This window comes from Juglans microcarpa x Juglans regia, chromosome 6D (assembly GCF_004785595.1).
Source record: "Juglans microcarpa x Juglans regia isolate MS1-56 chromosome 6D, Jm3101_v1.0, whole genome shotgun sequence".
Taxonomy (NCBI): domain Eukaryota; kingdom Viridiplantae; phylum Streptophyta; class Magnoliopsida; order Fagales; family Juglandaceae; genus Juglans; species Juglans microcarpa x Juglans regia.
Window position 1 is genome coordinate 32,564,560 of NC_054604.1, and position 71,806 is coordinate 32,636,365.

Genomic DNA, 71,806 nt, shown 5'->3' on the forward strand with positions numbered 1-71,806 from the left:
TCTTCTGCAAACGTAATTTATTTATTTATTTATTTTTGCATGCACCATTCATAATTTTCGATGAGAGAAGAGGCATTTATATATATATATATATATATATATCTCCACTATGTTTTAAATAACCATTCCTTATTTTATTTTATTTTTTTCTGCAGAAGATAAGAAGGGTGAGAATGGGGTTAGCAGCAGGTATTGAAAAGCTCCAGCATGTGCAGCAACCACTAACATCCAGTGGCCATCTAACACACATGACATATATATTCTAAAGCTCCCCTTTGGCTCTCATAAAAGAGTGAAAAACATACTCAGACAGTCAGATTCATTGAATTATTTAATAGGATTTATTTAATTTTGAGAAACAGAGGAAAGTTAAGATGCATATGTAATTTCTTACAAAGTTCAGAACTTTGTGATAAGAGTAATTAATAAAGCATATTCTTCTCATCAGTCATTATTCATTATTCCACACCTCACACTCTATGAAAAATACCTTATAAAAAATATTTTTACATCCTATAAAAAAATTATAAATGTAAAGTGTGAAAATAAATAATTACTTATGTATAACTATCTCGTAATTAATAAGGCATATTATCAAAATATTGTTTTAGGTGGGTGCCATGCTCACAGGCTATATATACTTGGGAGCAGAACTATCGATGTAGATAATTGTGTATGAGGATTGTTACTTATTTTTCTGGTCGTTTGCTTGTGAAAAGTGGTTTACCAAGTCAAGATTTGGGCACTAAGGCCTCGTTTGTTTTTAGAAAATATCTTATCTCATCTAATTATTATAATTTTTTTAATTTTTAATACAAAATAAAATAAACAATTCAACTTTTTCAAATTTTAAAATAAAAATAATATTAAAATATATATATTTTAATAATATTTTATTTAATTTTTTAACTTTAACTTCAATTCATCTCATCTCATCTTTCGAAAAAAACGAGCCCTAAATATTTACACAAGATAATAAATACGTTATGGTTAAGCAAAGGAATGAAACACTGCTGTTATTTTGTTTGTTTCTGTTTTTGTTTTACTTTATTTATTTATTTATTTTTATTTTTGGTTCCCCCTTCACTTCTCTCAGGAAACGGAAATATATCCATTATTTTTATAAATAAAATAAAATAAAATAGAATAGAAGAATATACTGTTTAAAGGTGAAAAAAGCAAGAGTGTTGAATAAAAATAAGATTATGCTTTTCAAAATTTATGATTTTTGCTTATGCTTTTATCACTCTTTGCTTGCACAAAGGTAATGCTTATGTCACCCAGAAAAAAGGTATGCTTGGCTTGGACAACCCCTCTCTCTCGTTTCCTTATCTAAACAATTTCTTCAATTCTTGGCAACCAAATTTTACTTTCCATTCACCTAGAAGATATATATATATATATATATATATATATATATATATATATATATAATATTGCTTAGAAAATAAAAGATATGATATGTTACAGTACAAAAAGACATATGATATAATAAAAAAATTAATATGATAATGTTGATAATAATTACTTATTATTTCGGTTTGTCCACTTTTACAAAAGCAGAGAATAATAGAAAAAGGAAAAAAATAATACTCCCCTACCCACTTTCAAATTTATTTTATATTTTATCTTCAACAGATTCCAACCAAAACTCAAAAATCAATGTTTTTTATCATAAAATATTAAATCATCACAGCAATATTCATTACTGTCCATTATTCTATATTTTCTTTTCCCACTTATTTTTTTTTAATCTCAATTCGGACAGTCTTTGGAAAGTTAGGCACCAATTAGCTAAAACAACAAAAACAAGGTTTCTTATTATCTCTGCATTTTTCATTCAAATCACAAAATCAAAAATCAGTCTTTTTTTCCTCTCAATCTCACCCAATTTCCTAAAAATAAAAATAATTTTTACAGCAAAAAAAAAAAAAAAAAATTCATCACTCTCCGAGCTCTGTTTCAGCTTAGCTTTGCAACAGTAGTTTTGCAGAAGAAATCTTACTGTTAGTTTTGCAATAATATTTTCTTCAAGCTCTTCTGCTAGTTTAACACTCCAAAGAAGCTTTATAAGCTCTAAAATTTGAAGCTTTTTTTTTTCTTTATTTTTTATTTCTGGGTTTGGGTTCAAAGTTTAGTTATTTCTTATTTTGGATTTTCATATCTTTCAAAATCTCGTAGATTTTTTTTTCTTTCTGGCGATTTAGATTAAGAGAAAAATGGGGCTTTGAATAGAAGTTTTAGAAAAATCTGTGGTGTTTAACTATGGAGGCAAGTAGTGGGGTTACAGTGGTGGGATCAGATGCTCCGTCGGACTACCATGTAGCTCCAAGGACGGAAAATCCGGCTCAGACTGCTGGATCAGCTCCGCCGCCGAGTACGGCGGCGAAAGTGAGTGCGCCGCCTTCAACGGTTGTGACTGTGGTGGCTCCAGCTATGCCGGCAAAAAAGAAGAGAGGTCGGCCTAGGAAGTACGGGCTTGACGGTAGCGTCACGATGGCACTGTCTCCGAAGCCGATATCGTCCTCCGCGCCGCCACCGGTGATCGACTTCTCGGCCGAGAAGCGTGGAAAAGTGAAGCCAGCCAGCTCGGTGAGCAAGACCAAGTTTGAGGTGGAGAATATAGGTATGGGGAAAATGTGCATCGCTATACATACGCTTGAAATCTGCTCTGCTGTGTTTGTTTTATGGTTAAGATAGGATTGCTGGTTGTTTTTGCTTGTAGTTTGTGTTATCTTGATGCAGTCCGGGCCCCGGGGTGGTTTTGGTTTGGTTTAGCGGGGAAGTGATCCTATAGGGATTGAGTTTAAGATGGTTGGTTTGGGTTTAGGGGATGCTTGGGGGGTAGGTGTGGGACCTCTGATTGGATGCCCTCAGTGAGATCTCGAGACTTGATGTTTCTGGTAGTTCTGAAAAGATGGCGAGTTTTTTGCGTTTAGTGTGAGAATGATGGAATCTTCTTAATATGGCTTTCATTTGGTACTTTCACCTTTTTAGGAACAAAATTGTGCAAGGTGCCAATTTCGGGTACCTGCTAAAGGTTTGCAAGTGATGTGAACATACGTTCGACTCGAGACTTAAATTCAACGGCCGTCACTGCGAAGGGGGAAGAGAGAAGCTGTTTCCACGTTCTCTAGATATTTAGTTCTGAGTTGGTGTTTTGTTGTTGGTTTCTTCGGATATGGTTAGAAGTAAGGGTCTTTCAATATTCTGACCTCTTACTATATATTTTGATTCGGTCTACCAAGTCAGTTGGAAATCTGAATATGCATCAGGACCTTTTGTTTTGACTTCTCTCATCCTCTTTATTTATGTGGTCTAGAGTGCCTGACTGCCTGCACTCCTTCAAGATATCTTCTACCATATGTATGTGAGAATATCTTCCTGGACAGACATCATTGCTTCTAAAGCTGTTGTAAGCTACTTACTTATTCCGATATTCTAATGCTGCTGACTTCTGCGTGCTGCATGGAAATTTAGGTTTCAAGCCATCCATCACTAAAAGAAAATGTAGCACTCTGGATTTTAATTACTCTTTCGCCACATTAGTAATCAGTTGTAGGAAAGTTGTATACTACAGTTTCTGCAACATCAGCCAGTATTAAGTTGTTATGCATGGTTGTAATGTGAACTTGGGAATGAAAACATAGCATCTACATTTACAGATTGGCACTGCATTGGTACTTATATTGTTAGGTATTTAATATTATGCTGATAAAAAAAAAAAGGATTACAATTTAGTCTTCCCTTCTCAGAGTCAGATTTTTTTTTTTTAATAATTTTCTTCCCATTGCAGAAATCAGAAAAAAATTTATCTAGTTTTGTGTGTGTTTATTGAGCTTTCTTCACTTCAGTGCCATGCGCTTTGCTTTGGTTTATAGAAGAGAGAGACCGTTGTCTTGAGAGTGAAAAGCAAGCACAAGCAATAGGACTATCTGGTGTTTGGAAGTGAATAGGACAATGAAGAGGGAATGGAAGTATGGTGTGTTAAAATTACATTAATGGGGAAAAACTTGACTGACTCAATAATGTCCTATTCATTCATAAGTTTATCTGGAATATGTGAATTCCTGGTATTCAACTCTCTGACATAAGTACTGTGGAATTGGATTGAGCCTTGGTGTGGAAACCTATTATGTGATAACTTTTAAATTCTGAGAAACCCTATTATGTAAAATGGGCATGTTGCCAGTACCAATATAAGATCTTCCATATTCACAAATAATGGCTATTTTGTGGTTTTAATTTCTTTTATTGTGGTGCGTATGTCATGAGTACTCATTGAGAAAGCCAATTTATTCATTTTTATACGATCGGTGATGAATTCATTTATTTTAAAGAATGATAGAGCCCTTAGTTGAACAAAGTCTCAGTATGTTTCAATAGATATGATACCTATGAGATTTCTCTTCTGCTTTAAAGAAAACAAATTACGAGGCAATTTACATTGTTTATTCGGTGGTAAACATGCTATATATTGGTATGGCTAGTGAATTTTTCAAATTTACTGCAGAGAGGAGGTTCCTTATTGTGTTTACTGATATATTAAGAATCTTCTGTAGGTGAATGGGTTGCATGCTCTGTTGGTGCCAATTTTACACCCCATATCATCACTGTTAATACCGGCGAGGTAATTGTTGAAAATAAAGGTGTCTTTTGAATGTATTGAAAGAGATTCTGCTGTGTTATGGTTGGCCTATATGAAGATAATATCTGGACTTCATGGTCAGAGAAGAATGACAATCTTTGAATACTAGAAATTTGGCCCTTTAACTGATTTCCCATAGATTTACTTGGTAAATGATCAGAGTACTTTAGCCTATGGATGAAGGAAAGAACTAGACTAAAACCATTGCTTTAGTGATCCATTTTTCTGCATTGCATTGAGGTATCCTTTTTTCCCTAGGATAGTTGAATGTCTTACAAAAAGTGAACTACTAATGTAAATTGGTTTCAGTTTATTTTAATAGCGTATCTGTGGTTTCTTCTTCTGAGCAGATTGGAGGTTTTATATAGGAAATCTAACTAGTTATAATGACAGCATTAATTTATTTGTACCGCCAGTAGGGCTGTAAGTCGGTCGGTCTGGATTGGAGAAACCGACCGGTTCGGTCCGGATTGGACCGGCCCGAAGTTGGGACCGGTCGGTCTCGATCTAAAAAATTCTATTTTTTCGGTTTTCGGTCCGGTCCTAGGGTGGGGTTTCCCGGACCGGACCGACCGAATAGGAAAATATATTTTTAATTTTTAAATATATTTTTTATATATTATTTTATATAATAATTGTATAATTAATTATGTAATTTTCATCTAATCTATCACCATTAACAATATAAAATTTTAAATATGTAATTACAAATTAATATTCTATTAATTAACTGATGTATATTATCAATTAACATATCACCAATTTACCTTTAACTAATTATTAACATCTACATCTATGATCTAATTAAAGTTATTAGATAAATTTTTTGTAAAATAACTAAGTTGTAAGTAAATATAAAGCAATTACAAATATTATTGTAAATTGTAATTTACTAATGTATGATATCAAATAACTAACCTATCACCAATTCACCATTAACTAATTACTAACATCTACATCTATGATCTAATTAAAGTTATTAGATAAATTTTTTGTAAAATACCTAAGTTACAAGTAAATATAAAGCATGTATGGACAGGGACCTATGGATAATTCAATTGTTTATGCTTCATATACAAAATGTAAAAAGTTTAATATAGCTCATTATGCATTAACTATCATAATACATTGACATACTCTAAGTTAGTAACAAATTAGCAATTAACATCATCAATATAATTATAATTAATTATTTTTTAATGAGTCAGTTACATAATCCACATTAATAATTTACTTAATTTTAATTTAGCAATTTAAATAATTTTTATTAATTTATTTGAAATAAAAAGAAAAAAAAATAAAAAGAATTGGGCTGGACCAAATAGACCAGACCGGACCAATAGCTACCGGTCCGGTCCGGGGAAAATGATGGACCGAAAATCTCGGTCCATCACCCCCCCGGACCAGACCGGACTAACCGATTTACACCCCTAATCGCCAGTTCACATACCCATTGCATGTCTTGGCTATAAACATTACCTACTACATAATTGATTGCAATGGCAAGAGTGGATGTTAGTACACTGCAACCTCTTTGTTCTTCTCTATCATACAAGTTTACAGTACATTGACCTGTAATTGATTGAATAAGGACATCATCCCATGCAAATTCTTTTAAATTCTCACGTCAACAAATCAAAACCAAAAGCACATAAAAACAAGGTTTTTGTAATTGGGAAACTTCCTAATTCTGAAGGGTAAAAACCTATTTGCTTTCCTAATTTGGGCCTAATGTGGATACTGATTACTTGTGCCTATATATATATATATATATATATATATATATGTTGCTAACTTCTGAAACTCTAAAAATCAATGAGAATTAGATGGTCAATGTTGCATCAATGTTGATTTTTTTATTTGACTGCAATTTTTTTTGTATTGCCCCCGGGGCGGGGGAATGGTCACCAAACTTTGTAGTTATGCTTTAGACTCTGCACCCCTTGGGGTTGTAGGGGTAATGTCTCAAGGACATTCCGAGCTGATTTGGTAGTACTTCCTATCTGTATGCTTTTAATGTCTAATTCAAAGAATTAAATTGAATTTTATCATAAAGGTGATGTTCCTCTTGATTGTTGCAGGATGTTACAATGAAGGTCATATCATTTTCTCAGCAAGGGCCTCGAGCTATATGCATTCTCTCTGCAAATGGCGTGATATCAAGTGTTACACTTCGCCAGCCTGATTCTTCTGGGGGTACATTGACATATGAGGTGATGCAATTTATCCCCCTTTAAAAAGCTGGTGGACCTTTATATTGGAGGATCAAATTCAATAAATGAGTTTCATTCTAAGTTAGTAATTCCTGCCATGTTGGCCTTGCTGGAATCTGCATTGAGAAAGGTGATAGCTTTCTAGTTATAGTAATTGATTTATGTTCGGTCATGTGGACCGCCATCTAGTCTGTTCATCCGTATTCATCATTGGGTCAGCTGGTCCTGTCTGGTAGCCAGTGCCATTGGTCCCAAACTTGGGAGTACAAGTTTTTGTATGTATTTATTTTGTCATTATTGTTTATAAAAGTGATTGACTGCTACTATTAGTTTGACAATCACAATTCCGATCCAATATCTGCCACTGTTCCTTCCGACCAAACCGTTGGCCATTTTCTCATCATGTCACCTTCTATTATATGTATGATTTTCTGATCCTATCAATTCTATCAAATCTTTAAATTATCTGCTGCTAAAAAGCTAGCATATACCCAATATCTTTATGCTGTTGTTCTCACAGGGTCGTTTTGAGATATTGTCGTTATCTGGATCATTCATGCCAAATGAAAGTGGAGGAACGAGGAGCAGATCTGGTGGGATGAGTGTTTCATTGGCAAGTCCAGATGGGCGTGTGGTAGGTGGCGGTGTTGCTGGTCTATTAGTAGCTGCAAGTCCCGTGCAGGCATGGCTCTTACTTTTACAAATTGGTGCAGAAGAGAAACGAGAAACTAGTCTCCAATCCAAATATTTTTTCCTCACCTTCTTAGAAATGATGATCTGTATAGACAGTTCCATAGCATGAGGGTCAAATTCTGATATTACCTTCTTGTTGGTATGTTACAGGTCGTAGTTGGGAGTTTTCTGACAGGGAATCAGCATGAACAAAAGCCCAAAAAACTGAAACACGAGTACGTATCAATTGCCACGCCGACTGCAGCTGTTCCTATATCGAGTGCAGATCCTTGGCCTTCGCTGCCACCAGATTCCAGGAATAAGCCTACTGACATTAACGTATCTCTGCCTGGAGGGTAATATAAAGGGCCTCACATTGTTGTGCAGTACGGGATTTGTTACTGACCACATTGGCAATGGAACTCGATTAGTTGAAGCTCACTCTCGCTGCGTTTGTTTGGTCTGTTGTTGTAGTGCAGGGGTTTCCCCTTCCCTTCATAGGTAGAATTTTATCTTAGTTTAGCTGAGTGTAGACCACCTATGTTGCCGCTGTTGTCGAGTAGAATAGTTTGATGTAACATCATCTACACTTGAACCTTCCTTCTTGAATTGATGTGATTGTGATTTGAAAGTTGTTTTGGACATTCTGAATTGAACTCACAGTCTCCAGTGGCTTCTTTATGTTAAGTTATTCCGCAATGGTTATCCAAAAAATGGAGGAATCTGCAGCGTATATACAACAGTTTTCTGTTATCCATAATTCAAGGGGACCAAATCCTAGCACAAGGGCCAATAGCCCATAAGTCATTTCTCTGCTGCCTGCAGTAATTTTCTTCGTCGAGTGATCTAATTATGAATATTGCCTAACACTGTCAAAGGAAATCGATCAGAAGGAAAAAACAAAAAAAAAGCAATCTTGTTTCTCCGAATCCCTCCCTCTCCGATGCTTCAATGCTCTCTTTATCTTTTATTTTGACTAGGCTTGTGTTTTCTACCTGGGTATTTTTCTCACTTTCTCCTTCATCGATACACATTCGGTTCATGATTAATCCACCTCTTTTGGGAGTTCCGCGGTGAGGGAGTAGCCCTCCATCTCCCCTACCAAGGCCCCTTTCCTCATTGCCATCCCTCTCGGCTCTTTTCCTCCATTTCTCCTTCTCTTTTCTTCTTGGTTTTTCTTATTGCTTTTACAAATTAGGACTTTCTCACTTACCAACACCAACCACGCATTCTAGATACATCTTGTCCATGGCCTGCTCATCCTCAAGTAATGCTAAATACAATTATGAGTTGTGCAAATGCTATGCACTTATTTTAAAAAATGATAGGGTCTATTATTAAAAAATTAATTTTTTTCATGTGAATTTTTTATTTACTCATTTTTTTCAAAAAGAGTGCACGACGTTTGTGTAATCAATGATTGCAAATATCATTTCTACTCTATGATTTATTATCACTTTGTCCAATTTTTGTCTAGAATATATCGTCAATATGAATTGATGCTTAAGAATCACTCTGTTTGTCCCTTAATCTACATATCGCCTCTTATACACATCATTCTTATTTATATATGAGAATCATTTGCATTGAGCATTTGGCTCATTTTGGATCATCCTAGATTATGACAATTTGCTGCATTGTTTGTATCTAACATTCACTCTCACCTCTTTTAACTAATTTGGTTACAGCCGGATATCTGGGATTACAGATACTCAAACACTAAAAAAAAAAAAAAAAAAAACCCAACCACAATACAAAATGTCAATAATGTTCAAAGAAAATTACAAGACCAAAACTTCTAAGGGACAATAGATGAGAGAAGACAAAAAATAATCCGTAACTGAGAAGAGTTACTAGCACGACGGAACTAGAAATTAATTTATTCTTACCACGTTTGGAAAACACCCATATGGCACCTGGCACAACAATTGCATTTAGAAATCATATGGATGCCTATTTTCTTGATCTTATCATCAACATTCAAACAATTATGAGAAACCTTCCACATCATGATAGAAATTTTCTTAGGAAGATTGGTATGTCAAATCCAATGGGTCCAAGGTAAAGAAGACGCTCTAACATGGATACAATCCCAAGCACTATTTGTAGTAAATTTTTCATTATTATCCTTCATCCAAATAAGAACATCGTGCCCATCCTTCCTCCTAGCTAAAAACTGATACAACTCGAAAGCTTTTTGTTGACTCACAAGCCTTTCCAAGAGAGGGATATCCCACTCATTTTCAAGCCGACACTTTTTGATTTTAACTAATTCTCTTGTAATGATATAATGTTTAGGGGTGGCAATTTGTTTTCGTATCGTATGAAGTTATAGATATTCGATTGTATGGGTCAACTCGAACATGACCGTTAAACTAAACTGGTCAAGACATTCAAATTCTAATACGACCCATTTAAATAACGGGTAACATAACACGACCTGTTTAATAATTAATTAGAAATTGATCAATTTCAACCCGTTTAAATTTGTTTTATGTAAATGAGTTGAATTGACTTGCATAACCCCTTTGACCTGATTAACTTAATCTCACATAAAAAATAAAACATATATTTATTAATAGCCACAATATTTAAAAAAAAAAAAACAATAAGATTATCTACTAATAAAAAATATCAATATTTTTCGGATTTTAACATATAATAAAACAAATATTACAAATCCAATAATAACAAATGTAAGCAAATGTCCAAAATTAATATCCCACCAATAAAAACATAAACATATTGAGAAATATCAATATTAAAATTCAACAATAATAAAATTGTAATTTTGAAGTAAAATTTAAATATATTGATTCCAGGTTAAACATGTTGACTTATTATTGACCCATTTATTAATTAATCGTGTCTAAAGATCAATTTGTTTTGACCCGAACCTATTTATAAAAAATTAAAACTTGCTATTTTAGTATCATGTTCGTGTTGAATTCACAAATTGTATCACGTATTATCGCCCTTAATAATATTAGCATTGAGGGAAAAAAATGTTGGTGAAAGAGAAAATGTTCCGAGTGCCTTCAATAGTTATGATTATATTTCTTGAACTTTTCGTTTTATGGATCTACAAGTTAAGCCACTCAAAGTTCTTGCCATCACCACGAGAATGATTAAAAAGAAGCAACTTTGTGATAGACTTGTTTCATCAATAAAACAAACAATAATAATAATAATAATAATAATAAAGTAGCATGTTTTCAGGATGAAGGGGAACGGAACGTCGTAGTCCAGATGTTGAGAACACGGACTACAATATATACGGCCAGGTCAACAACACATACGCGTCATTTTGACAGTTTGCTAATCTATCAACTTCAATCATCCACAAGTGACGGGTGTTATGTCATCAACAATATTTTTGGTACGAAAAGTTCTTGATGCGGAAAAGTAAACTAAGCTGGAAGGTCTGAAGCTCGACGTTTTGAAGAAGCTGCCACTCCACTTCCACGTTTTGCATTGAATTCTAAACTTAAAACTATCATTAAGTCCACAATTTGTACCGTCAAATGTTTCGCATTCAAACCTTTCCCAATTAATGAAAGGGCTTTAATTTATGCCATAGAATATTAAATATTCCGTCAGAAAGATCCCACGTACAGATTCTAATTAAATGATAATTTATGCACCAAATGGAGTGCGTGAGGAAATTTCCCAGGAAAAAAAATGGAACTCAGCCCCTAAGGTGTAATGAAAAAAGTCATACCCTTTATGGCAAATTAGATGCATATATGCTACAAGTCTCGAGAGGAAAATGTTAGATATTTTACCTTCATGATCCAAGGTAAAAATATCTAAGGATCATGTCACTTAATTATATTTTAAGGATAATATGGTACAAACCATTGATTATTGAATTTTTCATTTTAAGAAAATAATAATTTATTAAACGGTTGATATGTATGCAGATATCATCTTGCGATTCTTTCGGATAAATCTTAAAAAAAAAAAAAAACATGCTTGGAATTCAAGAATTGAAATTTGTGTTGGCCATTGCCGACATATGGATACTTCCCACGAATCCACGATTAAAATAATTAAGACAGTATATAGGAAGTTTCAGGGTTTATATCATTCATGCTTAATTAGAAGTTCTTATATATTCCTTGACGAGGTCATGTACTTCCTGAATTTCCACGTAAAATACTAATGGTATACTACTCCCACAATCTATCTCTCTTTCCGAGAAAACCACTTTTGAGTGCTCAGCCATATAAATTCTCTCTTCGACGTCAGTACGATAGCACATTTTTTTCACAAGCAAGCTCGTACTTACGTACAACGTACAACACCTATTACCCATTTTTTTATATTGGTTGGGGGTATCATGAGATTTGTCGAGATAATGACACCTCTAGTACTTGATCTGTGTTTGGCTGCCATTCTATTCCTGAACTTGTGGCCATCAAACCGTCAAGAAGATAAGCTTCACGGATTCTCATCTAGCCCGCTTCTCCAGTTTTCAGTTTTTAACATGATAATCATAGCCATCCTTGTTGGAAACTACAGACCTTCACAAGAAGTTGATGGGGCTTGGCCTCCCTTCCTACCTTTGAACGAAGGCCTAGGGGAGGAAGATATGAAATACAAGACTGGGGATTGCATTGAGGAGGACGACGACAACGACGAAGAATGTTTTGGTGGTTCGGATGGTTATGTTGAAGATGATGACGATGATGATACTAGTGATGACGATATATTTTGGCAAGATGAAGAAGAAGAAGATGACGATTGTTTGAATAGAAGAATCGAAAGCTTTATTGCCAAGGTCAATGAAGAATGGAGGAAAGAGAGATTAAGGGACTTATGTACGTATTAACCAGCTCGATCGATCTGATTTACCTAAACGGTTATGAAGTATAAATATAATACATCAAGTCATTGTATGTAAATGTGTTCCAACGACATAACATATTTTTATTTCTAGATTCCCCCAGCTTCTTATTGTCGGGGATATTATTCCTTAGTTTGTTTATTTTTCTCATTTCTAGATGCATCCACTTTTAGGGACAAAAACAATGCATTATAAATTCTAGCAATAGATATGATATAACTTTCTTTATTAGTTATAATTTGTTGAGTATATATTATTATCTCAGCAAAGTTTGTTCAAAAATAAATCATTTTGGACTGAACCAGAATAGTACCCAGGTTGAACTTCAACATGGTTCTCAACCCAGGCGGTACTTGTAACTAGGCATGCAACCCAACCTGAGGCAACCGGGTTTGTGTCTGACCAGACCTGATTGTCCTCATCCAATGGCCAAACCAACCCGACTCGACCCGAACAAACACAGAACGAGTCGAATCCGTATGACCCGACATTCACCACAGAGAGCAAAAAAATAAAAATAAAAATAAAAATCTGCGTTCTTCACTTCTACATCTATTTACATAATATTTCCATCATCTGTATGATATGATCACAATATCAAATTATCAATCTCAAATCAACAACCCAAGAAACAAAAAATGAAAAGTGTAGTTTGCAGCATTTCAGCATCTTCTTCTTACTTTACCGACAGGAGAAAAATAAAAGAGAAACCGAAAGTAAATTTCTTGGGAAACAAACACAGAGAGGAAAAACCATTTCAGCGCTTTCTGTAAACAAGAAATATTTTGTAAAGAGATCAGACAAAGGTCAATCATGAATTCCATAATCTTCACTTCCTTCGACGCCGTGTGTGCGGAGTTGTTGGGCCAAAAGGTAGGGCTTCCTTCCTTTCCATCGCCAAGGGCCGTAGCGATACCACCGTAGCCAACATCGACGTGAACAAGAAGCAACAGGGAGACTCACAGTCATAGCCACCACTGGCGACGTATGTTAAGAAGGAGAAGCAGCCACAGCAGCGGAGATCATCGCGGTTCGCACAGGACTTGGATGGACTGAACTGCTTCAAGACTCTCATATCTTATTAGGCTAACTGCAGTTCGCAAGAAAGCCTTTCGAAGAGAGAGGGGTTTCATCCGTAGCGTCTTTATGCTGGAGAGAGAGAGAGAGAGAGAGAGAGAGAGAGAGAGAGAGAGAGAGCGAGGCTAGGGTTTGTGCTGGATAGAAAGAAGAGAGGGGGGTTGTAGTTTGATCAGTTTCGTCCACTTAAAAGCGGGTTGGACATCATCCAAACCGCATCTAATTTTAATCCGATTTTATACGGGCTGATAGGATCGGTTTTGTCGGGTGGGTTGAGCTTATTGTGTTTTTGCATAGGCCTACTTGTAACACCTGATCTATGTATATGAAGGACAATGATGTTAATGACAAAAATTGTACAATAGACCGGAAATGAAGAAAGAGTCATCCCAACCCATGTTGGTGATTCAGGTTTCGATACGATACTCTTCGCGTTCATCTATGAAATAAATAATAAATAAGCAAATAAAAGTAAATAAAGGGAGACACAAGAATTTACGTGGATCGGCATAAAGGCTTACATCTACAGGTTGTTGGAGGCAAAATCCACTATATCAGGTGATGATTTTACAATATCTTGTAGCCTCGCATATCACTCAATACAATGAGAGAATTTAGTCTCAGGAAAATCCCTCTAAAGAATTGGTGGAGAGTGCATGGAGTGGCCTGTCAGATTTTGTGGGAGAGCTGCTCCTTATATAGACATTATTTCCTTGGAGTGATAGAGTCCAACTTGACTTGTGATACCTTTTCCTTTTAGGAGTCTGAGCCAACTTCTTTACTTTATCTCTTTCATGCCTTATCTCTTGGCTTAGTGATGGATTTCCAAAGGGTTTGACCCAATCAATTTAGTCCCTAACAGATGCCATGGCTTCTCTCCCCTCAATACATTTAGCTTATTTGGACACTTCAAATATTTCAGAATATCTGTAATTACTAATGTTTGAGCGTAATGGGAGAGAAGCTCGACCATATAGCCTTGGCAAATAGGTGTAGCAGGAGATGCCCTCGACCGCGTAACCTTACCGATTGGAGAAAGGCGAGAGAGAAGCTCGACCGCTTAATTTTTGGCGAGAAGGTGTGGCGGGAGTAATGCTCGACCGCGTAACCTTACCGATTGGAGAAAGGTGGGAGAGAAGTTGGACTGCTCACTTTTTGGCGAGAAGCTGTGGTAGGAGTGATACTCGACCGCGTAACCTTACTGATTGGAGAAAGGCAAGAGAGATGCTCGACTGCTCAATTCTTGGCGATGGACGTAATGAGAGAAATGCTCGACCGTGTATCCTTGGCAAATAGGTGTAGCAAGAGATGCCCTCGACCTCATAAACTTGGAGAGTGGAATGTAGCGGGAGATGCCCTCGACCACGTAACTCTAGGCAATGGGCGTAATGGGAGAGATGCTCGATCGTGTAACCTCGGCGAATAGGTGTAGCGGGATAATGACTCTACCGCATTGATGTTCAAGTTGAGCTCAACTGCTTCATTGTAGTAGGAGACAAAATGCGACCGCACTCTATGGCTGGAGCTAGAGCTCTCCTTGTATGAAAATAAAAACCAAATAGGTTAGATTAAATAATCCAACTCACAAGTTTGAGTTTTGCAAATCATTTGATGACGATCTCTAGAGAGGGCCGTGTGGTCTTCTGACCTCCACGATGACGATCTCTAGAGAGGGTTGTGTGGTCTTATGACATCCACACTCGTTCTTTTGCACTGCGAGTGTGTAACTCAACTTTTGGTTGCACCATGTCCTAAGAAGTTCTCACAAAAAACAAAAAACAAATTAGATAAATGTAACACAAATTACAAGTTTGAAATTTGTGAACTTGAGCCACCCAGCTAAAGTGTGGTGATATATGGGTGATGCCCGCAGGTAGCCATGCCTTGGCACGGGCAATGACAGAACCACATATGTTTTCCACAGAAACCTTGGTCTGGTTGCTTGGTGGAGATGCCGGTTTTGTTGCTTGCCGAGAGGCATTGGTCTTGTTGCTCGCCGATAGGTGTTGGTCTTGTTGCCCGCCAAGTGGCCCAGGTCTTGTTGCGCGCCGAAAGGCGCGGGTCTTCTTTTGGTTGCTGAGTGGGTCGTGGGGTTTTTTCACCTCCACGTCCTTCTTGATTACTAAGTGGGTCATTGGGTTTTTTGACCTCCACGCCCTTCTTAATTGCTGAGTGGTTCATGGGGTTCTTTGACCTCCACACCCTTCTTTAATTGCTGAGTGGGTTGTGGGCTCTTTGACCTCCACACCCTTCTTAATTGCTGAGTGGATCATGGGGTTCTTTGACCTCCATGCCCTTCTTTAATTGTTGAGTGGGTCATGGGGCTCTTTGACCTCCACGCCCTTCTTAACTGCACCACGTCCTGAGGAATTTTCACTAACACAAAATAGGTAAGTGTTATACAATTTACAAGTTAGAGATTTGCAAACCTTGGTTATCTTCGCTTGAGTGTGGAGAAGGCTAGTGACACACGGCGATGCTCGCGGGTAGCCATGCTTTGGCATTAATGAAGGCCTGGGATGCCCGCGATACCAGCAAAAAGGCATGAGATGCCCGCGATACAGAATGACCTATTTTGTTGAAAAGAAATTGAGATGCACAAGTGGAGCCCGAGATCCGCTTCATTGTTGGTGCTTCACGCCATGCGATTCATTTCCAGTGAAGTATGTTCCCACGACATGTAGCAGCCAAGTTTCTCGTGGAACCTTGAAGAGTTTCGTGGGAAAAGTCTTTCAAAAAATCAACTTCGTTAGTAAAAATAAAATAACAATTTTGAAGGAGCTAAACTAGAGTAATTTGTTCTGATTGAGATCATTCACTACCGAATGATTTTTGCATGAGGAAATTGTTCATCCTTGAGCGTTTTTGTAGCAATGAAAATTTTTTGTCTTTAGCGAGTTCATTAGCTCCTTTTTGTTTTTTGCTCGGACTATCGCTAAGTAAAATTCATGCGAATGGCATGAAAAATAATGTGTATCACGAGGGGCCCTCTGCGTGGTGTGTAACTGGCGAGGAATACCTCATGTGGTGGGCAATTGGCAAGCAGAACTTTGTGGGCAAGTAATTGGCGAGTATCACCATGTGGGAGAGCAACTGGCGAGGAACACTCTGTGTGTTGCATAACTGGCGAGGAGTATCTCGTGGTAAAGCAATTGGCGAGCTGCACCTCTCGGCGAGCAATCCATGCACAGACAATTGAAGTTCATGTGGCGAAAAAACCCATTATGGCAAGGAAACACGTAAGTGGCCGCAACTCGTAGTGGCAAGGACCGTTGGCGAAGAGCTTCGATGGCGAGTTAGATGGCGATTGGACCTTCGCGGCAAGCTACGGTCTAGCAAGCTACCTCATATGGTGAGCAATTAGCAAGTAGAACTTTGTGGGTGAGCAATTGGCAAGCAACACCGTGTGAGAGAGCAACTAGCGAGGAACACTTTGTGCATTGAACAATTGGCGAGCAACACTTCATGTGGTCAGCAATTGGCGATTGGCGAGCGGTACTTCGTGGGGCAGCAACTGGCAACTAGCGAGCAGCACCCTTGTGGCGAGGAAACAAGTAACGAGTAGCAACTCGTAGTGGCAAGAATAGCTGGCAAGAGCTAGAGTGAAATTATGGTGACAAGTACTATTCGGAAGGAAACTCACTGTGGCGAGGGAACATATGACTGGCAGCAACTTCATGGCGAGCAAACGTTCATAGCGATAGAAGACCACGGCGAGTTAAATGACAACTCACGTTGACCTCTTATGCTTGATTTTTCTTTTTCTTTTTTTTTTTTTGGATAGGATCTCACGAACTAAGGAATCTGAACTTTTGCAGATGATCCCGTGAGTCGGAGAATATCCTTCTCCCAATTATGGTATAGAGAAAAATTCGATCCCACAGACGGCGCTAACTGCTAATGCCAAAAATTGCACAACAAACAGGAAAAGAATAAAGAGTCATCCCTGACCCACGTTGGTGATTTGGATTTCGATACGGTACTCTTCACATTCATCCATGAGATAAATAATAAATAAGCAAATAAAAGTAAATAAATGGAGACACATGAATTTACGTGGTTCGGCATAAAAGCCTACATCCACGAGTTGTTGGGGGCAAAATCCACTATATCAAGTGATATTTTACAATGTCTCGTAGCCTCAAATATCGCTAAATAAAATGAGAGAATTTAGTCTCAGGTGAGTCCCTCTAGAGAATTGGTGGAGAGTGCATGGAGTAAGCTTGTCAGATTTTGTGGGGGAGCTGCTCCTTATATAAAAGTTATTTTCTTAGAGTGATAGAATCCAACTTAACTTGTGATACATTTTTCCTTTTAGGAGTCTGAGCCAACTTCTTTGCATTATCTCTTTCTTGCCTTATCTCTTGACTTAGTAATAGATATCAGAGGGTTTGACTCAGTCAATTTAGTCCCTAACAAATGCCATGGCTTCTCTCCCATCAATACATTTAGCTTGTTTGGATACTTCAAATATTTCAGCATATCTATAATTAATAATGATTAAGTGAAAAAGTTAAAGATTTAAAATTAAAAAATATTTTATGTTTGATTAATATTTAGGAAGGAAATATATGAGAATACCTTGTTAAAGAAAGAAATCTTCTTGATTGATATTACACACACAGTAAGGTCCTGTTTGGATTTAGAAAGTGTTTAATCTTATCTTATCTCATTATTACAATTTTCTCAAATTTTTACACAAAATATAATAAACAATTCAAGTTTTTCAAATTTTAAAATAATAATAATATTAAAAAATATATTCTAACAATATTTTTTTTAACTTTCATCTAAAATCATCTCATCTCTGAATCCAAAACAACCAGTTATTTCTTGTTCAATAGTATAGAGCGTTTTGCTAATTATCTTCTCGAGCAACTATCATTTTAGATCAACATCGTAATGTAAGCTGTTTATTCGAGATATAACAAAGATATAACATCGTAATGTAAGCAATTAAAAAAAAAAAGATATAACAAGTACTTTATGTCCAAGTTGCGTGCGACATATGATATAATATTGAAGGACGATGCTAACAAGAAATGTTGCAAAGAAGGAAGATCAAGACAAAATATTGCTTTATAAAATTAGCGCTCATTGAGGCGCCATCAAACTCAAAATAATCACAAGAATACGCGCGCGCATATATATATATATATATATATATATATATATATATATATATAATATATAAAGATGATATGTAGAGTCACTTTTACATACTTCTTGCACATTCTGGTGATGTGATTGACTATTATTTTTAAAAAAATTGAAAAAGTGTTTTAAAAAATAAAATAAAATAAAAATAAACGTGGTGTGTGAGAATTGATGAATAGCAAAAGTCATTTTCAAATGGCACTCGAACTATCAATTTCTTTTTTGGTCCAAATTGCACCCCTTGTCGATCATGAACTTAAATTTATAGCCTAACTAATTGTCTAAAAATACTATAATTAACTAAATATCCTTGTTTTAGAATAAAATAAAATAAAAAAGTCACTATTCAAGGGTGGCCGCAACCAGTCACCCCGAGGTGGCTTATATTACCCAATTGTCGAGGTTCAAATCAGCCAGATGTTCCTGCCTCTCAGAAATTTTAGCATCTCTTCAAGGTTCTCGACAATGAAGATAACAAATTTTAGCATCTCTTTAGGCCCAAGCTGCCCCCAGACCACAACATACGATTTTTTGTGCTTTCCTCCCCTCGGGCATTTAAAGAGCTTGGGCAGTACACCTGATCTTGCCAAGCCGAAACCCAACAAGATATCATGCTCTGGTCATAAAATGGCTATGGGACTTGGAAAAGAGTAGAGTTTTCCCCATCTTTTTCTTCTAGCTTTACTGCTAGTTCAAGAACTCTGCCAAAACATGGTTGAACTACAAATGAACTCCACCAAGTGGAATCCAACCAGAAGTTTGGGGCTAGCATTATTAAGCAAAATGTAAATAGAAATTCATTATCATCTACCATAAGGTAACAGAGATGAAGGAAGCAGTAACTCGTGTAATTCATACAAAACAGATAAAATTACGAAATGACTAGTACTTAAAAAAATTGCATTTTTAATTGCAAAATGACAAGTGAGACATTAGTTATATGAACATCATTTAGGAATGGATTTGAATCACGTAGGCTTCTCATAGGAATTCTGATCCCTAAAATCTGCCATGGCGCTTCGTATCATTTCAGCCACATGGGTTTGCACAAAAAGATGAGTGTTATCCAAGACATATATAATGAACTTCTGTGATGCAGGCAACGAGGCATTCAAATTGATAATGAATTGTGCCATAGGAATGTCACTGCAAGAGAGAAACTCGATGAGTCTTTCAGCAACAATGAAACTTTGCACGAGGGAAGAACAACATGAAGCAAAACACTTGAAGGGCTTGAAAACTCTGTCCTCTCTGGTCACCAATTAGATTAATGGATTAAGAAGAAAAGGATCTCTTCAGACGATCACCAAAATGATGATCAGAACCCAATGCATAGATTAACAGAGATGATTGGATAGCTTAACAGTGATAAAATAAAAATACATTGCACAAAACTCAAAATTGAAAACATGTTTTGAGCAACATGACCAGTCACACACCTGATGTTTTACATTTCGGTCAAGGGTTTTTATGCCTACCTAACTTCCCAACAAAAGAAGACTTGATATTTAAAAAAAGGACACACAGACAAGTGCACACGCCCTCCACATAATTGGAAAGCTTCAGGCCAAAGAAAAGTATCTCACCAGGAAATGAACAGTCCTTTAGTTGCATTAACCATTATGTATCAGCACCCTTGGGCCTTTTAACTGCTACAGAACAAATACCAAGAAATGAGAGCAGCAAAATCATGATTGCAACAGCATAATATTCAAAAGAAAATCTTGAAGCAATGAAAAAGGTTCCATTGAACGCCCAGGAGCAGTCTACTTAGAATGAAATGAATTATAAACAAAGCATTGCTAGCTTTCAAAAGGATTTCAAGCATATGGAGCCTCATCATATAAGTAAAATTTTCCAAGATAGTATTTCTAAGTGGATAAATATACGATATGTAATTACATGCATATATGTATGGATATAACATGCACGCACATATATACAGGTCCAAGGTAGAACCAGTCTAATTATAACAAAAATTTCACCACTTATAACAAAAGAATTTCTCAACCATCACATCCTCCAAGTCAAGACGCAAGTAGGCAATGTGGGTTACTAGTTAGCACAACTAGGAAAATCGAAAGCAAAATGAGCTTGATAAAAGCTTGAGTTTCAAATATAGGGTTTCTGGAGAGTTTCGGAATCCAGAGATTGAGAAGACACTCTAGTCCCAAAAAAATAAAAGAACAAGCAGCAGAAGAACTTTTGGGGATTTGAAATCAAATCACTGGGCGATGGAAATGAATCAAATTTTCACTGATAAAAAAGAAAAAAATGAACCAAGGGTTGTCAGGAGGATTCAAAAGAACTTGATCCAAAAACACGTACAGAAAGAGAGGAAGTGGGAAACACATAGGAAATAGGGTTTAAGGGGTCACCAAAGAGAACGAAATCTTCCTCAGTGTGCGAGAGACAGATATTAGGCGATTCGCACGAGGGGACTGGTTTCTGCTTGTGTTTTCTTACTTCCAAGTAACCCAGTGGTTGAATAGGTCATGAAAACCACATACGCAAAAACAGCAAAGCAGCCCATGACGAGAGTGGATGGAAGATAAAGTCATGGCGTCATAAAAATCAACATGATATTCTCCCAGTTCGTAGAATTTAATCTGGAACAACTAGTATAAAAATCAACTCTCATACTCTAACTGCAACAATTACTACACGCATACAATCGAGAAAGAGAAGGCGATGGTGATGATAAAATGAAATCGAAAGGAATAAGCATGTTACTTACCTACTTATAAAAAAAAATAAGCATATTACTTACCTGAGGAGAGGTGTTTCGAATGGGTAAAGAATGGAGAGATGAGTTTGCTTCTGGAATTCAAAACAGGGGATGATGCGAGTTCTGCGAATCTGATCAGTAATATATTACCCAAATCAAATTAAGACCTTCGTCGTCCTCCCCTCCCCCTCCCCCTTGTGCTGGCTTTAGAGCATTGGCAATGTCCAAATTTTGACTAGAATTTCAAGTTTTGACTATAGCCAAGACCTTTGGATGGGACTAGCCATCTTAAAATCAAAATAATAATATAATATTATATGTTTTAATAATATTTTATAATTTTTTTTTTAATATTTTGCAAATACACTTCATATATTAATTAATAATATCAATTTTTTTTCAGTTTTATTCTATAGGAAACATTGAAGTTCATGGATAAATAATTTAAGAATATACGATAGCAAATCTGAGACAAGCCTAATGTCGAAACCTAAACCCTCAATTTATCGAAATCCCACACTCCAAATAAACAGCCAGAATTTTCCCAACCACCGATTACAACAGCCCACACAAATCAACAATTTCAACCCAAAGTTCATATATTCCCAAAATCAAGACAAACATAACTATCTAGAACACGTGAGTTTGTTTTCTAAAAAAAAACACATGAATTTGTAGAAAACCAAGTGCCAGTTATACCTTTGTGGTGGTTTTGACTAACGAGAGCAACCGCCAGTTGCGATGGGAAGCGGCTGAGTTGCGATGAGACAGGGGATGTTGTAATGTGACAGTGGCCAGCAGCGGGCTGGGTCGTCTGTGAGTGGTGGTGTACTGGCGCTTGGGAGCCAAAGGCGACGAGTTGGGCTATGGCAAATAACGCAGGAGAGAGAGGGAGAGAGAGAGAGAGAGAGAGAGAGGGAAACGGAAGGAATCGCGAAACGGAAGGAAGAGGAAAGAGAAATGCGAGGGAAAGAGAGAGCGGCGGTTGCACGGAAACAATAAAATAAACATTTGGTCCTTCTACAGTACCTCTCCAAACATCGCTAGGACCCTAAATCACTGTAATGGGGCTTCGGGGATGCAGAGTTTACCTTCCGTCGGCTTTGAAGACGAGTGCAGGTAGGGCTTCGGTCAGCGTCGCGTCGAGTGGGCTTCCGTCGGGGAGAGGAAGGGAGAGGGAGAGAACGGAAGCGAGAGAGGTAGAGAAAGGAAATAGTCTAATAGATGAGAGGGGGATCGGGTGTTGCCGGATCAAGTTTTTTTTGCGTACGTGTCGCGCTTTTATTGGTTAGTACGAAAATGGGTTTTACAATAATTCTAGATACAACCGGATAGAGCACCCGCTGTGGAACCGACTGCCACGTCATTGTGTAATATTAATAATAAAAAATAAAATAAAAACGCAAAAGAAAGGAGAGAAGACCAAAAAGCAGAAAGCATAGAGAGAGATCAACGAAAAACGAAAGCTGCTGTTAGTTGGAAACCAGAGAGGGAGAAACTGAAAGAGGTTCTGCCGTGCTTTGGGTCATTGTGCGTTGGAGGGAAATCGAATCCAAAAAGCTGCTTTGGGTTGGATGCTGTAGATCGAAGCCAGAGAGAGAAACCAAAGAGCGAAACCAGAGAGGTCGCCGTCGTGCGTTGGATCCATCTTCGTCATTGGGGAAACTACTGATGTGGTATTATGCACGTCAGCCGATATATTATTGATTAAAAAAACCGATGAAAAATAAGAAACGAAGAAAGGAGAAAAAGTGTCTGAGAGAGAAAATGCAGTCGCGCGTTGTGGGTAGGAGAACCAGATCTGTCGTCGTCGTCGTCATTGTCTAGTAGGACCGAATCTGTCGTGGTTGTCGTCATGGGTAGCCGAGTCTGCATCTATCTTCATCGTCGTTGGTAGTACCGAATCTGCATCTTTGTTTGTCGTCGTGGGTTGAAGCCAAGTTCACCTGAGATTTTCTGCTCTTACGGGTTAGTAGCTTTTTTCCCAGATAGAAGCATTGATTCTAAAACCAAATAAGAGCTTGAGGAAAAACAAAAACAGAGTTGTAGAATATATAACAGAGCTCGAGTTTTTTTTTTTTGGTATTTGGAAGATTAATTGGTTGGATCTATTGTTTATAATCTCTTTTGAGATTCTTATGCATCTTTGCATCAATGTTAGGTGAGTCCAGTGCCTCTTTCTATCGTATTTTGCAGTTCTAGTTTATATATATATATATATATATATATATATATATATATATATATATATATATATATATATATATAATGGGGTTTCTTCATTTCTTGGTTCTTAATCTTGATCCAAGGTCATTGGTGTTTTTTTCTGGTGAACTCGTAAATATTTATTTGGATCTGACCTGGAATAATTTATTTCCCGAGCATCAAATATAGTTTATTTTTTATCTTGCTCTGTGTTTCGGTGCTTCTAGTTTTCAGTTTGAGTTATATTTGCTGTTTTTTTCAAAGGCAAGTTTCTGTTCAAAGTTCCCATTTTTGGCTTAGATCCATATGTGTTTTTTTAAGTTTTCAGTTGCGTTCTTGCACATGATTATGGTTGTACATCTCTCATTTCCTATCTAATTCAAAGCATTCTCAATTTGGCTCTATATTTATGTGACTTTACACGTGACAGGTCTACTTTATCCATAACACCTCACAAAGCATCACCAGCAACTCCAAGAGTTAGTAGACCAAGCATGGGAGTAGCTATATCAGAATTTGGTTCAGCCTCTCTCCTTTGCAGAATCATGCCCCTAAACTCCTTACTAATGGTAATTATTTCTTGTGATTACTAACTGTTTCTTGGTACAAAAGAATGAATGTTTAGATCACTGTGTTGAACATCATTTTAGAAGAATTCTTTGTCCCCATATGTTCAGCTAAATTTAGCTACAGATGTATCAAAGAAACTGGTTCCCTAGTTGTATTGGTTATTGGAGTCCTTTACATATATACATACACACAAAAATTTTGTTCTTTCAATTATCAGTGGTGGGATTGACACATCCTTGATTGTCACCAACAAGTTTTGCTGAATTCGTATATACCTGGGTGGGGTGGGGTTTGTGTAGGTTTAGGTTTTATAAGTCTTCTTGATGAGATTAGTATTTTCTATCCTCGTATTATATCAAAAAGTGAAGGGAAATTTTCTTATCAAATTAAAGTTTCTTTGTGACATCTCTGCTGCTATACTTCATTTAAGCAAACTGAATAGCAGTGACATAATGGTGTTTCAATGATTAATCTCTATTATTTTCTTTTTATGCCATTTTTAGTAGGGTCACAACAACAGCACTGAACCAATACCAAACAAACAACTCAGTAGCAGCCGCTCCCTCCAAGCCAATCGAAAGCAAGTCATGTGGAAATTTTGATGATGAATTATAGTTGTAATTATATTTTGATGTGAGCACCTTTGTAACTGATAAATTTTGAATGAGTGAAGCTTTACATTTTAACTGAGTTATTGGATATCCATGTTTGATGCATAGGGAAATTTTTGTTGCGACATATTGTTGTGTATGAAGCATGGGGTCTTTTTGGTTTTCAGAACTATCTCACATAGAAAATTGTACTCTCTCAAAAGTTTGAATCCACTAAATGGAAAAGATATACCGAATCAACGTCCAGGAGATGAAGAATATGCAATCAAAATGACCATCTCATTCCAGGTTCATATCATTCCAAACCGACATCTACTAACTCGATAATAGTTCACGATTAAAAGCTGTCAAATACAAAAGCACATCCACATCTGTCAACCTAATACTAATATAAAATCAAACCCATATCTATTAAAATAAACCCATAAATATTTTTTACAGCCCGTGAAGGATTTTTATAAAAACTAATAGTTCTATATCCCTGAATGCTTTGCTCGGCTCTTGGTTGTCGTACTTGTAATTTCACCAACGCTTGTACCTTAATCTGCAGGGTTAAGATATTGTAATTAGCAAAAATGGATGACTAAATAAATCAACTTCTAACTTAAATGAACATATACATTTTAAGTACATTTTTAAGGATACATATCAACGATAACAAAAATCAACATCTCATCTAATCATTACAATTTTTTTAAATTTTCACATAAAATATAATAAATAATTCAACTTTTTCAGCATTGATACAAAAGTATTACTTCTTTCGAATATTGAGTTTTAAAAAAAGAAAATGAAACAAAGCCATTCAGCATCGATTGAGATCCTTTGTATTACAAGGATAATGAACTCTCTGAAATCATTTTACAAGGATATGAACTTTCAAGCAGTTGATGGTTCATAGAATTCTTAGGCTGCATTTGGATATTAAACTGAGTTGAGTTGAAATGATAAAATATTGTTAAAATATTATTTTTTAATTTTATTATTATTTTGAGATTTGAAAAAGTTGAATTGTTTATTATATTTTGTGTTGGAATTTGAAAAAATTATAATGATGAGTTGAGATGGATTGATGATCCAAACGTTAATAATCTCAAGAGCAATACTACATACTATACTTTTATCACACTACATAAATGTGACACTTTTCTCACCCTCAGATCCTCCATCTCATCATGGCTAAATGAAAGTCGAATGAAAATATGAGATGTAATACTTTCGTTCTATTATAAGATATCATGTCATTAAAAGATATTATTTAGAGTTGTGTTACACCCACTGAGGGTGTAACACAAGAATGGCTCTTGACAAGACCAATTAGTCTTTTTTATTTATTTTTTATTTTTTTATTCATTTTTTTCATATCTTTAAACATTTTTGTAAAAAAATACATCATCATTAAAAAATATTTTTTTAATCACTATACAAAAAAAATTATCAGATCCATCCTCAGTATGATCCTCAATAGGAGTAGCTTTTCTCTATTATTTATACAAATTTTCATAACACAAAATTCTATAATAAAATAAGAATACTATTTTATCCGTTCTGTAAGAGTACCTAGGCCATAGGCCTATAGGAATGAATGCCAAAGAGATATTAAACTCGGGCCACCACGTCTTCCTTTGCACCTTGAACCAAGTTTATGGAAAAGCCTCCAAGATGAATATATTTTACGAATTTACGAAGTAATGCTATACAAAGTAATACCCCCGCCCCGTTGCCTTGCCCCCCGTCCTCCCCACCCCTGTGTGGCAGAGCGGATCCTCCCGTCTGCAAGATGCAAGGGGTGGTGACCCCGCCCGCATCTAGCACCCACAACGGGGGCGGGATGGAGTTCACCCCCGCCTCGCCTTGCCCTTTGTAATATATATAAATATATATATGTATTATATATATATATAAAAACAAAAAAACCCCTCAAGCATGAAACGATGTCGACGGATGGAGATTCACCCCCGCACCCCCTACAACGGACGGGATACCCGCCCCCGCATGGACAGGGGCAGAGTGCGGAGAAAAAATCCTCACCCTCGCACATGCTAGGGCGGGGGTAGATAATACCCCTAATACACCACACTTCCATCTCAATTTTATCTTATTATATAAGATGTGATACATCACTATTAGATAATAAAGAATCATCTAATAAAAATATCCAATAATAATAAATGTGTCACATCTTATATAATAAAATAGTAGCATGGTGTATAAAATTTTTCTATTTTACAAACCCCCATACCAAACAAAATGGACAAGGCTAGAAGAATTCACATAATCAAAATGGAGAGTTCAGTTGCTTCTAGCTCTCTAGAGTCCAAGTAATGCTAGCAGTTACGAATTGTGCAAATGTAGCGCACTTTTTTGAAAAAGAATGAATTTCATTACTAAAAATTAATTTTTTTATATATATCTCATATTTATCTATATTTTTTCAAAAAAAGTCGGCGACGCTTGGGCATTCTATGACCCGAAACATCATTTCTTAATGGCTTGAAGTGATCATTGCCAATATCCCGATGGCACCACCTTTTAGCAGATTGGCAGAAGTACGTGGAAAGAGAGAGATGCGTGAACCTGTTTTCCATGACAAGTAACAACAAAGAATGCCTGAAAACTGAGCCTGAAGAGATTAACTTATATTTCAAATAAATACAAACCCTGAAATTAATACAGTTACAACATGTTTGAAATTAATCGCCCATCCAGCAGATACTTCCACAAAATAGGTTGCGGCATTGAATACCTCCAGCAGATGCTCCCTGAAATAAGCAATTAGTCACCAACTATTCGTGCTCATCCAAAGCAGTTAGAATCATCCTGCAACACAAATAGAAAGAGTCAAACAATCTCTTCAGGGAGTATCAAAATTAAAACAACTCATTTTCCGAGAAAAAGTGAGCACATTCTCTAATGAAAGTACCAGAATATGGAGAGAAAGAGTAGAAATATGAGATAGAAGAGTTTGAAAAGCCGCAGCTTCTTTTCCCAATGGAGCAAGTTAAATATCTCGGTGACATCTACCAGGTGCTGCCTTCGCAAGTACCTAATCACATGCAGGAAAGATATTTAGCAGGATCACGGGACTTGGCACATTCTAGCATCTCAGGACACCAAGAAATGACCCCCACAATAAACCAGCAACTAGGGCACGCATCATGGCAGTAGTATACATGCTATGCACGTCGTTCATACAAATATTATTGGAATATAACCAGCAACATCCTTTCATCCCATGGTATTCCAACAAACAATTGTACTGGTCAATTACACTGTCAGAAATCTAAAAGGCTTTGAAGCTGTCATCTAAAAAGTGCTACACGGATCACTAGTACTAGGAACAAACTACAGATTACACGTATTCAGTCACAGAAAAATGTCATTTTTGGTGAACGGGAGAGCAAAACAAAGAACACTTACAGTCTCACATTGTAGTATAGGTATGGGACACAAAACAGTGACATAAACCAATGCCCTGTTGCAAGATAGAACAAGCATAACACTCCTTGGGCAATGAATTCAGGCAAAATAACTCGGTTGATTCGTGATGAAGAGTCATAGGGGTTGATATAATCAAACTCAAGATCAGCCAGGCACATAAGCTGCAAGAAATGTTTGACCGTTAAGCAATGTATTTCATTTACCTTAAGTAACAATAGAGAAACAGTGAAAGAATTGCAATCCAGTGCGTATATGTCATACACAAACAACTCTTCTACGTAATTCCAACCAAGAGAGCTTCTCAAACTATATAAAGTCAATGTGATTGAAACAAGCTCAAATCCAGCTAATTGTAGCACTTCTTTCAGTGTTTTTAAAAAGCAATTGAAGAACCAAACTCTTGATATAGATGAGCATCATAATCATTCAAGAATTATGGTCTCTTGATGCTTACCAATATAACAGGCAAAGAGGCCTACAACTGTTTAGTATTTTGAAACTTGAAGAGACCTCTATTACCACTATCAGTACTATCATTACCCCCACGCTAAAATGTGGACTTCAGGATCTAAACGTATTGACAAGTTACAATAGTTTTTAACATAATGGCTCATGGAGGTCAGGGTCACCAAACAGGCCAACGAATTCTGTCCAACATAAAAAATAAAACTGATGCATATTGTGGTTTTATATGGATGCTAAAAGAGGTACAAGTTTAAAACTTTAAAACTTTCATTTCAGTTTAAGGTTGAGGTAGACTTATGAAACTAACCAATAGACTACACATCTTTTTTTTTTTATCGGTAACCAATAGACTACACAAATCACGGTGAGTTCTAAAATCATTGTTAAACCTATGAGCCATATTTCACATACCGACACTAACTAATCATAAATAAATGAAAAAAGACAGATGAATATAAAACGGAACAAGTTAAATTAAAATAAGAAATTCAACTGGCTATCAAAATTATGAGAACACCCACAAACATGGATGTTTGGCTGAGGAAAAAAAAATTCACAGAGACTGAATTCATAGCAAATGCAACATACCAGATACTTTCTGCCAAGAAGCCTTTTGGCCCCTTTAATTTGACAAAACAAGCCCCAGTTACAAACATTTAGAACTAGACCAGCTGACATTCGCAAGAGCATAATTTTAACCACTATTTCAAGCCAAATTTGAGATAAAAAATCGAAACTTCTAATATGCACTCTCAAATAAAGCATATCGAAGGGGGATGGAGAGATCGTACGATAGAAATTTAGGGTTTTGTGATTCACCTGGTAAACGACGACGACGAGTAGGGCTATGAGGAAGAAGAAGGAGATGAGCCACGAATACAGATCACCCATGCTCCTCCACCTTCACCTCTATCTATCTCTGTCCTATCCGATTTCTCTTCGAGCTCAATGCGTCAATAGCAATCCGAGAAGGTAGTGTGCAGACGATAACAGGGAGTTCCAATAGATGCGCCAGGCGCGGAGGGAGGCTAAAGGAAGAAGATCGAAGGAGGAGAGGTTGGATGGACAAGACTCAAGATTGTGGAGTCGGGGATGCTGAATAACGCGGAGCGCCGAGGGGTCCGAGTGAGAAGTGAGGACTGTGATGTGATTTTAAAATTTACGTTTTTTTTCCCTTCTTCATTTTGGTGTCATTAGACGTTAGTCAATCAGTACTCTTTACTCAGTGCAAAAGATAGATGAGTGATAGATGAGATATATATCATCCCAACTGGGATGATGGTAAGATAATTTAGAATGCTGTTAAACGTAATGATGAAAGATTATTTATTTTTAATGATATAATTGGGATGATACATCATGATAGTATTAATACTTTGATCTATACTATTTTAAAATTTTATTGAAACATCATCTAATATAACTAATTGCATTAGCGATCAGCTGAATAATCTATGATGTCATTAAATGTCAGATTATAAATTATACCAAGATGTTTTTATTTCGCGGGTAATGCTTAGGGAAGATAGCCAGGGCCTTACTGAAAATTTATTGATAATCTACCTTGTTTGTTTGCCTACAAAGTGAAAGAAGAACTTACTGATATCTCAAAATTTCTTAATTACGAAAATTACACCTATGGTGATAATTTCAGTATAATCAAGAAACTTTGTATTAGTATGTGTAATGATCAAAGAATACTTCGTAAACAGATGAGAAATAGTAAGAAAGCCAAATATGAAATGAGAACTTTTTGTGAATAATTTGACATTCCTTCTATTGCTCCATCTAAAAGAAAGCATAAGTTTTCAAAACCTCATAGTAATATAAGGAGTAAACCTTGTGATGAATTTTATAAGAAAACTTATAAAAACATTTCTCTAAACCATTTTCTAAGAAAAAGAATTACAAAGATTTTTCGCAAGGAAAATGTTTTCATTGTGGTAAACTTGGGCATTTTGCTGATAAATGTCTCAAAAAATTAAAAAAGAAGCTTAATCAGTTGAATATTGATAACAATGATAAAAAAGAATTATTTCAACTCCTAGAAATAGCATCGTCTTCATCATCTGATATCCTTGAGTTCAGCTCTAGTGATTTAGAATATCACTCAAAAACTGAATCTCCTGATTCTACTGGTGCAAAGCTTGGTTGCAACTGCAATAGTACTTGTTGACAATATATATATATATTGTATATTTTACTGATTTGATTGGTCAAGACAGATATTTTATACAAGATTATATGTGAATACAACTTTTGCTTATTATTTACGTATTCTATTAATATGATTGACTGCGTCATTTAATATAAAATAATTATTTTGACTAATCACATTAGTGAAATGCTCAATGAATATATAAAAATAATTGTATATAGTAGAACTTTATTTTATATTAAAAAAAGTGATACAATAATTATATTAATAGAATACGCAAAAAGTACATAAAAGAATTTTTATAAATAAAAACACTTCCATCTTCTAAAAGGAAAAAAAGAAAAAAAAAATTGACTTAATTTTAGGTCTTTCGACGCGTTTCAAAATTTATAAATTATAATGTTGAATATGTCAAAACATGCTTTTCTAGAGATGTCAAAGTTTGTAAATTAATAATTCACGTTTCTCGATTTATTGGAAGAGTTATACTACTCAACTGCCACTGTTCATGCAACCTCCGCACTCCATCCGACGTGGCCTTTTTTTTTTTTAACAAAACCCACGTTTTGTTTTCAATTCCCCCCCCCCTCTCAACCCCCCACCCCCCGCGCGCGCGCGCGCGTACTGCTTCACTCCTTCCCCCGCATTCTCTCATCCCCTCCACTCCCCCAGCCAGCTCGTGTCGTTTCGCCCCTCAACCTCTCCCAATCCCGTGTGGCTACATCACTCCGGAAGTTTGTGGCTCCATTACTCCGGCACCGTGTAAAAAATAGTCTCCTCACTGTTCACGCAACCTCCGTACGGCTTCACCACTTCCGCACGGCTTCAGTCCTCCGTTGGTATTGTAATATAGCTGCCGAGAGCCACCATACGTCTTACAAGGGTAAGAAATTAAATTAAAGGGTTTTTATTTTTCTCTTTTCGTTTCATCTCCTATTTCTAGCATTACTCATTTTGTCTGTTTATGCGTTTATGGATCTGTGATTTGATGTTTGTTTGATCTGTGTTTTGTGGAGGTTTTTTGGTTGTTGATGTTGTACGTATGCCACTGATTTTTTGGTTGTTGATAACATCTTAAATGAGCGAGATTTTTTGGTTGTTGATGTTCTTGCTTTTAAGGTTTGTTCCAATTTTGGAAGTGGGTGAAAATGAATGCTTGGAAGCCCAAATGGGAAGCTACTTAACAATATAAGCCATCAAATAGAGGCTTAAAATGTATTCTTGAAATATTTTTTTTCAAGGTTTTCACTAACAGTTGCTTTTATCTGGGTGTCATTGTTAAACTATGGGTCTACTACCAAATAGTTTAGAGAGTTCAGTTGATAATAACGTTATAAAAGCATTTGCAGATTTTTTGGAATGCAAGTCAGACTTTGCACCTTGTGGATGTTCAATGTGATGTTTACTTAAGTAGGGTTCAATCCTCAACTAACGTGATATTTGCCCTGACTGCATATTATAGCTCATATGCATTACCTTACTGACTTTTCCCCTATCATGACTCTTAGAAAATGTGGATAGTTGACTGAATTTAGAATATTGGACTAGAGATTTTTTTTAACTGATTAAAAAAATTTCGTTTGTCAACTTGTATTACGGTGACACTTTGGTTTGATGATACGAACCTGATAGGTATTTAATTGTATTTAGGCTACTTGTGCAGATTGTTCTCATTTGAAAAAGCATGTTATCTTATGTCATACATTTCAACCTGTAATTTTAAAGAGTGATTAGGCAAATTCCTATTAGCTAACACCTTCAAAGGCCCAGGAAAAAAGGTCCAGAAAGAAAAGATGAAGAATTGCCTAAAAGGGTGACTTTTAATACTCCATGTGGTTGTATGGTTTACAATTAGTTCAATATGTTTATCTTTATGCAGTGAAATAGCATGGACCCCCTACATGGAAAACAGTTTCTAATACATTTGAGTGGGGTGAAGGATGGCTTCCCATGTTTTTCTAGCATGATGGACAGCTTGCATATCGGGAGTGAGCTTTTGCATTGCCATTATCTAGACTATATACAACTTGGTTTCTTATTTAATAAAAAAGTGTATGGGAGTTTCTCAGTCGATGTAGTTTTGCCTTAAGTTTCTAGGTTCTCTATTCAAATATGCATCGATAAGTAGTTGCTCGTGTAACTCCTTATCTTCCGTTGCTAAAAATAACTATCATTTTTAGGACGGACTTTTTAACTTTTCCATTCATAACTATCAATATTGGTAGGATGTTTGGGTTGAAACACTGTCCTTCTAGATCAGGTGGTCATGTAGGCTATTTTACTTGAAATCTGAATGTTTTACTTGAAATCTGAATGTAGGTTGAGGGATTTGTCCATGGCTATAGCCATTGGCCTGGTTGGATTTCTATGCACTTGATATGTCCGACTACCTCTTCATTTCATTTGGCTGTGAAATTTTCTATACACTGGTGGATTTCTTGATGCTGTTACTTTTTTTGTTAAATTGCTGCTGTTGTTAAATTGCTACTGCTAAATTGCTGCTGTTACCATAGGCTGTTAAATTGCTGTTGTTATACATTGTTAAATTGCTGCTGTTACCTCTTCATTTCATTTGGCCGTTAAATTGTGACATTTTATTCGATTTTCTTTCTTTCTCAGTTGAAGAGGTACTACATGTGTTGTTTGATCATAATGACCTTTTTCATGTGTGAGTTGGGGAGTTCAAGTAATTTATGTATTTTGTTTTTGTGCTTTTTTTTATTTAATTTTGTGAAAAACCTTTTATGGCAAGTAAAATTCGGCTGAAAATATTTTTTGTTCAATAAACTTATTTGTGGCAATCACATATTGCCGCAAATCTCTATTCCGGCAAAAATTACCCTGTTGGGAATACATTATGGCAACAATAAATAATTATTGCTGGAAAAAAAACTAGTCCAATGCGGCGATTTCAAGTGACTAGCTAGCTACCAAATAATACTAGAAAATATCGTGTTGATTATAGGATTCTGATCTGATCACTTGAAATGCTTTTGTAATTCTTATATGAAATTGATCTTTAATTGAGTTGTAAAAGTTTAGATTAGATTTTTTGGGGCTAGCTAGAAAGAGTTCTTTGTATATGTTACTTAAAAAAATGAAAATAATACCGAACTTATATTTTGTTTTTGAATGTGATCACACCCGTTAAATATTCGAATGAAATGAAAATAAGATAATTTGATAGTCATAATGAGAAATTTAAGAAAAAAAAAAACCCAACTTAGATTGTTCGTTGACCCCTTTTCTCTCTTTCCATATATTTGAGAAGAGTAACAATAGTAAAAACAAGCTTCATTTAAAATTTTAAAATAAATTTTTAAAATTTTTAAAAAATAGTTGTCTTAGATCACTTTTCATCTGAATGAAAAAAATAATAACAGGCTTGCTGCTCGCATTTACAAGTGGCCTCTTTTATCTTGAATGGGACTACTTTTAGTGACTTTTTATGCAGGTTTTTTCCAACTCTTAGCTTCTAATTATATGTCTCCCTAATTAATTATGAGGATTAATTATGAGCTTGTATGATCAATGCATAGTTGTTAGATATATGGGATATTTCCTTCTTCTTTTTAGTATATAAACTATACTTTGTGAATGTAGTTTATGGGATTTCTTATGCTAATATGATATTGTAACACTCAATAGTTATTGAATATCCCATGTGATGGGCGAAGAGGAAGATGGAAGGCCACCCAGGCCTTCTACATCGATTTCACTCACCCAGGTATGATACACTTTGGTTATTTGAAAATATCGCAGCTTCAGATATTGTAGGAGAATAGTTAATCCATGATTTATTTGTATATTATAGGGATATTATGGAACTGTAAATCCATATAATCTGCCATATATGATGCCTTCAAATACATATCCACATCCATATCCATATGCTTGGGGTAGCCAGGTAAAGTTATTTTAGTATTTTTTTTTTTTTTTTTTGCGTGTTGGTTTGAGTCATTCTAACAAAGTGGATTTTTTGCAGCAACTGCCACGGCCACCCTTTGGACCAAACATGCCATCCCCTTTGTCGACTAATCCGGATGAGTTGAGACGAGGTGAAAATACAATTCAGGTAGTTCATTTGAGTCTCTTTTTATGATTTTTTTCTTCTACCTCCATATTTTCCTTACTGAATAACATGCATTTCGAAAAAATGCAGCATTTGGCGATGCCACCATGTGTGCCAAATATGCCCTACCCACATTGCGCAAGTGAGTCATCAACTATGCCATCCAATGTTGTAGGTGAAAAGAATTTAGGAGGTACACTTTTAACCATATGAGTTAACATCCACAGTATATATAATCATAGGATAATGTTCCTAACCATGCAATCTTCCTTGTCAGAAACTTCATCTGACATAAATATAGAGCTAGATCCAGAGGGGATGAATGAAGTATTAGATGATGATAATAGAGTCGAGCCTCCAAAATTTGGTATGCAATTTTCTACTGATAAAGAGGTTTTAGACTATTACAAACGATACGTCAAACAAGAGGGTTTTGGTGTTATCATAAAAAGGACGAAGAGAGATCTGGATGGGGATGCAAAGTATGTGACCATTGGTTGTGCACGTGGCGGCAGGTACTATCCTAGCCACAGTAATTTATCAAAGCCATGACCAACGACAAAAACTGATTGTAAGGCAAAGATAAATGCTCGCTTTGTGAATGGGGTATGGGTGTTGACCAGTGTTGATCTTGTTCATAATCACAGTACAGTTAGCCCACAAAAATCTAGATTTTTTAGATCTCACAAATGTTTGGATGAATATAGTCAGAGAATGCTCGATTTGAATGATAGAGCGGGTATTCGGATGAATAAAAATTTTCAAGCACTTGTGACTGATGCAGGGGGATTTGAGAATTTAGCTTTCTAAGAAAAAGATTGTAGAAATTTTATTGACAAAGCTAGATATTTAAGAATGGGTAAAGGAGGTGGTGAAGCACTAAACGACTACTTTAAGAGAATGAGGAAAACGAATGATGCCTTTGTTTCCGTCATGGATGTGGATGATGAATCTAGAGTTAGGAATGTGTTTTGGGCTGACGCACGAAGTCGGGGCGGCATATGAGTACTTTGGAGACGTTATCATGTTCGATACAACGTACCTAACAAATAGGTACGGGATGCCGTTTGCTCCTTTTGTTGGAGTAAACCATCATGGACAGTCCAAACTCTTAGGGGCAGGCTTGATTTCAAGCGAGGACACAAGCACCTTCGTGTGGTTGTTTGAAGCATGGTTAGAATGCATGAATGGACGAGCACCCGCAGCCATCATAACAGACCAAGACAGGGCAATGAAGAATGCGATTCAAATTGTATTCCCGAATGCAAGACATAGATATTGTCTCTGGCATATAATGCGGAAACTGCTTGAGAAATTGGGATCCCACTCGGTATATAACGCAGGGTTGAAGACTGCAATTCAGAGTGCAGTCTATGATACACAAAATTGTGAACAATTTGAGGAGAAGTGGGGGCAGTTAATTCATAAGTATGACCTTATTGATAATGCATGGTTGCAGGGGTTGTACACCGAGAGGTCATTTTGGGTACCAATTTACTTGAAAGGTGTATTCTGGGCTGGTATGAGCACTACCCAACGATCTGAAAGCATGAACGCCTTCTTCGACGGATATGTGCATTCCGGTACGACATTGAAAGAATTTGTCGATCAATTTGACAATGCTTTGAAGAAGAAGGTGGAGGGGGAGACAACAGCTGATTTCCAGTCATGTAACCAAACAATCCCATGTGTATCCCTATTCAAAATTGAGAGCCAGTTTCAATCATTGTACACAAATGCAAAATTTAAAGAAGTCCAAGCAGAGGTATGGGGGATGCTTTTATGTAACCCTTCACTTGTGGGCACTGAAGGGTGCATTTCCACCTTCGATATTTTTGAAGAAATCTCTACACCTGATGGACAGTCCAAAATTGTGAAGTACATAGTTTACTTTAATGAAGACGAATGTGAAATTAAATGCACGTGTGCCTTGTTTGAGATGAGGGGGATTCTCTGTACGTATGCATTGAAAGTCTGTCAAATGAAGTACATTCATGTGCTGCCAGATAAATATGTGTTGGATAGATGGAGGAAAGACTTAAAGAGAAGATACACACTTGTTAAGAGTAGCTATGATGATTTACGGGTCAATGCGGATGCACGACGATATGAGCTTGTCGTTAAAAGATGTCTAAGATTTGCGACGCGTGTATCTCGAAATGATGAGCATGTGAATGCATTCTTTCATATGTTGGATGAGTTTGAGCATAAGTATATAGGATTAGAGCCTGAGTCCGGTTCAACAAAGTTAAAAGAGAATGTGGTCGCCAATAAGGATAAGAAAATATTAAGCCCGAACGTTGTTCGGAGGAAAGGGAGACCGCCAACGAGAAGAAAGGTCCCGATGGTCGAGAAGGCTACAAGGAAGAGAAAGAAGACACAGGTATTACATTTTGCATCATCAGTTGTGTAGATATTGGACTGTATACATATATTGTTCCTAATAGATGTAAATTTTTATTTTCCAATTTAGACTTACAGGAATCTATTTGACGACGATTCATATAATGTTGGCCTTCCGGTGTCAGAAGTTGGTGCTACTGTTGATGAGGTTGTTATCCAAACCTAGTGTAGTACTCTAACACAAGTAAGGCCTCTGGCCAATGATGAGGTGTGAGGTTATTCCAACCTTTTGGCATATATATTTTTCTGTTTTTAATGTAATCTCAGAAAGAATTTTGGAGATCTCAGTCTTTTGGGAACTATGGTGGAAGATAGAGTTTGGGCATTTTGTCTGAAAGCAAATATGGTGGAAGCATTCTGATACGTTTTGTTTACTATTTCCTGAGCTTGAGTTGAGCATTGGCCTGCTAATTGTGTATATGTATTTTGGAGATCTCAGTCTTTTGGGAACTATGGTAGAAGATAGAGTTTGGGCATTTTGTCTGAAAGCGAATATGGTGGAAGCACTCTGATACGTTTTGTTTACTATTTCCTGAGTTTGAGTTGAACATTGGCCTGCTAATTGTGTATATGTATTTTGGAGATCTCAGTCTTTTGGGAACTATGGTGGAAGATAAAGTTTGGGTATTTTGTCTGAAAGCGAATATGGTGGAAGCACTCTGATACGTTTTTGTTTACTATTTCTAGCTACATTGCAGGGTACCGGTTTACAAAAGTTAAGTATTACTGAGTTTTAACTAATTCATACACTAACATTACTGTTTTTTTAAATGATTTTGTACATTCCTGATTGATTGCCTTTGTCTTCAGAGATTTTTGAATGGGAGATATCTTATGTAGTCATAGCCGAGGTATGCCCTAAACTGATCTTATGTAGACATGCATTTGAAGTTTTGACAAATTATGTCTATTGAAATGGCTAAAGCTTGATTATGTAATAGGATAGGTATATAATCATGCTAAACATACCGAACTTATATGTTATGTGTAGGACAAATGTTGAACTTTTAAGCATCAACTTCAACATTTCTTATGTTATGTTCTGTTATGGAAGGTGGGGTTATGGTACGTCTTAGGTTAAAATATTTTTTTTATAGGTTTCAGATATTATCATACAAAAGGAGTTGGTTTAGTAACATCATTTTACTTTCATCTGCAAAAGAATATTTGGTTGGGTGATCTCAATTACCGTACAAACTTGCCTTATGAGAAAACACAAGAACTAATTTCCAAAAAGGTGCATCTCCTATATTGGTTGAAAAGGGCCAGGTATGTAATCAATTTATTGTGATACTCTATCTAAGTTGGGGATTAATGTTATTGTAGCGCTGTTAACAGCCTTGTCCATCATACCTTAATGTGAATGGGGTTCACATGACAGTTTGAACAAATACTGAGCCAAGAATGTGTTGTAGACATCCAATTTTGAATTCACTTATATTTATCAAACAATTCAAAAACTCTGATCCATTAAAGAAGGCATATCCCAAGTACACATGATGTAGACTTACTTCCTATAAGTAACAATTAATCAGTTTGGTTGATCATAGGAAAAGTTGAATAATTTTTTTTAAAATATATTTTTGTATTGGGATTTGTGAAAGTGGTAGAGCTGATAATTTGTTTGGATATAATTTTTTTAAGTGTATATTTTGTTTTGGTTTTTGCTCAGTTTTTTTTTTTTTTTTTGTCATTCTACTGAAATCTAGGCAACTACTTGGATGAAAACTTAAAATAGTATTTTTTTTGTTTTTGAGATTGAAAGGTTTTTGGTTTGAAGTTGAAAAACAGTTTCAAAAAGTTTTGGAAAAATGTGTTATCGAAACATGGCCATGGCCTTGCGTATTGCAGAAATTCAGACACATAATGAGGGAACTGCAAGGGGCAATAATCGTTGGATCAATATTTCAGAGCATTTTGGGATACAGTGGCTTGATGTCCCTTTTTTTAAGGTAAAACAATGGGCTAATTGTAATATCTTGCTTCTAGTTGTCCCAATCTTCAATGCTTTTTTAAAAAGAAGTTTAAAAAAATTTATACTACAAAATTAATCTACTTTCTCAGCTGAATTAGTTCTACCACTCCCGAGTTCTGTAGGTTCTAGCATGTTTAGCTTTCTTTTCACAGGGACATCCTACAAAGTTGAATAGCAGTATAAAAGGTCAATGAGCAGTAAATGAAAAAGGAAGTTTATATTTCAGCCTATATTGATGAGGATTGGATGGCCGAATAAAGGGAAAATATGAACCATGGCTCAGAACAAGTCCAATGACCAACATAGATAAGCAACATGATGGTTCATTTCTCTTTTTAACTCCACTTCCCCTCCCCCTTCTATGTATAAATTGACAAGTATGCCGAGGTTCTCATGACTATGAGAGAGGTAAGGGAATAAAATAAAAAAAAAAACTTAATAATTTCTCATGACAACTAGTGAGAATTAATTTTGAAACCAAAAGTAAAGGCTCGAGAAATAAGGTTGGGATTTGTTTATGAGGCTAGACCATTTCTGTTTGCCTTTGAATGAATCTAGTTGTTCCTTTCATTTGGTTGATTGGAAAATTTTCCTCCTCCCAGATTTCAAACCTCCGTCAGATGGTGACAACAAAAAGTATTTAATAATAGTGGTTGGGACAGTGGCTGCGGTAGTATTTTTAATCTTTCCATCCCTGCTGTATCATGAACCTGAAAGGCTGGCTGGGAGGCAAAATCTCTACTGACAATGGTATGAAATATTTGTATTGAATCCTAGTTCAGATCTTTGTTTATTGGCATCCAGTATTTCTTGTTCTATCTATGCATAGACTTTGTAAAGCATATAGACACGAACCAATCAGGTCTAGCATAAAGTAGCCCACATTAGCATAACTGTATAGTCTTAAAAATTCATGTCATAATTGATTTTTTGGGTGGATGTATTGAGCTGAACGATTCAAAATCTTGTATCTCTTTCCTACATGTGCATTATAGTTGTCTTAAAATGAGAATAACTATTTCAATACCATGATTTTTTGAGAAAGCTGAGATGACTTCATCGAATGAAGTTTATGCATGGTTTTGAGTTGTGTATCTGCTATAACATATTTATATTCCCCATACCATCTTGAAAGCTTTTTATGGGCATTTTTTTCTTTTCTTTTTCCTTCGAAATTTGACACAATTTGGCTCTCTCCTTATGGATTAAGAATTAGAAAAAGATTATAAAATATTGTTTATGATATTTTCTCTCTATTGACACTCAGTGACTGTATTGTCCAGAGCTTAGAGGTATAGATCTGCACAGAACTTTGATCCGCCACCAAGAACTTTGATCCAACAAACAAACTTGGGGAATGCGGAGGGGGTGTGTTTACAATGGTATTTCTTTAATTCTATTGTATAGAACCAATCTATTGCAACTAAGTTAAATAAAGATGATTGACACGTGCTTGGATAAAACGTGAATACACCCACAGGTGTTGGTGCCATTGGATCCTCATAGGATGAAGCTGTATTATTTTTTTACATAGCCTAAACAAGAGTGTTTGCTACTTCCTAGCTTTCTCTTTGTTCTGTTGCCTTTTATCAACTTTGAATAACTATATTATTGAGAACTTTCTCTTCAACTGTCCAGGAGAAGCGGCTCTTCAGTTACATTTTAGACCACTGGTATTTGAGTTAAATTCACCACTATGCCCTGAGCCGCATAGAAGAGGCAGGTGGGATTGATGAATACCTGCTGAAAACTCCTTGCCAAAAGATGGACACAGAAATGGGACTATTCTTATATGATAAGATTGAGACGCTGTATGAAGAGCTTGGAAAATTGGAAGTTGTTTTGTTTTCACTTGAGGATGAAACGAGAGGGAGTAGAGTCTGGAGATGTTTTGGTGAATTTGTAACAAACTCTAGAACCTGTATTGAGTAATTGCAATGTTATGTTCTTGAACCTGTATGGAGATGTTTGTGATGGTACATTGACGTCTTCATTTTAATTGTTTTTTACATTTTGAAGCAACTGGATCGTATGTATGTTAGGATCTGGAATCATTTATCAATCCTTGAATAACAGCTATTTTTCCTCAATTAGCCGGTGAAGGATTTTCATATTGGCCATAGAAACAAAATCACTTCCTAGATGGGAACGTCCTGGATAAGAAAAGTGCGTACATTTCCTCTAATAAAGCCAACTCAAAAAACAAAAACTCTACTAAAAAAATATTGCCAACTCTAAATATCTAAACACAAAAAATCTTGCCATTGCCAAATATCACTCAAAAAATGGCTATGCCAACTACACATGCAAAACATTGAACTTCATATACATATAAGCTGTCATAATTATATTCATAGATAATATATCATACATGTTAGGATTCCATCAATCTGTTTTCATTTAAAACTAATATGATACATCTACATTCAGAACCAACCAAAAACAATTACAAGAGATACAATCCAATATAGACACAACAATATACGTACAACCCTATTCTCTACTATCCTTCTATGAAGGTCGTCATCTTGCTTCTGAAGCATTTTCTCTCTCTCTATTAGTTTGTCCTCTTTTTTTTTAGCTTCATACTCACGCAACAACAAAGCATCCTCCCTCTTCCGAATTTCATTCTCTCTTGTCAGGTTTTTCTCAGATAATACTGATTGAAGTATATCTGCCCAAATGAAGAATTGACATCTTGTTTCTCCCTGTGTACAATTCAAGAATTTCAAATTTCATGTAAATAAATATTTTGGTACATGCATTCAACTGCAATACAAAAAATTGGCAAATTATTTACCGTTCCATAACTCGGACAAGCATAAAATTTCATTCCAGGATTTTTGTGAGTGTGGGAGATCTTTAATGGCGCTTTCAAAACACACCAACAACTCGGTGATTCCATTTCAAGATCATTAACTACACATGATGATGATTGACTCGATGCCATAATTGATCTACGTGATGATTGACAGATGACTACTTTTAAATGCAACACTGAGTTATTACCCACATGCTTCATTATCAGAATTATTACAAGGTAGGAGCAGAATATTCCACATCATATAAACCACAATCAATATTATGATAACAATTTGCAGACAAAATAGGGGAATGCTAACAACAAATCTGGGTGCTTCTAATGTTTGACATTATTATTTTTTTTTTCAAACCAAGTATAAATCTATCTAAAAGCAGTTAAGATGCATGTTAATATGCTAACAAGATGAATAGCATTAAAATGCTAACAACAAATCTGGGTGCATCTATTGTTTGACATTAATTTATTTTTTTTTTCCAACCAAGTATAAATCTATCTAAAAGCAGTTAAGATGCATGTTAATATGCAAACAAGTTAAAATGCTAACAACAAATCTGGGTGCATCTATTGTTCACATCAATTTGACATTATTATTTTTTCAAACCAAGTATAAATCTATCTAAAAGCAGTTAAGATGCAGTTTAAAATGCTAACAACAAATATGGGAGCTTCTATTGTTTGACTACATTTAGAAATTTAATCATCTAACATGATGTCAGGTCTGCAGAACTGTAAATTTTAGTGTGACATATAAAGTTCTAGACATTATATTTTATGTCTAAGATACTTTTAGGTGCATCTCCTATACATTCCTGTGTATTTGGGTAGCACCCTTATAGCTTTTCTTTAATAATTACATTATCTTATCAAAAAACTGTGACTATTATATGCTATGAAATATAAGTATTTGATGAAAAGGTATGATTTTGATTCCGAAATTACAAAATCAATTCTATTAAAAAGAAAGAAAGCCAGAAATTGAAGAGGTATGCCTTTGTTCCTGATAGTCATGACCACGCAAAATGACATAGCACGAGGACTTATTTTAAAAATTAGAAGGCTTACAGGAAGAGTAACACCAAATTATAAGTGTTATATATGCTTCATGATAAATGCAGTATACCAAAATATGCCCATATATTTTCAATCTATACAATATTCAATCAACTCCAAAATAAAAAACGAAGGAATTGTTAAAGGAAACATGTGAAAGATACTACAGATAAAGATGCTCTCCAAGTATCCACAGAAATTACTCTCGTCCCTATAGAACTAATGAATGGTAATTTGGTAAAAAAATCATTTCTGGATTTTATTTACTGTTTCAGTTTATGACCTATATAGTTTTTGAAGCATTTTTGTTACTCTGGTTGAGCCAGTTCATCAGTTTCCTAATTACCTTAGTTTTTTCACCCTTATATCGGTTACTTAATTTTATTATTCGCTTAACGACAATGCCAAGATTTTCACTTCACCCATTGTGATCATTCACTTACCTATCTCTTACACTCCCCCTACAATTTAAATGACCATTTGTTGCATAAAAGAACTTGTGATTTTTAACTCCCACAGGACCTTTTGATTTCCACCTCCCAAAGGACTCTTGGGTTCCACTTCAATTGTAGTTACTAAACAAAAACCAGAACGTTTTTTTTTTTAAAAAAAAAAAAAAGTGAAGACAAAGTTAAACAATGACCAGAATTCTATGAAAAAAATTATAAATGATGAACAATTTATGAATGACATTATAGGAACAAAAGAACGTATTTTCAACCAACCTTTTAGATTTGGCACTGTGTCAATAGCGTCCAATATATTTACTTTATTTATGTCATACACATATGTTTTATCTTGTAAAATGACAATGAGCCTGCTGCATTTACCAAGATTGCATATCAATATAAACAATGAGAAACAAAACAAATTTGGAGCTCTCTACATGAAAGTGTAAAAATGTCTACTTCGAAAGGCTGGGGATATATTAACTAAAAAATGTTTGATGGCAAAGATCAGAAACAAGAGTCCTGACTCTCAATAACCTAATAAATTCTAAATTTGAACTTCAATAATGTTACACAACATAAACAGATCACCTCTGACATTGTTTTGTACCTATACACCACTTAAGTCTAACTAAATTAGATAAATGAGAAATTCTAAGAAAATACAACTGAGGTTAAGCGTCCTCGACTAAGAAGCACACAGAGCTAGAGTCCAAAAGTGTGAGGATAACATATTGGAAACAGGGTGCACCAAAGGGAATAACAACATAATATTATTATTGGAACCAATTGGTTTCCAGTTTGAAAAGAAGGATTGAATATATCCAAATAGACCATGAAAATATATTGATTAATTGTCACTAACTCTGAAAGTTAAGTGGATAAGAATAGTTAATCTAACACTCCCCTTCACATATGGGCAAAAAATCTCTCCTCAATGCTAACATTTCGAATTTCTTAACCATAACAGAAGCTATTGAACAAAGATAAGGCTCATCAACGATCACATGCTTCATATCATGCAAATTACTATATTTATAAATGCTTAGGTTTATATGAAATAGTCAATTTCTTATTCTAATAAAGCTTCAAATTTAAAAATCCCAGCAATGACCAACTCACCTCTATTTTAGGTCACATATTCAAGTTCCTCATCTACTTTGAAGTTTCAAATGCCAACACAATTGGGATTAAGTACCCCCATACAAATTGGGTATTTAGGCAATATCGACATGTCTTAATGGTTTTTATCAATGTGACTTTCTTAATCTACTATGTTGTTCATGCATCAAGAAGAATCAAAAGAACAAAGAAAAACCTATATGGAATTATACTCCTAAAAAAAGGGCACTATAACATTGCTCTTGTACAAGCATGTATTGAAGAGATGTTGACAAGGCATATAAATCCAAACAGCTGCTATAAATGTGAAGAAGTGTCTAAGATGCCAATTTATTAGGCAGAACCATTTCGAAAATCTGAGCACATCATTAATAGTGCTCCATCTAAGGAGAAGATCAATTCTCTGTGACAGCCATGATTTATGTTGTTTTAAACCCTAAGTTATCCAGGCCACTATCGAGCACATTAGCTTCTCTGGCATAAAATATTTTGGCAATTTGCTAACTGTTTACTTGGCAATTATTTTACATTCAACATTTAACATAGTTCATAACAGAGATCTTTTACAAAAACAAAATGTAATTTACAAGGGATGTAACCTAATTTCTAAAGGGTTTTTTATTTGGAGTCTAAAAAATACTAGGGTTTTCAGTCGACTTTTGCTTTTGTGCATTGTACCATAGAAATGATACATGGCCATTAACATTGGAATTCAGATGCAGAGCATAAAAAAAATCCAGAATTTAATGTGTAAACATGTGCGACTGAGAAGTGAGTCCCATTAAAGTGTGTCTCCAAAAAAAATGCAGAAACTCTGAGAGAACAAAGGTAGACATTTCAAACGAATTGGAAAAAAAATTACCTTTCACGGAGATTTCTTCAAACTGAAGGGGGTGAGGGAGATGGGTCTTCAAAAGGTTGTGGTAAATCAGTCCCCGTGTCTCCAAAAATAATGCAGAAACTCTGAGAGAGAAGGATGCAGCATTGACATAAAGGTAGACATTTAAAACGAATTGGAAAAAAAAAATACCTTTGACGAAGATTTCTTCTACTGAAGGGGTGAGGGAGATGGGTCTTCAAAGGTTATGGCTCCATCACTCCAGCGGCTTGGGGCTGAAGGGGGGAGAGAGAAGGGGTTAAAAAAAGAGAAGGTCTTCGAGTTAGATGTTGTTGCTGAAATTTTCTAGGGTTCGAGATTTTGGAAATTTTCTAGGGTTCGGGAGATTTTGGGGTTAGGGAGTCGGGGTGAGAAAGAAGGCGTGAGAGAGAAGAGTATGAGGTTCGAGAGGGAGAGTTCAGAGGTCTGAGGGAGAATGAGGGTGAGAGGTCTGAGGCTCGAAGAGGGAGATGCGTTGCGTCGAGTCACTCTGAGGGAGAAGAGGGAGAGTGAAGCAGCCCGGGATTGAGTAGAGCAAGAACCGTGACATGGGCAAGAACCGGGTTCGGGCCACTTCAGGAGTGTAGCGTGCGGTTAGAGAACCGGAGGTTGAGTAGAGTTTTTGTTATTAGAAACAGAAACTTTTCTCGTGTTATCCATTTCAAATGAAGACAATCTATATCCATTTTGATTGTATATTTTTTTAAAATAAAATAAATTGATAATGAGATTTGAAAAAAAGAATTATTTCTCAATAGGAAAAATGGTCCTTTTTTGGATTTGATCATATGAGATTCAATAAAGAAATTGAATTCCATTGAGCTTGAAATATTCTATCAATCTTTGGTGTAAAGGGGTTTTTTCCCCTTATTGGCTCACAGGGCAAGCCCATGAGGGGTTACTATGAAAGTCAGAGAGCCTGACCGGACCAACGATCTCTCTCTAAAAGAAGTCAGTGGGTTTCTACAGAGTACTCACCCACAAAACAATCCATACTTGGGGAAAGCGAACGGTAGGGGAAGATGGAACTCGCCACCCTAACACCTCCCTGATGATGCCCTACCCATATAATTTACGCAGGCAGGTGGGTAGAAAATATGTAGAACTTTTGATCTCTTGACAGCAAGCATGAATAGGCTTAACAAAAACGTCCGTAGGGTAAAGTGAGTCAGGGAGTCACACCGCATTAATGGCGCCACTCCCCAGACTCTACACCGTATTAATAATGCCGTCCCAAAAGCAACGCAACATTAATGGATTTCGACCAAATGAATAGTAGACAGGACATGAGTCCCTTAAAGTCAATGATAAGCTATCCAGACCAGAAACCTAATATAAAAGTCGATCCCTAAGTATGAAAAACTTTATTTGATTCCTCTAAGTTTTCGCACAAACTATTAAGGAGATATACTGATTGTAGTATCGGAGACTCCCCGGCCACCACCAAGACCCCCATTCTCCATGTTTGCTTAAAGTGTGCAGGTGACTGCCCGAAGACCCGAGTTTCTAAAACCCAGTTTAAAGGCTTGTGAAACACGACGTTAACACCGGATATCATTTCCAATAGGCAATAACCCATGCTCATTGCATTCCATCCTAAAAAAATTCATCAACTAATATGTACAGATTTAGAAGATTCACTTATGGATTACAACAAAAGGATAACATAAAATCAAAATAATAACTTATACATTCTTGTATACAACTAATTTTTAAATAGATCTTGGACTATGGATAAGGGCTTGTTTGGAAGATGGGATGGTTTCATCTCATCTTATTTTTAAATATTATTTAAACACAAACACTTTTTAATTTTAAATCTTTAACTTTTTCATCTAATAATTATCTAATCATTACAAATTTTCCAAACTTCCCAAAAAAAATAAAATTTCAAATTCCAAAAAAAATTATATTAAAAATTATATTCTAACAATATTTAATTTTATAATATTTTTACTCAAACTTCTCTCTCATTTTCTAAAATCTCATAAAATATCGTAACTCAAACATGTTCACTATTATTCACAAATTATTTTATTACTATTTACAAATTTATCATCTCATCTCATTCTCCAAGCATCTCTGCATCTAAAAACATATTATTACAATTGTTTACATGATCATTAGTTTTAATAAATAAATCCCATTTATATTATTATTTAATCATACACGTACAAAAAAACAACTCCAATATGAAACCCTACCATATATTTTATCATTAAAAAAAATTTAGCATTCTGATTTTTTCTATAACGATAATGGATCCATATATAGTAAAATATCGACCTATATATAACTTCTTTTTGTATTCATGTGATATCATATAATAAAATAAGAGTATTATATTTTCCTATTCTAAAACTACTTAATAATTATTATTTTTTTCGCATGAATAAAAAAAGATGTACATGAGCACATCAAATTGCTGGGATTAGACATTTTAGGGCATTTATTGTAAATCTTAAAACTGAAGAATCAAATTGTCAACTATCTTATAATGGCGTGAGGGTAGTTTGCACCCATCCTAAGTAAGAAACGATGTCTCAAGGCTCAAGTTCGAATCCTAGACAACCTCGGAATGTCTAGAATGGATGGGAACAAAAAGAAATATAATTAAAAATAATTCATAAAATAACGCGTATGTAAAATTATGAAGTTATTTTTATCGTAAAATAAATTTAATAAATCATATAAAATTACATTATTATTTTATAAATTTATTTTTATATAATCATTTTGTACGTCTACACTTCTCAAAAAGAAAAGAAGACTATTTTAAGGATAAAATAGAACTTCTTGCATTGGGAAGCAATGGGAATTGAGGACAAGAGAGCGCGCTCTCCTTTTTTCTTTTTTATTTTCTTTTTTTGGAAACAATTTACAAACTACTATGCTACGTAATGTACAAACTAAAATATAATTATTCTTAATAACAAGCACCGAAGCAGATGCTGTCATTAGCTTTGTTCAAAAAAGAGGGAGGAAAAATAACACTAAACTAAGATCTATAACAAGAAATCCATCAACTTTGTTAATGGAAAAGCAATGTCGGTTGCCTTCTTTGCTTCCTCGGAGCAAGAAGAACCGGCAGACGTGGATGGCTTTGAGCACAAAAAGAAATTACGAGATCCCAAGTTCATCAGCTTTTCCTCTGGCCTCAAACCTGCACCCACCATCCACACAACGTTGGTTAATATTTTGTAATTGGAAACAAAAACTAGAGTATCAGAGGAGAACAAACATGAACATCACTGCCATGCCGATGTCTTTGCTTTTTTTTTTTTTTTTTTTTTTTCTTTTATGTTTTTTTCTTCCGAGTTCCTAGAAAACATGCTTTTGGGCTAATTAATTATTGACAACTCAACAGGACAGGTAAATATAGAAAAACAGAGTTGTTGCCAAAATTACGGTTTCCTAGACCAAATTCAATCACAAAGTTCAAAAGGAAAGGACGACGTTTTCATGCAAATTCGAACAACTTTTCAAAATTTCCAATATTCCATGACCGGGAGAGGGAACTAGGACGCCTACTCTCCAAGCTGAATTGCGAGTAGTGGAGTTCGAAACGGTGAGGATCAGTCGCTGGCAGAAACGGCCTCCTCTTCTCCCTACCGTAGATCTCCAGCGCTGCCTTTATCAAGTCCCGGATCGTGTTCTCCTGCGGCATGACCAACTGTACAGGCCCCAAGCTCCTCTCGATCGTCACGTTGAGCAGCAGCTTCGTCAGCCCGGAGGTGGAACCGCCGATGGACGGTGCAGAATTAAGCCTTCTAGGGGCGGTGGTGAAACCTCCGGGCCGTCGAACGATGTCGGAGTGTCGGTCCGGCGGTAAGGTCTTGAGGGACCTGATGGAGGCCGTCGGAGGAAGCCTAAACTCGTCACGTCGCCGGTTATGCGTCAAAGACCGGGAACTCATGAAGCGGACGATAGGATTAATGATTTTTGAGTTCGAGAATGTGTGCGTGTTTTCATGCGATGCTTGTCGTTGGAATTAAGTTTACTTTGTAAGAAAGACAGTAGTGGTACTAGTGATGGAGATCGAAATGGCGGAGGGTTTTGATCAGTATTTAAAAGAGGAAGCGCGAAGCTTCCCAGAAAGTGGCAAACTTTGAAAGTGCCCCTGGATGCTTTGCTTATTTACAGATCGAGAAAAGAACATGCTTAATAGTAATTAATAAGAGATTTTTATAATAGTTTTTACAGTTTCGTTGGTATTAATAGATCATTGAAATGGTAACGAGAAATGCCAAAAAAATGCAGGAGAATAATATAAGGCAACTTCTCGAGGGAAAAGTACACTGCATCATGATGGTAATAATGCAAGAAAGTAAAACAAACAAACAAAAAGAAGAAGGCACGCTCACAAATGGACACGATCGAATACGAGTGAGAATCGGTGTCTGTGGCAAATGCAAAAGGGAGATCAGGAGGGTGGGATTTGAAGAGATGAGCAGACCGAGCATGCAGACACCGCTGCTTGGCTTATCTATCTATCTATCTATCTATCCTGCATGTGCCGCCAGTAGAAACGGATACATGGCCTCTCAAGGACAATTTTTGCCTCCTACCTCCTGTTGATGATATTGCCGATCCACGAAAGTACTATTGCATGCGGTCATGTTATATTTATGTATATTGTACACGATGATGTGTATGTATGGATCAGAGATGTTATATTCAGAGTAGATTTTGAAGGACAAAGCCTTCTAGAACCAGAATTAATTGCTATTCCAAACATAATGATGATCAGTCTTTAGCTAATTTAAATCTTCGCAACATAAAGTGCATATTGATTAATTGGGGACATTAAAAGGGTTGCAATTAGTAGTACTGCAAGTCTGAAAGAGACGACGATGTTCTTCCCAAATCCAAATTCTGGGGATGTGATCATTAATGCATATATGCTCAACACTTCAACATCCAAACAAAAAGTTTGCTCAAGAAAATGATATTTATAATCGAAGTGGCAAGGCACGCAATTTCGTTGAAAAAATAGACTAAATATAGAATCTATATAAAAATAATAATTTTAATAATAAACTCTATTTTTTTTAAAAATGATTACGCTAATATTTTAAATACTATACCGGTAATGATTTCAGTCGAGGTATTAAAATGAGATATTTTGATACTAGTACTGTTTTGAAATAGTCTATATGTAAATAAATTATATATATATATATAAATTATATTCTAAAATAATAGTCTATATATGAATAAATTATATATAAATTATAAATAGTCTAGTCTAAGTTGGAAGGTCAAAAAATGAGCTTGCAGTTTGAAGAAATGAAAAAAAAAAGTAAAGGCCGAAATATAAACCGGTATGAGCCGAAATTCCGACCGATACGAAACTATATCCTTCTCTATATCGGCTAAACCACAAAAATGATATATTTCGACCATACCAATCAGTACGGTATAAAATTTAAAATTTTAAACTATACAACACTTACGCACTCCACGATTGGACGTAGCTTAACATCATCAAAGTCGATTATCACATTTAATGTTAGGTCGTGATTGATTAGTCGACAATTGTTGCTTTCATAGTTGACAGAAGTTAGAACACCCCAGCCCAAATTAACACGGCACCCTCTTTAAGTTCTTAACAACCTTATGGAAAAGCGTAGTGAATTCCCAGAAACTGTGCTAGGTAGGCCGACTGATTTTCATTCAAAACTTGGACAGCATGCATAGGATACAAGTTGTTCTATAGTTCGGTCCATACTCAATAGATAGCACTGACCAAAGCTTTAGTTTGTTTCCTTGAAAGTTTCCACTTCTTAAATATTGCCTTATAATGCTTGCCTGCCTTACACCCAACTTTAACGTGGCATCAAAACACTTGCACAAGTCATGTATACAACTTTAATGTGTCTTATGCTTAATTTATTGGCTTTATTGCAACCCCCCAGCACAGTATTTGAGATGGGTCTTTAGTGACGGTAATATCCAACCGACCGTTTTGTACATTTTGCCGACCAACACGACAAAAGCTAAAAAAGAATGCTCTCCTTCCTCCTTTATTTCAATGCTTGAAGCCTCCCCCCACTTTCTAGGGGTCATGGACAAGGAAATAATATTCGGTTGCCCATTGTCTGTTTCATTCGACCTTTTTCCTGGTTGGGGGACATCTGGTTAGGTGAACATGAGTGAATGGTGACAACTCCAACCAATATTATTCAAAATAATATTGGATGGATTTAGTAATTTTCTATGCTTTTGTCTTTGACGCCTATAGTGCCAATAAAAAGGGTCCAAAACCAGAGTACCGATACAATAGGTCCAGAAAAAAGATACATCACATTTAATTTTATTTTATTTTCAAATATTATTTTTTGTTACTGTAAAAAAAATGACCTTGCTAATTTCTCGACTATAGTACTTGTCGCATTTTAATTTTGTTTCTCGATTATCCATTACTATTTAATTCTCAAATTTTAGGATTACTATTTCTTATCATGATCATATTTACTATCACTGATCAAATGAAACATATGGCCCCGTCTAGATTCATAGACGAGTTGAAATGGTTTGTAAATAGTATAATAAAATATTATTAGAATATTATTTTTTAATATTATTATTATTTTAAAATTTAAAAAAATTAAATTATTTATTATATTTTATGTGAAAATTTTAAAAAATTATAATGATGAGTTGATATGAATTTCGAATTCAAACGAGGTCATAATTTTTTAAAGACTTCAATTTAAGACAGGATAAAGAAGAACACGACAAGCTCATATGTTGTGGACTCAAAACAAATAGAAAGCGACTTGAATATATTTTTGTAATGCTTCACGGTTGGATATTCATTTTGTGATTTGAACCAGCACTATGGCTGCAGTATATCTTTACATGAGCAATCTACACATCAAATGGTGGAGAAAGGAAATGAGAGTTCAATTCCCTATTATGTACATAATATACGTACGTATGATCAAAGAAAATGGTAATTTGTATTGAAGGGCGAAAGGGAAACCAATTCAGCTGGCTATTGTTATGAGTAACATAAATTATATGTTGTTACTCAAAGCAATAGAAATAAATATATGGTGTCTGGCCATCCTCATTGTAGGCAGACCAAGAGTTTCCAAAGCCTGCGTGTTCTTCTAACAATTTTGCTGATCTTTCGGGCAATGAAAGAGGGTAGCAAAAATGCAGGGGGTGGAATGGGTGGAGGAGAGCATTCTCTTGCCGGAACAATTTCTGTAGTGCAAGGAGATGCTGCATTACTACTGTGCTGACTGCTACTCTTTCGAAGATAGAAGCTTCTGCTGCCAGCATCTCCAATCATTTCTGATTTATCCAAACCTACTCAACCGAAGTAAGGAAAACATTTCAGCAGAAGACATTGATTTCTCTTTTTAATCCCATCGACATATATCCTCATGGAGGCTGATTAGGATGGGAATCAAATGTTGATTGAACAACAAGCTACTGCCAATGCATTGAAAATATACATATCCAGTCTAGGCAATACTCTCTCGATAGCCATTCATAATTTCTAAAAAAGGCATCATATTTTTGTAGCAGATGTTTTAAATCACTTTCTATATTATAATTATTACCAGAAACAGTCTTCAGATTATGCTATGTTGAATCATTTTATACTTTGAAGGAAAAACTTCAGAATTTCTAAGGAGTATTGTCTTTATATGAGAAACCAGAGTAAATAATTGGTCACAACTCTAAAACAAACACACCCATTTAAGCAAATGCAGAATTTGTTTGGTGGTTCTATCTATGGAGAAAAGGTAAAGAAATCTTAACATTTGCTTACATGTAAGACTGAAATAGGAGTGATGCAATTCGAATGAGGATGCTGCATCCCGGTGCAGCTTAGGAGTTCGCCCTTCATCGCTATATTTGTCTACAACAAGCTTAATGGTGTCCTCCACACTGGCCCCTAGTTTAACCAAGGTCCGGACCGGTCCTGGACTTCCTTCAACTGTTACATTAACCACCACCTTTGCATCTTTCCTATATCCCTGCAGCATTCCATAACCTTCACAACGTTTGGATATGCACAATGGTAGGAGCCCTAGAATCTCATGATCAAAGTGCCAAAATAAGAACTGGCAATGCTTAAATTTAGAAAGCATGGGAAACACCTAATCACTGGATTTGACATAGCCGAAAGCAACATCGTTTTGCATTATTTTCAACAACCAACCCACTGGGCCAGTAGTAAATGAAAAGTGAAAATAACAGAAAAGAGAAAAAATAAATCAACTCTGGGGTTTTCCAAGTTTATAGGGTACAATTTGTTAATTGTTTATACAACCCAATGAACGGGGAGGAAAAAATTCTTGAGGCAATCAATTTTTCAAATGGATATAGCATATTTCTAGTTTTTTCTTTGTTCTTTTCTTTTTGATACGGAGACTGTTGAATTAAAATGGGTGTCTTATTTTTTTTTCTTTTAACTTTTTACTTTTCACATAAAATATAATAAATAATTTAACTTTTACAAATTATAAAATAATAATAATATTAAAAAATAATGAAAACCAAACGGGTATTACTCTTTTTTGGGATGGCTGTAGAGGTTTTCCCAACTCAATGAACAAACGTAGGGTCGAGAATGATGTCATCGAGCATAAAGAAACTGTTTTTTTTCTTTTTTAAATCCCAAAACTTTCAACTAATATTTTGAGTGTGAAAGGTAAAAGATTCCTACCAAATATGAAATCTCATTCCCATATACAATACAGGTGAAAAATGAAAAAGAAACAAAGCAAAAGATATCAAATTTGACTCTTACCTCGTACCTCTGAGGTGAGAGTCGGAGACCCAACAACGAAGGCGAGGACGCAAAGACGTCCGTAAATGTGTGAGGCGCAAAAAGAACACCGGCACCCTCAGATCTCAAACTCTGATCATCGTCGCTGATGCTACTGCCGTTAACACCAGAGCTCGAACTCCAAAGCATCGGGTCCGAAGAGCAGCGATTCAAAATCTTAACGGGTTTCGAAGCATGCTTCGCCGATCTCCGGGGCGGCGGGCTCCTCCCCCGCGGCGAAGGAGACGGATTCGGCGGCTTGCTACACCGGCCACTGGTGGCCGGAGCTCTCCGCCTCAGACTTCTCTCGGGCATATATGGAATAGTAGGAGCACTGGTTTTATTGGTTTAGGAACTGAAAAGGGAGAGGGAGGTTGAGTGGGAATTTTTCTCGTTCTTGTTTCGTGTGATTTGGAAGAGTAATCAGAAAGGAAGGAACGGCCGACCGGGAGAAGTTGGAGTGGTAGTTGGTGGTTTTGCGAAGTTAACAACGGTGCTTTTATTTCATTGGCCAGACTGTACTTTAAAGTTCATATTTATTTTCCGAGCGCTGAAGTTTGAGTTTATTTCATTTTCCAACACGCTAACTTTTTTTGTGGGGACCTGAACAATTACAAATCTATCCCAAGAAATGCTTAGCAAAATAATAATAATAATAACAATATTTATTATTATAATTACTATTAATATTAGAGTGGAGCTACTATGCCGCCCCATTCTTAAAGCTGGCATGCCGTTCAGTAATTTTATTTTATTTTTTATTTTTTATTTTTTTCATATTTTTTAATACATTTAAATATTTTTAAAAAATAAAAAAAATATACCAATATATTTAAAATCACTTCCTTAACCATCAAGTAAAAAAAAAACAAAAAAAAAATTTTGACCAACAATCAAATTAAGCGGTCATAATAGGGCGACATAATAAACTTTCTCTTAATATTAACGCTGAAACCAATAAGTTTGTGACTCAACAAAAAAAATAAGTTCATATTAATTTTTTTTTTGTAATTTATATTTATTTATTTTATATCGTAATAAGACATAACTTTAATTATTTAGATTTGTGTTTATCTCTCTTGAATGTATTTTTTTCAGTTTACCCATTTTATTAATTTCACTTTAATGAATGTTTTTCTTTTTAAGCACTGTTAATTGTTATCGACCTTCAAAACCCAATCTCCGAAGTCTCCAAGATGCTTGAAAGTATATGTATTAATTAATATTAATGATAACAGTAGAAACAATTACGGATCTTGTCTCTCTTTCCGACCAGAAGCTCCTAGTTGTCCGATCAAATTGCTTGTACGTACACATAAACTTAAACTTATGTCATTTTTTTATTCTTATATTTCTAAATCACAATTATTGATGGGCGGATGATCTGAATTTTTTTTTTTTTTTTTCTTTATGACCCCTGGAAATTAAAGTATATTATTTGACATCTTTATTTTTATTTTTATATTTATATTTATACTAAACATTTTTCTTATTTTTTTAGATGATAATTGAGGTGCTGTTTAGATAGTGAGTTGAGATAAAATTAGTTGAGATAAAAGTTGAAAGTTGAATAAAATATTGTTATAATATTATTTTTTAATATTATTTTTATTTTAAAATTTGAAAAAGTTTAATTATTTATTATATTTTGTGTTAAAATTTAAAAAAATTGTAATAATGAGATGAAATTAGTTGAAATCGCTTCTCAATCCAAACGGGGCTGAGAACATCCTCAATGGATTAGCTAAAAGCTAAATCTATCACATATTTAGCTATTAGACCCTAAAATATCATCACAATGGATTAGTTAAAATCAAAATATTTGGACTTTACCTACAATGAACACTAAAATCATTTCCAAATTTGTTAGTTACTATAGATAAACTAAATGTGTATTTTATCATTTATTTCTCTCTCTGCTTTCATGTCTACTTTCAAGTTGGATGAAAATAATATTACTAGGTGATATTTGGGGGACACAGCTTCAAGTAAATTAACTACTTTCAAGTAAATATCTATATTTTCTAAGTAATTATTAATGCACGGCTTCAGTTTACTCATTAAATAAATAAAAAAACCATTAATGCACGGCTCATGTGCTAGGGGGCTTTGCATGGTACCAAACCTTCTCTTTTTTGTTTAGAATATGATTACTAATTGACATAATTTAATTAGAATATGATTATTAATTAATATATAATAGATAGAATGATAAAATATGATAAAATAAAATAAATTAATAATTAATTTTTTTTTTAATTATTACTTACTGATTATTATATAATGAATAAATGGATAATTCAATGTGGGGATTTGATGTGAATAGATAAAGTCAAATTTATCTTATATTATTTTATTGTTATATAAAGAAAAAATAATTATTCTAAAATGAAGACTTATGTGAATAAAATAGCTAAAAGTCAAATTCATTTCACATTCATCAAAAATATCATTTAGCCTTAACTAATATATTGAGGATGCTATGAGTTCCAACTGGCCAGTTGGCTGCGGCCACCAAAGACCAACAAGAAGAATTAAAATATTTTGTTCAGAGAAATATTTTACAAGGTGTAAGATTAAGGCAAAATAGTACCTAATTATTTTGTTAGCGTGGTGGTCTCGTCTTCACCCGGTTTTGCCTTTGCATTAATTTCTAAATGTCGAACTGATATATTTATCTAAAACTAATTAGCATTTTTTTTTTCCTTATGGAAAAAGCAAAAGATGTTCATCAATCAAATAGAGGGGAGTTTTGAAAGGGTTTTGATGTAAGTTTTCTATTCCAAATAAGATGGGCGAGAGAGAGAGCTCCTCAGTTTTTTCGATCATCTTTTGTAAGATGGCAATTTCGATAAAACTTGTTTTTAAGCCTCGTATTAAGTAATAATAAGCTCTGACCTTGCTGTTTCAATCACCTTTTGTACCTTTGAATGTGATCCCTTTCTTGACATTTGAAACATGGAATCTGTGCATTTGGTTCCAAAAGAAAATCCTCCATGCATGGCAGTGTTTGGTGTGTTAGAGCGATCGCACATAATTCTGTGCTCTCTCGTGCGCGTGAATATCTTCAATGGTGATGGGTTTTTCATGAAAGACGTCCCTTGACATAGGACAAGAACAACCCTTCGGAGTGTTGTGTCTCTGTAAAGTTGCAGCCTTGTGAAGTGGTGTCAAACACCTTGTTTGCTCACTGACGGATGAATCGACGAAAAATCGAGTAGCGAAAATGCCACAACATCAACTTAAATTATAATTGAATTTATATCACATCATCTGCAGACATGCATGTTTGCATTACAGCACTTCTATTCTTGAACTTGGTTAAGGACAGGAGTGTGAAACTCACAAGACATGGATAAGGTTTGAAGGAAGATATACATATGTAACTTGTACACATCAAAGGATAAAACTAACAGTAGAAAATTTTTCAGAAAACCAGGGGAGTTGATAACATCAGAAATTGTGTGCGTGGTTCTTTAATTGGCAAAAGAATTAAAGAATGAGCAGTCTTATCTGTCTTTTTGTTGTTTAATTTTGTTATTTGCAGACCTTCCACACCTCAAACTAACCCATCAATTGATGGATTGTTTGATCAAAAGCCAGAATTATACCATGGTCTCTGAGCAGGTGCATTGTATGCCTGATCTCCCAATTATATGAACAGTCACATAGATTCCACCCAACTACACCCAGGTATCAGTGAATCCCTTCTCCCCCACAGCCTTCCTTAGTCTCTTCACACCATCCAACCTCTCGATAGAAGCATAAATGTTGGCAAGAAACAGGCAATAAGCAGATGGATCAGGCACCAGTTCATTGTCAAGCAGTTATCTCCCCAAGCTCAACATTATGATGTAGCCCGCAATCAAGAAGCAAAGCTCCCCAGACCTCAGCATAAGGCTGCATTGGCATGCTTTTTATGAGCTCATGAAACAGCCCACATGCCTTATCGATGGATTCCACACATGTCAACTAAAGCAGTCACCAAAGGATCTTCCACTTCAGTGCCTAACTTATATCGCTCAATCCAAAACCCACATTTATAGAATCTCAAAGTTGTGAACAAGCGAAAGTCATTAGGCCATCTGGCTCAACCATCCGGTTGAACAGCTCAATGGCCTCCTTAGGTTGACTATTTCGAGCATAGCAAGCCATCATAGCATTATATGAGAGCAGTTATTTCTCATCGATCTGATCGAAGATTTTTCGAGCAGACACAACATTATGGCCCACGCAACATTATCTCTTCGAGGCATTGAATCAATTCAATCAAACATGCCTCTAGCCGATTCTATACTCCCACAATCAACGTATCCATGACTGATCATTGATTTCCAAGAAGCCTGGTTTTTTTCCGGCATCTGTTGAAACAAAGAGCCTGCCCGGTCCATATTTCCAACTCTCGCATACCCCAAAACCATTGAATTCCAAGACATAGTAACATCTTTCCTTGTAATCTCATCAAGCACCCTCTGAGTCTACGCCAAATTCGCAGATTTCAAATACACAGACAAGATGGATTAGGCGATTGTTCAACAAGTTTGTTAGTTTCATAAGTTACCACCAGCATTCAGAATTGCAGATTACAAGGTATTTTGATCCTGTTCGATTAAACACTTCTGTCTGTCGTTCTGGCTTGTTCTAAGAAAGGGAAGAGAAGTATTAGGACGATGGGCTTGGACCTAGAGCAACTAAACGAAGTGTGATGTTGTGTAGTGGGTCTAGTGGCAATTGGCTGAGCCAGCCCAACCTCGATTACGAGTTTCTTTGTTCTCCTTTGATTTTTTTTTTTTAGCAAATATCATTTATTTTATTATTATTATTATTATTATTGATAAGTCCTCACTTGTATCCTCATACAGAGCAATAAATTGTAGTGTTTACAACAAATTCAAAAACCAGAGAGTATTGTAAAATTATTTTTCTATTAAAAACCAAAAACCACATACTAAAGTACAGCAACTAGAGTTTAAACCTAAAACCAACCAAAACAATGAAACATTATAAACTGATGCCAGAAAGCGAAATAAGTATCAAAACCAGTTACTCCTGATTTTGTGAGGTCGTCTGCAACTTCATTTGCTTTTTTATTACTTTCTTTTAAATTGAGGGTCGCCATGAAAATTTAAAATTATTTTTAATAAGAAAAATGATAGATACACAATTTTATTTTATTTTTTACAATCTTTTACACAATCATATTTTAAATGATAAATATTTTGATAAAATAACTTATAAAAGTAGGATCTTTACACCACCCAGCCCATCAAAGATCTATCAATAATAAAAATGAAAGAGATAAAATCAAGAGAAAATGCAAGTTGACTCAAACTCTTAAAATAAAATAACTTTGTAAGACAAGTAGAACTCAGTCGCTTCAAAGAATGAAAGAAACATCTATAAAAGGAAGAGATTTCTACGCATATGAACGGGCTCTCTACGACTTCTCTATGCACAAACTCCACCACGCACAATGACTTCAAAGGTTCTACTCTCAAGGGAGGCATCATCTTCAACCTTCCGGAATTCTAAATTATTTCATTGTATTGAAAAATACGTGGGGCCATGAGAGATTGTAAAATTGTCTATTATAGTGGATTTTGCTCATAAATAACTCATAGACGTAAGCTTTTACACTGAACCATGTAAATTTCTGTCTTATTCTATATATTTTATTTATTTTATTTATTATTTATTTCATGGATGAACGTGAAGAATACAGTATCGACTCTCAAATCATCTAAGAAATAATTCCTTCCTCCATTCACATGTTGTGCGGTTTTTGACATCAACAATTCTAATAAAATAAAATGGCGGTATAAAGTCTTTTTTCATTTCTCTCTCCAATCTTTTTTTCTCTCTACCCATGGCCAACTATCACTGTGTCTCCCCCCCACTCCCTGCGCTTGTCCAGCCACTACTGACTTTGTCTATAGGTGTTTGTTCCTTTTACTTTTTAGTTTTCCAGTGATAGCACGAAGATGTCCAAATCTGTTGCCTACCGGCTTTCCTAGACCGCCACGTGCCCCTCCATCGGATCTCCCAGCCTCCGATCTGACGAATGGTAGGAGAAAACTGACTAAACATGTGACACGTGTGTCTCACACGCAGCTTACAATACGCGTGAGCCTTAGATGCCGTCGTACATGGAGGAGTCCTCTGCCGCCACACACGACACCGTTGGGGTCAGTAGTTTCAGATCTCTAAGATCCGAGTATTCTTTTCTTCCTTAGCGTGGTGCGTGACCCACACACGCCACTGCCGTCGGTGGCGGTCCTACGCCGGTGTATCGGGTCATTTACACATTGCTATTCTCTTATGTTCCTTCTTTCCCTAACCAATACTCAAGATGAAGTGGTTATGATAGTCTCCTTTAGCCGGACTAGATCAGCAAAACGCAGCACACCCCTTCACCTGCAGCTTTTAGTCATAAGTTTATAGTTTGTTTATCAGACTATGTTAAAACTGCTTTAAAATGACTTCCTCTTGTGAGAATAGGTTGGAGTCAGTATTTTAGCTTAAAAATCAGCTTTTTTTATTTATTTTTCTCGTTGTTTTTATTTTGGTAATCTTGTTTTTGCTTGCTCTATGATGATTGTTGGGGATTTCTATTCCAATGACTCTTGTATCTTTATAACTGCTTAATTTTAATATGTGCTATGCTTATCTCGCTGAGAAAAATATATAGACAAATCAGGCCAAGCCAATCAAACTTATTCCAAAATGGAGCGGCAGATATAAAAGAACAGGTAGCCTCGTTGAAACATTAGACAAGATTAGTAATTATTATCCTATATTAATTAACTAGATTGTCCAAGCATATGTCACGAAAACCTACGTGCTAGCGAGCCCCTACTATCTTCTATTATAAAAAGTTGGGCCCCTGATTATAAGTATCATCACTATGTCTGGCTGTCAATTTCGGGAATTCTGTGGTTTTGTGTTTTTGGTCAGGTTAATCATTCACACAATATACATTTTGATATATTTTAAAGTGAGAATATTTTTATAAAATAAATTATTTTTATAAAATATTTTACTAAACTATCATTTATTTTAAAATATAATTATATAATATATTATAAAAAAAATGATGTATATTTATCATTTTTCTTTTCATTATGACTGACGATTGTTCTTTTGAATACGGATCCATATCCATGATATAGTTTATTTTTATTTTTCCTAAATACAAAAAGAGATAATAACCCAATTTTAATACATATGTAATATATCATTTGAGTTCTTCTATTCAACCGCCCTACAACACATACATATTGAGGAAAAAAAGATAAAAAATAAAAGTAAATATGTGATGTAGGACTACTGAATAGAATTTTTCTATATCATGATATATAATTGTTGAGGATAATGATATAATTTGGTCATGAGCTTTATATGAGTAAATCTTTTTGTAAATAAAAATTTTATTTATAAGTCGATGTGAATAAGACATATAATAAAGTATTTATATGACATAATTTGATTTGAAAGAAAAATTTTACAATTTAAATATTATAAATCAAATCTTATCATTTAAATAATGTAGATATATATATATATATGTGCGTGATAATAGAATAACTAAATGTTTACAACATTTTTTTGGATGCGGATACTCCTCCACCTGACTTGGATCTTTGTTATTTTATCATCTATTCCATGACCTTACAAGAGAGAAAAATATACAGAGATTAGTGCTGCTACTTGCATGGTGCAGGGCACCTCACCCCCCACCATGCATGGATAGGGTTTTTTTTCCCCGCTCCCCGCCTCGGTGTTGGGGGGTGGGGGAAAAAATCCCATCCACCCCGCTCCCACTTAGGCTAACATATTGGGTCTAAAAATAAATTTTGTTCAAAAATATTTTTTTAGACTTAAATTATAATATAATTTAAATTATAAAATTAAATTTATAAATACAAAAAGAAAATTAAAATTCAGGCAGACGGGAGTGGGGTAGCGGGGTACAAGACCTGCTGCCCACTCCTAAGAGAGACTATTTTATAGTAAAAATTCTTCCATAAAACCTAAAATATGTTGTCGTAGTTTATAAGCTTTTTATTTTATTATTTTATTTTATTTTTTAAGAGAAATACGATAAGAAAATCTTAAACCATACCCTTCCACCTAACTAATATGTGATTTGTAGTTAAGAGTCTGATAGTCTGATAGCATATGACCTAGTTCTCTAAATAGAAAACATGGACTAGAAATCCCTCACTCATTATATAAAAAAATATGTGATTTGTCATTTTTTTATTTTATTTAAACACATATTTAAGTATTAAGATATAATGATAAAAATAATAAATCACATATTAATTAGGTGGATTTGTATGGCGTAAAATTTGTATGGACTTTTATCTATATAATTCCTCAATCATCTAACCGACGTAACCGTTGATCATTTTGTCCAAATTCTAACATCAACAATATTTATATAATTTAGGATGGATCCCCGTAAATATAACTTGAAGGACAAGATCAAATTAAAAAAAATAAAAAGCTTAAAATACCACGGCTGATTGTATCAGAAAATGGGGATCCCCGCCAACGAAAACCACCGAGATTTTCTGAAGTGACTGCCCAGTACTGGCATTTTGAATTGTCAAAACAACTAGATAGATTTTCCAATGGAATGATTATTCAAACCCTTGAAAGAAGAGGAAACTGTAGAAGATTGAACATGCAAAATGAGCAAAAATGGCCAGCCTTCAGACCGAGTAGACCCACTAATTATCCTCTGGTTTTAAAGCCCCTTTCGTCGAAGCATGAACATCAACAGTCACTACATAAAAAATCCATCATTGTGGCGTTGATGATGCATCTTCAGGCAGGCCGCATGCAAATCAGTTTTTACACACATTGATCATCGAGTAATCCTAACATTCACAGACACGACAAAAGGGCATAAATAATAAAAGAGATTGGTTTTTTTTAAAAAAAATAAAAAATAAATAAATTCTTACAGCAAGTGTACTGCCACAGTCCACGCCCCAAATCATTTTCTCAAATCAAATCATCATCGTCCCCACACACAAGTCACCGATCAAACGGTGGGGGCCAATCATGGGGCTCCGAGTAGATAACTCGATCTAGTAATCTATCCCACCACATTCATCACATTTTGTTACGTATTTTTTAGGTTTCGTTTGGATCATTAATCTATTTCAATTCATTATTATAATTTTTTAAAATTTTAATATAAAATATAATAAATAATTCAACTTTTTCAAATCTTAAAATAATAATAATATTAAAAAATAATATTCTAATAATATTTTATTATTTCAACTCAACTCAATTCACTTTAATATTCAAACACAATCTTAATCTCTCTCTACCACTTTTGGGTTTTGTTCCCTGCAGACCTAATGAAAAAGAACAATAGGAAAGAAACTGAGTTGGGTTTTAATGGAAAAACCCATAAAATGAAAAGGGTAAAAACAATGAATGTCAAGAAAATGATGGGTTTGATGTGCTTTGTGGAGTGAAGCTGAAATATTACTGATTAAGTTGTATGTCAAATCCATCTTTTAACTTATTTAAATTAATCATTGATTAGTATTACTTTTTTAAATTTTTATAAAAATTTAAACATATCTCAATTTATTTCATACATTCAAATATATATCTTAATGTGTTACACACATTCAAATACATTTCAATAAGATTTATAAAATATTATTATTTACAGACTAATTCAAATCATTTGAGATCAACTCATCACCCGAACACATCTAATACTCTCTCATTTGAGAAATCTAGAGAAAAGGATAGGTACTTATAATTAGGGTAAACATATATACATGTAGCATATTTATGAGAATGTAGCTTTTTATTGTCAATCTGAGAAGTATAATACGGCTCATAATCTTGAAGAGTGCAGGTGTGCAGTGGGAAAAAAACAATAATTGCTTAATAGGTGTGCAAGTGGTAAGCTTTTAGCAGCGTGAGAGGACAAATGATGAAAAAAAGGAGTTGCAAAGACTCCAACCCATCCCATTACTCATGCTTCTTGATTTATCTTTGATTTTTTTTTTTTAAATTTTTTTTTTTTTCATTTCTTAATCTTAGCTCTATCCCTTTCCATCTTTTCCATCTCAATCTCAAGCAGATAGATATTCAAAGAGCCTTTTCAGAACCCACTGTTTTCTCGTGGTGGATTCATGGTGGAAGATCCTGGTTGTCAAGAGATTTGACACAGGTTGTTTGACATATATAGGTTGTGTACTTCCCTATTAGTGTGTTTCCCCCTCTTTTATTATGAACCTTTTTTAAAGAGTCATGATATCGGATATCCTTATATTTTATCAACAAGACTATTTAATTTAAGTAATATTATATATAATCATAAAATACATAAATATTATACAATCATTTTAAAAAAAAGTAAAATCTATCATTAAAATATTAATTTATTTTCAAGTAGATCTCGTATTTATTTACTTTTTTAAAAGTGATTGCACAATACTTATGTATTCACGACTGCAACTATTATTTCTCTTTCAAAAAACATGTCAATATGTTTCGAAATTTCTCTATGCTCTTCATGCCTAGTGTTCTAAAAAATTTCTCTCTTCTCTTCGCACTCATGCACAAACCTGTTCCCTTCACCCCCCCCCCCCCCCCCCCCCGGCGCCGCCAGATTTAAATAACCTCCAAATTTGAGATTGTGATATTTTTTCTAAAATCAGATAATCAAAATTATTGTATGAAAATTAACAACGTAAATAAACAAGATCTTGCAAAAATTTGGTCAAAATCGAAAACAGATTTATTTCCAAAACTTCAAATCAAATATTTACCAACAAGAAAAAAATGAAATTAAATAGATTATTTAGAGAGAAAATAATTGATATTGCCCCAGTCTAATGAAAGTATTTAGCTTTTCTTTCCATATTTGAGCAGATTCACCTTTTTAAGGAAGTTTAACACAATCAACATAGAATCTGGATTAAGATATCTCATATTAGTTTTAGTTTGCATTATTCTTATCTGGTTGGAGAAAATTCGTTTTAGAATTCTAAATTTTCTTACGTCGGTCTTTTGGATGTCCAGTTAAACCTTCTTTATTTTATTTTGTATAAATGGATTTGACTAACTTGAAAGAAAATAATATTGAGTATTTCTAAAATCAAATTCCATTCCCACATATCAAATCCAAAAGCAATATTTTGCTTAGGAGAATTTGAGCTTAAGTTTTTTCTTTCCATATTTACACATATTCATCTTCTTAAGCCAGTTCAAGCAATCAACGTAAAATCTAGATTGGAATACAGTTTGGGTTTGCATCAAGTGAGTTTTTCTTTTCCATAAAATCCTTGGCGGATTTGTTGTAAGTGGGTTTCTTTTGATGAATTTGGCGGTGGGTTTGAGTTAATCCTATGATGGGCTTGAGAGAGAGTGTTCAAGCACAGAAATGATATATGAAATTCTTAAAATTTTTTGTAATTTTATTTCCAAATATCACTCAAACAGAAAATATTTTTTAATTTCAAATCTTTAAAATAAAACACAAAAATCAATACAAAATTTTCAAACTTTAAAACAAAAACAATATTCATACAATTCTTTAATTTTTTTAATTTTTTTTCTCATTTTTTAAAATTCAATAAAACATTTTAATTCAAATCATTTTCCACTATTATTCCAAATGTCCAAACAAATTCTTACTATGGAAGGCACATATAAACTGTGGTCACCCCACGAGAGGTGCGGAGCCAAGGGGAAAGGGTTATGCCTAAGTGCAAAAAGGAGAGAGAAGTTTACGAACACTGACATGCTTTTTGAAATTCAAAGGAAAAAATTAGGGGTGACAAATCGTATTTTTGGATTGTGTTCGTATCGTGTCAAATCATAAACATTCAACTATATAGGCCAACCCGAACCCAACCTGTTAAGTTAAACGTGTCAAACTTCTAAATCTTAACTTAACTCATTTAGATAATAGGTTGTGTCGTTTCAACCATTCTGAATCGTTTAATAATTAATTAAAAATAAGTTAACACGATAAGACTCATTTAAACTCCTTTGTTTCATATAAATGAGTTGAACTAAAATGCATAACTCATTTGACATGATTAACATAATTTTATATAAAAGTTAAAATCTATATTTATTAATAACCGCAATATCTTAAAAAATATATATATCAATATTTTTCAAATTTTAATATATAACAAAACCAATATTATAAACCATACAGTGACAAATATGAATATAAGTCTAAAATTACAATCCAAACAATAAAAATAATAAAAACATAAGCATACTGAAAAATACTAATATTACAACTTAACAATAATAAACTTTTAATTTTGAAATAAATTCTAAACGGGTGAAAACAGATTGATTTCATGTTAAGCAGGGTTGACCCGTTTATAAAACTGTGTCTTAATGGGTCAATTTGTTTTAATCCAAACATGTTAACATCAAATACAAACCTACTAATTTCATATCATGTTCATATTAAGTTCACAGATTGTGTCACATATTGTCACCGAAAAAAAAAAAGAATAAAATCCATGTGAACCAGAGTTAGACGGGCCGTTGATAAAATGTAACGGTATCTTCTTAAAAACAAATTTTGAACAAATTCTTAAGGGTAGTGATAGGATTACTACCCATTTACTACTTATAATGTATTTATTTTTTTATCATTTTATTTTAAGTATTTTTTTAACATTTTTAATCATTAAGAAAAAATTAAAAAAATATATAATTTTACTGATAGTTAATTTCTTAATCATTAAGTAAAATAAAAAATTAAAAAATAAATACAAAAAAATAATAAATAAATAGTAGGAAGCAGTAATCTTATCATTTTCTAATTATTAAATTTGGTCTTACATGGTTAAATCAATTAAAATACCATATAATCCTATTCATTCTCAGTATTCTTAAATATATATATATATATATTAACTGATTTTTTTTTCAATGATAAGAATAATGAGCGGTCTTGCTTGGTTTTTTTTCTTTTGGAATAATGGTGGCCTTGCTTGGTTGGTCCAACTATGATGCGTCCTTATAATTTCACTAGCATTGTTTCTGACGTGGAGAATAGAACGAGATCACATTGGGTATCCTTTTTTCTTTTGGAAAAATCTAATTATAAATAATTATACAAATTAATACGTACATTTATTCAATATAATTAGTTAAAAAATAAATTTTATTAAAAATAATTTAAATTTAAATTTAAAATATAAAAATAACAACATTCATATATAGATTGATAGATAAATTTATAAATTTATTTATACATAATAAAACTCTATACTTTTTCTTTTTTTCGTCTTTCGTGCTTGACAAAACCGTGGGTGTCCATTGCCGTCGTATGTTTACACACGTCTCCCCGTTTAACCGTTGAGGAATGCCACGTGCCTTTTCATCGACGTGTGGCAGCGGGGATTCCGCGTTCCTTCTTGTCAGAGCTAAACAAGTCTTGGTCAGATCCGTCTGATCTCTGATCCATTATTGGCTTTATTACCTAAGGAAAAATGAACGACTAATGATCATTAATTATATTTTAAAACGAGAATATTTATTTAAATGATATTATTTTTATAAATTATCATTCATTTAAAATATAATTATATAAAACATTATAAAAAGTGTTACATGTCTATCATTTTTTAAAACTGAATATGGCAAAATTAAAAGAAGAAGAAAAGGAAATTAATATAAATATATGTATATATATATATATATAAGAAAATGATAATATGACTATTAAATATGTTTATTCTTATTTTTTTAATGTTTAAATAAGTGATTATTAGTGAATTTAGATTTTTTTAATTTTTTTCTTAATGGTTGAGGATGTTTAAAAAATACTTAAAAAAATCATTTGTACTAATGTGCAAATTTAGGGGGCGCATTTAGTACTCACTTTAGCTTTTTCTAGAAAAAAAGAAAAAAAAAAGGTAATGAGAAGTATTACAGTCATAAAAATATCTCAAAATAAATTTATAAATTGATAGAGTTTTATATAATACATTAAATCTATTTTATAATAAAAATAATTTTATAATTTAACGTATCATATTAAATCATATCAATATTTAAATTTATTTTTATAAAATCTCATTGGTTAAAGTATTTCTCGAATCGACTGCTTCTCGATCTCAAACTCCCCTACCTCGTGAGCCACCTACAATCGGAACTTTCCAAAGAGGAACGACTCGACCTGTTGGATAGGATCTTCGTGATCATCTTGTAACTAAAATAAGTTTTTGGTCTTAAATCTAAAAACGATGGCTTGAGATTCATTTTTCGAAATAAGGACAATTACAGTAATACCGTAACTTGAATTTACTTAGATCTTTGAATATCGTTTACAAGTAGGACTGTAATTAAGTCGAGTCGAGCTGGTTTTTAACTTACTGAGTTCAACTGAATCCAAAATATTCGAGCTCGAGCTCGATATTTTTTTTTTTTTGTTCAATTTTGACTCGATAAGCTAAATTATCAACTCGAGCTTAATCTCGTCCCACAAACGAGTTTAAGTCGAACTGAGCTCGAGCTCAAATTGTTTATTTTTTTATTTTTTGAATAAGATTTAATAATTAATAAATTAAATAAATAAAAATAAAAGATCTAATATTGAATTTATACAACTAACAAATAGAACCTCTATTGGATTATAAAATTTTAAGAAATTTGTAAATAAATTAATATCTAACTAGTTTATATTTATCCAAAAAAATAAGATATTATATGCCTACATATATTATTAACACATACACTTAATATGATAGCATTTATCCATTTCATATATGATTCCCACATACTAGTATATGATTAAATTTTATCGACTAATTATTATAAAAATTATAAAATATGCCTATGAAGTATATTCAATATATAAATATAAGTAATTAGATTATATATATATTTAATTATAAAAGTGGTATGTTTATATTATTAGCTAATACATATATATGTATATATACACAGTTGTATGTATATATTTTTTAATATATAAATGAGTTTTAATCGAATCGAGCTAATGAGTCGACTCGAGTATAAACGAGTGGATCTTAACGAGCCTTAGCAGAGTCGAGTCGAGTTTTGTCAGGTATGTGTTATTTACAAATCGAGTATACTTTCATGAACAAGTTTTTTTCTTTTAGTTCAAATCGAATTTAACTGAGTGAGTATTGAGCGGGCTATCGAATAGACTGGTTTATTTACAGTCTTATTCACAAGTAGGAAGATATAAGGTTATTCGAAAAATAAATGTTTAAGATTTAGATAATGAGTTGAGATGAGATGAGTTGAAATTAAAGTTTAAAATTGAATAAAATATTGTTAGAATATTATTTTTTAATATTATTATTGTTTTAGATTTGAAAAAATTAAATTATTTATTGTATTTTAGGTGGGAATATGTCAAAATTATAATGAAGATGGGATGAGATAAGTTGAGAGTGTTTCTCAATCAAAACTGAGCCTAGTATTTTTTAGATTTCAATGGAATGACGGTCTATTTTATTATAAGTTTTATATTATTACTACAGTTCATATAATTACTAATTTTTATTAAATTTTAAAACTTAAAATATAAAGAAAAAAATACATTTTGAACTTTGTGTACAAAACACATCTAATAAAGTGTTTATATAGCATAATTGAATTTGAAAGATAGATTATGACATTTGAATTTTAAAAATTAAATTTTACAAATTAAATAATATAGATGGTGTGCTTTATGACAATCTCACGAGTAGCATTAAGTACTTCTTAGAGCATCCTTATTGGCTTGGTCAAATTAGGAGGTTGGCTAAAATTTGCATACTTGATGTAAAAAACATCACACATTGAATTGGACAAATCTAAAATAATTTAGACTTTTGTTACAGTGCTTGGCCAAATATGGAGAACTATAATTGATTTACCAAACATTAAAATCTTAATTTCTCACTCTAAACAAACATTAAAATATTAGTTTCTCACTCAAAGCAAAAATACTATTTAGTTTGTAATTAAGAAATTTAGATAGAATTTTCAATGAGTTTAGATATCTGTGGGTTTAGGAAGAAATTTCATATTTGAGGTGCAGAATTTTAAAGAATAAGATATGATTATATGGATAGTTAAGGTTTTAGATTTTGCAAGACTTTATGATTGAGTTTTGAGATTTAGGGATTTTATATCCGACAAACTTAATATGTGGAATATAAGAGATAATATTTATAAAGATTAATTTAAGGTTTAGATTTTGAGGTTTAGATTCCAGGACGTAAGGCAGTTTAGAGCGATGTCGGGTTTACAATTATAGAGGGTAGGAAAGACTATATGAGTTGGTTAAAGAAATGGCTAAGAATAGTTAAAACAAGTTCAAGATTTTATTGATTCATTTATTTATTTTGGACTTGTTTTTAAATATTTTAGCTGGTATTTATGTTTTGGTTATACATGCTTTGTTTTCTTTCCCTAGAACGTTTAACTGAGTTTAAGATCCCAGGATTGCTACTCGTCGTTGAGTTTGAAACCTTGGAGATTTGAACGAAAATACTAATGAGAGGGGCTGCACGTTTGAGCAATTTAATCGCACTCATCCGCCCACCTTTAATGGAAGAGGCGATTCCAATGCAGTTGAGGATTGGATTCAGGACATCGAAGATATATTCAATGTTTTGGAGTGCACCGATCAACATAAAGTTCGTTTTGCAGCTTGTAAATTGATTAGAGAAACGAAGAGATAGTGGAACTCTGAAAGAGCCATCAGAGAAGCTGGTGGAACTGGAGAAGTGAGCTGGCCTCACTTTAAGCAAAACTTCTTCGACTGCTTCTTCCCGAAAGCTGACCGAGAAGCTAAAGTCCAAGAGTTTACTAACTTGGTGCAAGGGACCATGACGGTACGCCAGTATGCTGCAAAATTTACAGAGTTGTCTTGCTTCGCCTCGTATTTGATACCCGACGAAGAGAAGAAAACCCAGAGGTTTGAAAAAGGGTTTAAATCACAAGATCTATGAACGGGTTATGGTTTTACAAATTCAAAACTTTTCAGACTTGGTGCATAAAGCGATGCTAGTGGAGCAGAATCTTAAGAGAAGTGCTGAGTTGCAGGAACAGAGAAAGAGAACTACTCCACATGGATCCTCTGATATGGATCAAGGGTCATTGAAGAAGAGAGATGATGGAAGCAGCTTGGGGCAAAAGCAAGTGCAGGGATATCAATCAAATAACCCCTGCAAGTTTTGTAACCATGTACACACTGGGGAGTGTAGAAAGGAAAATGGGTCATGTTTCTGATGTGGAAAGACTGGCCATTCATCAGAGAATGCCCATTATTGCCAAACGACAAGAATAAGTTCAACACACCCCCAAGTCCCCGACAGATGACATCGAGAAACAATAAACGTAAAATAGGACCAGCTCGAATGTTTGTAATGACAACTAAAGATGCTGAGGACGATAACAATGTGATCACAGG

General features: G+C 34.6%; 6 protein-coding genes and 2 long non-coding RNA genes across 12 annotated transcripts; 3 read left to right on the plus strand and 5 right to left on the minus strand.

Moving 5' to 3' along the window:
• The first annotated feature begins 1,767 nt into the window (after positions 1-1,767).
• LOC121236042 (AT-hook motif nuclear-localized protein 1-like) lies at positions 1,768-8,189 on the plus strand. The gene is made up of 5 exons (XM_041132535.1): positions 1,768-2,626; positions 4,563-4,630; positions 6,730-6,861; positions 7,382-7,543; positions 7,705-8,189. The coding sequence occupies exons 1-5, from the start codon at positions 2,266-2,268 to the stop codon at positions 7,891-7,893; spliced, it is 912 nt and encodes a 303-aa protein (XP_040988469.1). The 5' UTR covers positions 1,768-2,265; the 3' UTR covers positions 7,894-8,189.
• An 11,168-nt stretch (positions 8,190-19,357) lies between these two features.
• Positions 19,358-22,600, minus strand: LOC121235955 (general transcription and DNA repair factor IIH subunit TFB5). 4 transcript variants are annotated; one of them, XM_041132413.1, is made up of 4 exons: positions 22,436-22,598; positions 21,387-21,475; positions 20,203-20,265; positions 19,358-19,762 (listed from the first exon to the last, which is right to left on the minus strand). In XM_041132413.1, exons 3-4 carry the CDS (start codon positions 20,235-20,237, stop codon positions 19,585-19,587), a joined length of 213 nt encoding a protein of 70 aa, XP_040988347.1. In that variant the 5' UTR covers positions 20,238-20,265; positions 21,387-21,475; positions 22,436-22,598; the 3' UTR covers positions 19,358-19,584. The 4 variants fall into 4 exon arrangements, with proteins under 4 accessions (XP_040988347.1, XP_040988346.1, XP_040988345.1 ...); XM_041132412.1 differs by having other exon boundaries at positions 20,203-20,268; XM_041132411.1 differs by lacking the exon at positions 21,387-21,475 and having other exon boundaries at positions 20,203-20,268; positions 22,436-22,600.
• Positions 22,601-23,169: 569 nt separating this feature from the next.
• On the plus strand, positions 23,170-24,750 carry LOC121234034. The gene is made up of 3 exons (XR_005934281.1): positions 23,170-23,312; positions 23,980-24,118; positions 24,626-24,750. It is a non-coding gene; the product is annotated as an uncharacterized LOC121234034 (long non-coding RNA).
• A 2,589-nt stretch (positions 24,751-27,339) lies between these two features.
• On the minus strand, positions 27,340-29,791 carry LOC121236085 (protein cornichon homolog 4-like). The gene is made up of 4 exons (XM_041132578.1): positions 29,456-29,791; positions 28,151-28,332; positions 27,654-27,776; positions 27,340-27,550 (listed from the first exon to the last, which is right to left on the minus strand). Exons 1-4 carry the CDS (start codon positions 29,525-29,527, stop codon positions 27,517-27,519), a joined length of 411 nt encoding a protein of 136 aa, XP_040988512.1. The 5' UTR covers positions 29,528-29,791; the 3' UTR covers positions 27,340-27,516.
• A 5,991-nt stretch (positions 29,792-35,782) lies between these two features.
• Positions 35,783-37,435, plus strand: LOC121235549 (protein FAR1-RELATED SEQUENCE 5-like). The gene is made up of 2 exons (XM_041131894.1): positions 35,783-37,249; positions 37,340-37,435. The coding sequence occupies exons 1-2, from the start codon at positions 35,783-35,785 to the stop codon at positions 37,433-37,435; spliced, it is 1,563 nt and encodes a 520-aa protein (XP_040987828.1).
• Positions 37,436-41,560: 4,125 nt separating this feature from the next.
• On the minus strand, positions 41,561-45,630 carry LOC121235890. Of its 2 annotated transcripts, none has more exons than XR_005934621.1 (3): positions 45,552-45,630; positions 42,045-42,241; positions 41,561-41,952 (listed from the first exon to the last, which is right to left on the minus strand). It is a non-coding gene; the product is annotated as an uncharacterized LOC121235890 (long non-coding RNA). The 2 variants fall into 2 exon arrangements; XR_005934620.1 differs by having other exon boundaries at positions 42,045-42,201; positions 45,552-45,624.
• A 2,745-nt stretch (positions 45,631-48,375) lies between these two features.
• On the minus strand, positions 48,376-49,616 carry LOC121235889 (uncharacterized protein At4g22758-like). Its single transcript, XM_041132320.1, has 2 exons — positions 49,098-49,616; positions 48,376-48,729 (listed from the first exon to the last, which is right to left on the minus strand). Exons 1-2 carry the CDS (start codon positions 49,480-49,482, stop codon positions 48,572-48,574), a joined length of 543 nt encoding a protein of 180 aa, XP_040988254.1. The 5' UTR covers positions 49,483-49,616; the 3' UTR covers positions 48,376-48,571.
• Positions 49,617-52,334: 2,718 nt separating this feature from the next.
• LOC121235888 (uncharacterized protein At4g22758-like) lies at positions 52,335-54,890 on the minus strand. The gene is made up of 3 exons (XM_041132319.1): positions 54,340-54,890; positions 53,356-53,563; positions 52,335-52,886 (listed from the first exon to the last, which is right to left on the minus strand). Exons 1-3 carry the CDS (start codon positions 54,670-54,672, stop codon positions 52,642-52,644), a joined length of 786 nt encoding a protein of 261 aa, XP_040988253.1. The 5' UTR covers positions 54,673-54,890; the 3' UTR covers positions 52,335-52,641.
• Between the last annotated feature and the right edge of the window lie 16,916 nt (positions 54,891-71,806).

Bases quoted from the DNA above. Each gene is read 5' to 3' on its own strand.
- LOC121236042 (XM_041132535.1), top strand. From the start codon at position 2,266: ATGGAGGCAAGTAGTGGGGTTACAGTGGTGGGATCAGATGCTCCGTCG. The intron at 4,631-6,729 runs GTAATTGTTGAA...TGATTGTTGCAG, and splicing joins TCACTGTTAATACCGGCGAG to GATGTTACAATGAAGGTCAT. The intron at 7,544-7,704 runs GCATGGCTCTTA...GGTATGTTACAG, and splicing joins TAGCTGCAAGTCCCGTGCAG to GTCGTAGTTGGGAGTTTTCT.
- LOC121235955 (XM_041132411.1), bottom strand. From the start codon at position 20,237: ATGGTTAATGCAACTAAAGGACTGTTCATTTCCTG. The intron at 19,763-20,202 runs GTGAGATACTTT...TCTCTCTTGCAG, and splicing joins AAAGGACTGTTCATTTCCTG to TGACATTCCTATGGCACAAT.
- LOC121236085 (XM_041132578.1), bottom strand. From the start codon at position 29,527: ATGGGTGATCTGTATTCGTGGCTCATCTCCTTCTTCTTCCTCATAGCC. The intron at 27,777-28,150 runs GTAAGTGTTCTT...GCATGTGATTAG, and splicing joins CTATACTACAATGTGAGACT to GTACTTGCGAAGGCAGCACC. The intron at 27,551-27,653 runs GTACTTTCATTA...TTTGTGTTGCAG, and splicing joins CTCTTTCTCTCCATATTCTG to GATGATTCTAACTGCTTTGG.
- LOC121235549 (XM_041131894.1), top strand. From the start codon at position 35,783: ATGCCTTTGTTTCCGTCATGGATGTGGATGATGAATCTAGAGTTAGGA. The intron at 37,250-37,339 runs GTATTACATTTT...TTTCCAATTTAG, and splicing joins GGAAGAGAAAGAAGACACAG to ACTTACAGGAATCTATTTGA.
- LOC121235889 (XM_041132320.1), bottom strand. From the start codon at position 49,482: ATGAGTTCCCGGTCTTTGACGCATAACCGGCGACGTGACGAGTTTAGG. The intron at 48,730-49,097 runs GTAGGCGTCCTA...TGGTGGGTGCAG, and splicing joins CTCGCAATTCAGCTTGGAGA to GTTTGAGGCCAGAGGAAAAG.
- LOC121235888 (XM_041132319.1), bottom strand. From the start codon at position 54,672: ATGCCCGAGAGAAGTCTGAGGCGGAGAGCTCCGGCCACCAGTGGCCGG. The intron at 53,564-54,339 runs GTAAGAGTCAAA...GGAATGCTGCAG, and splicing joins TCTCACCTCAGAGGTACGAG to GGATATAGGAAAGATGCAAA. The intron at 52,887-53,355 runs GTAAGCAAATGT...TCGGTTGAGTAG, and splicing joins CTCCTATTTCAGTCTTACAT to GTTTGGATAAATCAGAAATG.